Source organism: Triticum urartu, chromosome 7A (genome assembly GCF_056163025.1).
Source record: "Triticum urartu cultivar PI428250 chromosome 7A, HENAU_Tu73, whole genome shotgun sequence".
NCBI lineage: Eukaryota > Viridiplantae > Streptophyta > Magnoliopsida > Poales > Poaceae > Triticum > Triticum urartu.
This window is the reverse complement of record NC_141879.1, coordinates 124,002,009-124,074,097: the sequence shown is the minus strand read 5'-3', so window position 1 is coordinate 124,074,097 and position 72,089 is coordinate 124,002,009.

Below are 72,089 nucleotides of genomic sequence, written 5' to 3'. Positions count from 1 at the left end.
CGCACTACTCACTATCAAACATCTAGTGACGATGACTCTGATTGTGGTTCCAAACCCAGCTACAAAACACTTGCTAAAATTGCAACTGAACAACAGAAAGCCATGGAACACATTCAAAAACTGTTAGACAAAAGCGATGATCTGTTAGACACTGAAATGACTCGATCTCAGTCCTTAATGGAAGACATAAAAAATCTTCACGTTAAGTATGAGGAACTTGAAAGTCGTCATGAAACGCTCTCAACAACTCATGAAAGGGTTTCCTATGATTATCTTCAAAGGAAGCAAGGTCTTGAGAAATTGAGAGCGGCTCATGAAGATGTTCAAAAGGAAAACGAGTCACTTCGCGCCGAACAAATCAGTTCAGCTCAGGAAGGATTTGAACCGCCATGTCTTAAATGCATTGAGCGTGATAACGTTACTTCTGTTGCTGAATGTTCTATTGCTGCTACTATTGCAATATCTTCAACTGTTGATGTGGTAACTAACCCCTCTGCTGAGGATACCACTGCTATTGCTGATGAGAATGCTAGGTTGAAGACACTGCTTGAAACAGGGATGTACAAAAGTCTCAAAGGGCATCAGACACTATGTGATGTCCTCAAAAGGCAGATCCTGAACCGAAACCCTAGGAAAGAGGGTGTTGGGTTCGAAAGGAAAATGAATGCTGATGGCTCTTACTGCAAACCTGAGCAGTACCCCAAAACCACATGGGTTGCTGCAAAGGAACCTTCAACAGATCCATCCACCCTATCTGGCTTCACTTGTGCTAACCCCATTGTTATTGATGAATCCTTTGATGCAAACTATAAACTGTTTAAGAATCAGAATGGTGAAGTGTTTGCCAGGTATATTGGTACTAACTGCAGGAATGAACCGCCTATGAAGAAGATCTGGGTGCCGAAAAGGTGTTTGGAGAATCTTCCTGTGAATGTCATCATGACACCACAGGTGAAGAAGACAAACCTCATACCATAGGCTTCAGACGGTCCAAAGGCTTCATACAGAGAGAGGACTCACCTGAGTCGCACTAACGCAAATGTTTTGCAGGGAAGCCATACTCAGGCCTATAAATATGAGCGCGGTTCATCAAACCGCCATGTTCATAAGACCAAGAACTATTCTGCTTATTCTTATGAGTACTATTGTCCACCTGCAAGACTTTTTGCTAGGGCTCCAAAGCCAAAGTTCTCAGATGCTGCGCTTAGACTCATTGCTTCGAAGCCACCCTTGAAGATGTGGGTGGCCAAGAAAGCTTAACTCTCTTTTGCAGGGAAAGGTCTCCAGCCGAAAACCAAAATCTTCTAACACTATTGCTGGGGACCTTAAACATCTTGTAGGGCGCAAGATCAAATGCCCAAATGGTCTTATTATGTACTTTGTTCCTGAATCGCTTGCAACTTGCCCTATTAGTCCTAATCTCGATCTAAACTTTAATAATCCACTGGTTCGTCAAATGTTTTTGCTTCACAATTCTCTTCGTGAAGTCTATCCCCCTAACTGCACTGTAGGGTACGACACCAGCTGCTTCAGAATGGATTATTGATAGTGGGTGTACAAATCACATGACTGGCAAGTGAAGTATTCTCATGGACTCAACTTTACGTCCATCTGACAAAAGTCACATCACATTTGATGACACTGGTAAAAGCAATGTATTGGGTCTAGGTAGAGTTGCAATCTCAAAGGATCAACACATGGATAAAGTCATGTTTGTTGAATCCCTTGGATTCAACTTAATGTCTATCTCAATGCTTTGTGATTTAAACATGATTGTGATGTTTGGAAAATATCGTTGCCTTGTACTAATGGAATCTGACAAGTCTCTAGTGTTTGAAGGGTATCGGAAAGATGATTTTTACGTGGTAGATTTCTCAGCAGGACCACAACTTGCAGTATGTCTTCTAGCAAAAGCTTCTGAATGCTGGCTCTGGCATCGAAGGCTAGGGCATGCTGGCATGAGGAACCTCCACACCCTTGCAAGGAAGAAGGATGTCATAGGCATCGAGGGCGTCAAGTTCAAGAAGGATCACTTATGCGGTGCCTGTGAAGCAGGAAAGATGACAAGGGCCAAGCATCCCTCGAAGACAATCATGACAACGACTCAACCCTTCGAACTACTACACATGGATCTTTTCAGTCCCACTCATTACTCAACTCTTACTACTACTTCTTGTCTCTATGGCTTTGTCATTGTTGATGATTATTCAAGATATACTTGGGTACATATAATCCTTTACAAGACTGAAGTGCAGGATGTCTTCAAACGCTTCACCAGTCGAGCAATGAACAACTTTGGCGCCAAGATGAAGCACATCAGAAGTGACAATGGCACTGAATTCAAGAACACTAGCCTAGATACATATCTTGATACCTTAGGCATCACAGATGAATTCTCAGCTCCGTACATGCCACAGCAGAATGGCGTCGTCGAATTCAAGAATAGAACACTTATTGAGATGGCTCGGATGATGCTTGATGAATACAAGACTCCAAGAAAATTCTGGCCTGAAGCTATTGACACTGCATGCCATATCATCAACCGTGTTTATCTTCACAAGCTTCTGAACAAGACATCCTATGAGCTCCTTACTGGCAAGAAGCCAAATGTCAGTTACTTCAGAGTATTTGGCGCCAGGTGCTGGATCAAGGATCCACATCACACTTCAAAATTTGCACCAAAAGCACATGAGGGTTTTATGCTTGGATATGGAAAGGATTCACACTCCTACAGAGTCTTCAACCTCTTTCATTGTAAAGTGGTTGAAACAGTGGATGTGCGGTTCGATGAGACTAACGGCTCACAAAGAGAGCACCTGCCAAATGTGCTAGATGAAGTTCCATCCAGTGAATCAATCAAACTTATGGGAACTAGAGAAATCATACCTTCTGAAGCTCAACCTGAAGAGGAACTTATCATCTCCGCACCTGATCAACCTGAAGACAATGCTCAGCCTGAAGACAATCCCTCTAACAATGACAATGATCAGCAAGAGCAAAATCTTCGTCATGTACATCCTCGTGTTGCAAATGAAATGCAGATTGAGATAATAATTGATAGAATCAATGCACCAGGTCCACTCACTCGTTCAAGGGAAACACAGCTAGCAAAATTTCTGTGGGCACTTCACATTTGTCTCAATAACTGAACCCAAGAAAGTTGAAGAAGCCTTCATGGAACCTGAATGGATTCAAGCTATGCAAGAAGAGCTTCAACAGTTTGAGCTGAATAATGTATGTGAACTGGTTAAGCATCCTGATCCTCGCAAGCACAATATAATAGGCACCAAATGGATATATCGCAACAAGCAAGATGAGCATGGTCAAGTTGTCAGAAACAAAGCTCGTCTCGTTGCTCAAGGATACACTCAAGTTGAAGGGATTGACTTTGATGAAACATTTGCTCCTGTGACAAGACTTGAAGCCATACGCATACTGCTGGCCTATGCAAATCATCATAACATACTTCTCTATCAAATGGATGTGAAGAGCGCTTTTCTCAATGGCAAGATTGAAGAAGAAGTATATGTTGCACAACCGCCTGGCTTTGAAGATCCAAAACATCCTGACATGGTGTACAAGCTCAACAAGGCACTGTATGGCCTGAAACAAGCCCCTCGGGCTTGGTATGACACAGTCAAAGACTTCCTGAAGAGCAAAGGCTTCAAATCTGGTTCCCTCGACCCCACTCTCTTCATGAAGACATATGATGGTGAACCGTTTGTGTGCCAAATATATGTGGATGACATTATCTTCGGCTGCGCCAATCAGAAATACAGTGATGAGTTTGGATATATGATGCAAGAGCAATATCAGATGTCCATGATGGGTGAGCTGAAGTTCTTCCTTGGTCTTCAAATACGTCAGCAACGCAATGACATCTTTATATCTCAAGAGAAGTACCTCAAAGATTTCCTGGAGAAATTTGGTATGCAAGACTGCAAAGGCTTCACGATGCCAATGCCACCCAAACATCATCTGGGTCCCGACGACAATGGTAAAGAGTTCGATCAAAAGGTATTCCGCTCCATGATTGGTTCTTTACTTTATCTATGTGCATCTTGGCCAGATATTATGCTTAGTGTTTGCATGTGTGCTCGATTCCAAGCGGCACCAAAGGAATCGCATCACTTAGCTATGAAGCAAATTCTTCGATATTTGGCTTACACCCCAACACTAGGATTATGGTATCCAAAGGGCTCAGAGTTTGATCTGGTTGGATTGTCGGATGCTGATTATGCTGGTGACAAGGTGGATCGCAAGTCTACATCAGGCACATGTCATTTTCTGGGACGATCACTTGTATGTTGGTCTTCAAAGAAGCAGAACTGTGTATCTCTCTCCACTGCTGAATCTGAATACATTGCTACTGGATCTTGCTGCGCTCAGCTTCTGTGGATGAAGCAAACACTCAAAGACTATTCATTCATCTGAAGCATGTGCCACTCTACTGCGATAATGAAACCGCCATCAAGATCGCCAACAACCCAGTTCAGCACTCAAAGACAAAGCACATTGAAATTCGTCATCACTTTCTCAGAGATCATGTTGTGATGGAAGATATTGATATCATACACGTCAACACTGAAGAGCAATTGGCAGATATCTTCACCAAGCCCTTGGATGAGAAGAGATTTTGTAAGTTACGGTGTGAGCTAAACATCTTGGAATCCTCAAATGTCCTGTGATCAGGCACACATCCTAACACTTATGCATATTGATGACTTAGATGTGCAACACATGAAGTAAAGTATATCTTCAATCAATGAAGACATATATTCTAAGTGTGAATACATTAATGTGGAATTTGACTTTGGAGCGCCACGATAATTGTGCGTCGTGTCTGGGTCTAATACTTCCTATACGGTGGGTAACGCCACCACCAAATTCTTCTGTTTGAAGTGTTTTGCCCATGGCGTTACATTTGCTATGTCTTCACATTTTGTTTGTCTTCATTCTCAACTTGTCTTCATGATTATCTTCACTATGTTGGTTTGGTTGTCTTTCTCACATATATATACATATACTAGTGTTCTGTCCTCTACAACATTCACTTATAGCTATGTCTTCTTGTTGAATCTTTTGAACTAAGTGAATGTGATCGGACCCTAACCTCTCTATGCTTTCTATGTCAAACTCTATCTCTCCAAATCATATGCATTCTCTTGAAACTGTCGAATGTCTTCTCTGCGTCCTTGGCAGCAGAAGATACAGAGACAAACATTAAGTCCGCTTTCAATGCTAATTCCTTCACCTCAAACCCAAAGAAGTGGGAACGACCACCCGACAATCCAGGCGTGTGTGGGAATGTGGAACAACCTCCGATATGTTGCATGATGGCCACGTGTCCTTCATATGTGAATCGCCAAGGGCACCTGTGTAATAACACTGTGCCGTCCCTGTACCGATAAATACACGCCTCACCACAATCATTATCCTTTCTTCCACTCTCGCACGAACCCTAGCGCCACCGCTAGCCCTCGACGACGCCGGCGACGAAGCGCTTAGCTGCCGCAACCTCTCCGACGCCGTCTTCACGCCGGCGCGGACATCGTCTTCTCCGCCGTCGCCATAGGTGTGCTCCATCGCCAAGTTAGGGCACGAACGATCGAACTGCTCGGCCTCCTCTTCCACTCCGTCTAGCAGTTCTTCGTGTGGTAAATAAAACATCCTTTTTACAGCCCCTTTGATCCTATAGATTCATCACTTTCTACCATAAGAAGTTTCTGTTCACACAAGTTGGATCTATTTCATACTGCATCTCATAATATGCCTAGTATGTTCACTTATGCTTCACAAAGTAGTTAGATTCCTCACTTGTACTGATCCATGGATTCGTACAAATATGGAACCAACTCCTTATCTATGAGTGAATGTCTTCGCATGACGAGGTCAATGTCTTCTAAACTGATTTATCTTCAAAATCTTCTGAGAATGCATATGACCTCTTCCCCTTCCCTCACACCTTAATGTTGTCACAGGTACATGTCCGTGGGAGAATCCCTCGGTTCTCATAGTCTGCATTCATTTGCAGAATTCTTACAGTATCATATAAATTCTCCCGAAGCCAGTTCCTGTTTGTCAAGCAAGCGAAAGCCTTTGAAGCCTTTGAACGTGTTGAAGCCATTCAGTTTGAAGTTCATGGCTGCAGAGAAATCAGTAAGGAAGGGTGGCAGACAGCGTCGTGGGGGAACGTCAAGAGATTTTCCTGATGACCTCTCAGAGCTTTACAAGACAGATCCTGAAGAGGATTACAATCAGCGCAAGACCCAAATCCAATGGATTCGGAGATATTGGGTAGAACAATGGTTCAAATACCAGTTTGTGACCCAGGAATATGCTGAGAAAAATGCCATCAAGAGACCTTGGGGAGACATCCTATACAAAAATCTTCAACCCATGTCCAGAGATGAGGCCATTGAACAAGGCTTCTATCCCTGCATGGTCCATGGACCACAGCCTGCAGATGCACACCCATCGTCACTACTATGGTGTCATGACGACAATTTGTTCAAGCGCAACTTCCAGTTTGCCAAGGATTCGGGCAAGCAAACCAAGAAGTCATGGGGACTTGACTTCAACCCTGGCCCTTCTACTCCTCGTGCCAATGGCACCCGCGAAGCTGAACCCAATCTTGTTGGGCCCTTCTACAACCTGGAAGGTCTCATCACCCATATCAAGGTTCAAGGGACAGTTGTGGATGAGCCTGCAGATGACGCTGAATCTGATGAAGCGCCTGCACCGCCGAAGCCAAAGAAACTGAAGAAGCCTAAAGCTTCAATGCCTGCCTCAGCACCAAAAATCTCACGATTGAAGCCACTGGCTACTGCACCTCCTAAAGACAGTGTGCAGTCTGAAGATTTGTCACGCATCTCCAAGCCCTCAAGAGTAAAGATGCCTTTGCAACACACCAGCCAAGAACTGACTGCTGCTGCTATTCTGCGCAACGACACCATTGATCTGTCCAGCGATGAAGACCTTGCAGATGACGCTCTTGAGCAACTGATCAAGAGCAAAGAAGAAGCAGAAATCTTCAATGATTTGCCTCTCTTTGATGTGGCAATCATCCACAACTTCATTGATGAGTGGTATGACACGCCCAACCTCAGCTTTGAAGATCTGCAACTTCCAATTGGCCTTAGTGTCGCCTTCCATGGCGCCATTGCTTCAGAGCTAGCTCTAGCTCAGTTCATCGTTGAACTGAAGCAAAAGATCGACTTTGAGAAAGCTCAGTTCAAGAAGCATATGGCCAAGCTCAGCGTGCAAGAGGTCAAGAACTTCAAGATCATGCTGCACGAGCTCAAAGAAGCCTTTCTCAAGAAGCGTGAAGAAGCTCAAGGTTCTCGTGAGCGCATGAAGAGCCTGGCTAACAAGTGTGTGCAAGTCTACAATGAGGCTGAGAAGCGCAAGGCCCTTGGGCGCCCTAGCATCAATCCCAGGATGGCTGCAAAGAAGAAGAAGCCTGCTGTGATCGAACCCGATGCACCAAGGCAGGAAGCACATCCCATTGTCTTCCCAGCCAGCATGACTGGCTCGAAGCCAAAGGTCAGGTCAACCACTTCAGAACTGAAGAAGGCGAGGACTGCTGAGGCTGAAGCCAGAAAGAGGAAACATCCCGAAGCATCTGATGCTACTCCCTCCAAGAAGAAGTGGAAGACCAAGAAGGATCGGGCTGCTCCCACAGAGCCCTTAGTTGTTGAACCTATCTCAATGGTTCGCCCTGCATCTACACACCAAGAGCGCCAACTGATTGTCCATGAGCCTGCTTCCACAGAGACTCATACAGCTGAAGACATTCCAGCAGTTGATCCCACCGCTGCTGAAGACATTGGTCACCATGACAATGTTGAAGATGATGTAGTTCTTCCTCAGATAGAGCACCAACAGGTATCATCGCCTATGCTTACGCACAGCGAACTCATCAACATTGGTCGTCCTCTGACGCCAATTGTTCAGGATGCATCATGGGCTGATCACCCACAACAACAAGTCACACCACCCCGGCAAGAAGAAGAAGATGACTTTGAGGCCCAGCCAACTCCATCTCCAAAGGCGTCGCCAGCATTACGCAGGCTTCGCAAAGGACCAAGGTCTCAAGTCCCTCTTTCGAGCGTTCCAGAAGGAGAAGTGCCCCACCACTCTGTTGCATGTCAAGTGTTTCCAGATGCCACTCCTACTGTGAATGTCTCCGAGTCTGAGGCTAACGCTGCTGAAGACATTCCGGCTGCATCAGCCGATGACACCCAAGAAGAAGAACGTGTCCCTACTCCCCCCATTACTGAAGAAGCTGTTCTCGAGGAGAACGTGTCTGTGCCCGACCCTCCAGCTCATCAAGTGGAGGTAGAAAATCTTGAGGCTGCCACCACCAACACAAATGAAGCCAATGACGTTGTCATGGCTGAAGCAAATGTGGAGCCTACACCAACCCATGAGCCAGAAGGCAGTGAAGCCAATGATGCTACTGCTCCTGTTCCTGCGCCTGCTGCTGGTCCTCAGTTTGACTATCATGTTGAGCACAGGCCTCAGGTACAGAAGCCAATGCCAAGGTTTCCAGGTCCTGCATCAGCACCTGGATCCTTTAATGTCAACGGCTTCAAAGCAGACAACACCTTCTTCAATAGCTCCAAGAACCCCTACTTAAGGGAACGAATATCTTCTGATCGGTTCTGGAGCTATCCACAGCGAAGTTATTACTCATGCATTCTGTACAATCAAGGTCGCATCTTCCCTCATATGCGTCTTGACACCGAAGCAATAACTGGTCTGCCCTGCTTGGAAGAAGCTCTGGATTGCTTCAAAGAGGCTGGATTGTTGCCCTTCGTCACCGACCAAGAGCACTGGAACAAAGAGTTGCTGCTCCAATTTTATGCCACTCTTCACATTCGTAGCTACAGCAGAGATTCGAAGACTTGGGTCCTTGAGTGGATGATCGGAAATGTTCATCACGAAGCCAAAGCCTTTGATATCATTGAGCTCACTAGTCTGCCCACTCCTGGAGATCTCTATGAACCTGGCTGTTAGCTTCACAGTGAAGCTATGGAGAGCATCTTCCAGAAGCCTGAACCGAACATGAGTCAGATGCTTAGCATGATGAAGCCTTTGCCTCCAGATGCTGCATATCCTAAGGAGTTCTTTGTTGAAGACCTTGAGTATCTGCCACGCACTATCTATCACTTTATAAGGCGAACTCTCTAGCCCATCAAATGACATTCTCGACATGCAAAGCTGGAAGGTGCAATAAAGACTTTGGTCTTCTATATTCTTCACGGCAAATGCTTCAATGCATAAGACTTCTTCATCCGCCAACTTGCTGCATCAGGATCTGATCTTTTTGGCTTGAAGTTCTACGCTCCATTGATAATGCGGCTGATCAAACTCCACTCAGCTGTCTCATATCAGCCCTCTGCTTGCAATCATCGGATCTTTCTGCCTGACGTGGATATGTCCGTTGAAGCCATCTATCCAGAGCCTGCCAAGGAGCCTCTTAGTCTGCAGAATGCTAGACATCAAAGTTTCTCTCAGAACATTGAAGGAGTTGAAGCAGTCACTCGTGTCTATCCTCTAGCTGGTACTACACGTGCACCTCATCATGCCCTCACTGAAGCCACTGAAAGCACTATTGCCCAACGGCCCAAGAAGCGATCTCGTGTTCTCAATGACCGAGAGCTTCTGGTTGCCCTTCATCAAAAACAGGATAGGCATCATGAATGGCTGAAGCGCGAAATGGAAAGCCTCTTGGTGGATGTCAACCGCATTCGCAATCTTGCCACCAAGAATGCCTTTGTTGCCCATGAAACCTGTCGGCGTACATGGAAAGGGCTGACGCTTATGTGTTCTGAGGATGATCTTCAAGAGGATGGCTTCTCTGAACGTTTCAAGTTTGACTCCACACCTCCCCGAAGGACTGTGCTGCGACGAACTCCATCTCTTGAAGACTCTGAGTTCTCTTCCTCCGCGGCAACTGTGGATGCCAGAGTGATCGAGGACGAAGACGATGCTACTTCACTGCCCCCTACATCTGCATGCATCGACACTGTCCCAAGTTCTTCTGCACCGCCGAACACCACCGACGACCTTGCTGCTTCACCTACTCCTCATGGGAACGAGTAGATGCTCTATGTCTTCAAACCTTTTTGGTCCATACTGACAAAAGGGGAGAAGCATATGAGTTTGATAGTCTTCAAGCGGGTCCATATGGGCGGTTACTTTATGTTTTCCCTAGTGTTTACAACTCTCGTTTTGATACATTTGGTTCTTTGAGTTGTAACACTTAAAATCGATGGTCGTCTGCTACTTATTTGCTATTATTTGATGCGATGATAAATTCCGCATGTGTGACGATAAATTCCGCACTTAGATCATTTTGCAGACGTCCATTTTTCATTATGCATGTTATTATCTTCACATACTTTTCATGCATGATAAATTGTCATCATAAGTTGAAGAGGATCTCCACAAGTACAACCTGTCATGTGCATTTGCATTCCAAAAGCAAATTACTTACATGCACATCTTCAGGGGGAGCCCTTGCAACTTATGAAGACAATTCCTTATCCTTTACAAATTTCACATATTACATTCCCCGTTGAAAACTTCAACTAGTTTGTCATCAATCACCAAAAAGGGGTAGATTGTAAGTGCATCTAGTGCCACCCCTAGTTGATTTTGGAGTATTGACGACAAACCTAGTTGAGGGACTAATGTGTTTGTGAGAATTGCAGGATAACACAGGTAGAAGTCCCTCATTGATTCGATTTTCCTACCAGAGATGACCCCTAAAAATGTTTGAAGACATTGAAGTCAAAGGTGGTATGTGAAGACATTCACATTGAAAACTATTACAAGAGAAGACATCACATGAAGACTATGGAGCGCGAAGACTTAGATCTTTCGTAGTTCTTTTCTTCTTTGTTGAGTCATAGGAACCACCGTACTATTAAGTGGGGTCCAAGAGAACCAGTCAGAATGACTGAAGTGATGCTTAACCAAAATCCTATGTCTTCAAGTGAAGACTATGAGAGCGAATCTTGTTCAGAGTTGGACAAGTCAGCTTTGCTTGTAGCCCAAGTAAAGTTGCCGTGTGTGTTTGAAATCTGACCATTGGAACACGTGTCAGTTCCTTAGTGACCCAAGGTCATTTCGGACAAATCAGGTCGGGTTGCCTAGTGGCTATAAATAGCCCACCCCCTACAACCATAAACGGTTGGCTGCTCAGAGTTAGAGTACGGCTTTTGTCGATTGAGAGCAACCCACCTCGAAGCCTTTGAGAGAGAATTCCTTGAGAGGATAAAGCCCTAACCACCCAGAGCCAAAGATTGTTAGGCATCACTTAAGTCTTCTTCTCTGTGTGATCTGAAGACTTATTACACTTGAGGACTATGAATCCTCCAGCCGGTTAGGCGTCGTGTTCTGAGCATCCAAGAGTCATTGTGGATCGCCGGTGAACGAAGTCTGTGAAGGTTTGGAAGTCTACCTTGAAGACTTAACAGAGTGATTGGGCGAGGACTGGGTGTCCTTAGCTCAAGGGGAATAAGGTGAAGACGAGGTCTTCTGAGTTGAATCTCAGCCTCCCTAACCAGACGTACAGTTGTCACAGCAACTGGAACTGGTCCAACAAATCATTGTCTTCAACGAGTCACTAGTTTCATCCTTCCCTTCCCTTTACTTACTGTTGGTTCTTGTGAAGTCATTGTACGATAGCATCACCATTCGAGTTCACTGAGTGATTACTTGTTCTGATTGGCTTCACAATATCTTCCTACCTGATCCTTACTGTCTAGCTGCTATTAGTCATTGTGCTTTCACTTCATTGAATACGTGACTATGGTTTTCCTAGTGTAGTCTACCTTCCGCTGCATGATAATAGGTTTATTTCTATCGTTTGTCTTCGAAACTTACATGTTTTGAAGACTTTCATAAAAATCGCCTATTCACCCTCCCCTCTAGTCGATCACTAGCACTTTCAAATCATTTGTCAGTACCATCAGTTTTCTCCTATGATGATCAAAACTAATTGACGAAACATCATTTTATTGAATCTAAGACAAGAACATGCCCTGCTAAATAAAGATATAGTAGCTCATTTTAACTTTAGAATTACTAAAACAGAGGTAATGTTAACCATCACATTGGATGTGCATAAGGAACAGAAAATCATAATCATTTGGACTCACGGTGTTCCGTTCAAGTTATCGGTGGGGAGTTGAATTACCTCAATACAAAATATGATGTGTGATGTAATGATAAAGCAAATTCAGCTCAGGTAGAATAATTATTAGTTAAATTCTTGCATTTCGGTAGGATGTATTGATCAATCAATTTGTTTCATTTTATAATAATCGTGAAGATGATTGAATTTAAATGGCAATTGCTTTCGACTAACATGTAATGGAACTTCTGAGAAGGGAGACTTGTATCTGTCTTCCAGGGATGGGACGGGAGAAATAGATAAGGACAGGCGATTTCAGCAGGAGGAGCAGGAGACCTTGCGTGTGGACATCCTCCCACTTCATCTGTAGTTTTAGTCGCTCTTGGGAGATTTATTCCAATCAGATCTCGTATCCGCTAAAACTGAAGGTATTCCGGCTAACATGCCGTAGATTCAGGGTACTGTGTGGGATCTCCGGTAAAGAGTTTCACTGGTTATCACCATTTTACCACTGAAAAATTTAGCTTGTCTTACTGGTTATCATCCTTCTCTAAAACTTTGTTGGCTTGATTTGTGACCAACTACCATTTATATTTTGCTGGTTAGGTTGATTTCTTAGGATGTACATGAGCGACATACCACATGATTTGCAGATTGTACAGCTGTTGGGAGGACTACATTACATACCAGTTTTCTTAAATTTGTAGAGTTGTACTAATAACAGTTTCATCGTTATGATCTTTATTTTTACCTTAAGATTAGTACCACTACCAACTAAAAAGACATCAGCTCCAGTTGTAGTCAGAGATAGGACTGGTGTTGGCTAAATTTGAGAAGTTATGTTTAGTAAGCAGCACCCTGGATGCTTTGTGCTTCTGTCTTGTTTATTGGGGATGTGTCTCCTTATTGCTAGTAGTGTTAGTCTCCATATTCACATATGTTTCTTCAACCGGCCAACACGGTTTACTTTTCCTGTACTGAGCATGATGAGCTTTCAACTTAAGACGGGTCTGAATGGCCTTTCCTCCAAATAAAATGTTGGCATTAGCACACTAGGACCAGCAAGTAAGAGTACCTGTGCAGCTCTGTGTTACTCTGTTACAGCTCACTTTTGTTACCGACAACACGGATTCATATTGATGGGTTGGTTAACTGCGATTGGGCAATTGAGGCCAGTGAATTGGATTCTATAGTCGATGGGCGATCGAGGCTAGTGAGTTGGATGAATGTTTGTTACTCGTGATATTTTTAATTCAGTTAATCTCTTGAATAAAGATTCTTGAAATTTGACTTCTAAAGTTGTGCCACTGCTTGTGCCAAGCCAGATCATCAATGGTACAGTCAAAGTTGAACATGATAACAAGGCACTCTGCCAGTGTGCGTGCATGACCCAATAGCATGTGTTTAATATTAGGCACTATGATGTGAAATAGTAGCACCTTCCTCCATTTATGCCAGTATTTGATATACTTACCAAAGTTTAAGGGGGGCAACCTTAAGAAGACATCCCAATTTGTGTGAGATTTCTTACGCATATATTAGACACAGAAGATGTATCTGATTTTCCTTAGGTTGCATTGCAACACATCAGCTTCTGCTCTTGGTTCTTTTACCATAAAATTTGTAAGGCCCCTTATGTTTGATTTATTGTATGAATCATTTGAGACATGCCCTGCATGCATGATTACTCACTATATTTATGTTCTTCTGATATTATGTTCCTGAATCATTTACATCATTTATGAGTTGATGTTAAAAATGCATATTTTTGTGCATTGATTTTTTTTCATGCCTTGTTCTATTTTTCAGAATTTATAGAATTCAAATTTAAACTTTATACTCACATGAATTTTATGTGTATGGGTGGAGACGTGCGTTGCACGTGCACACTTACTAGTGTAGCAAAAAATGACAAATGCTCATACTCTGCTAAGAAACAGGAACGAACATAGCACTCTTGCAACAGTGATTTGGGCATCAAGATTGACTCAAACAAGCATGGCACAACGGAACAAAATGAAGAGAACATCATGATGAACATTTCTATATATTGCACGCCCAAAACGGAGCTACGGATGAGGAGTTATGGGTTGATGAATAGGGCAATAAAATGTTACGGAAAAATGACTCAGGGAAAATCGGGTCAACCTCTGGACAGATCTAGGGTTTCGGTGCGGCACGCAGATCGAGGTACGCCGGAGTTGAAGGTCGCCAGAGTTGGAGGGGATCTCGCCGGAGCATGGATCCGGCGCTGGAGATGGGGAGGGCGGCGGAGCGGCAGAGGCGGTGGAGAGGCGACCGCGGCGGCGAGGCGGCGCGGCGACCTTGCTGGACGGGCGGTGGCGGAGCGGCGATGGCCGGCGCGGCGCGCGGCGGGCGGCGGGCGGAGCGCACGCATGGGGCGACGGAGCTGCGGGGCGCCTCAGGCACGCGGGTGGCGGCGGCGCACGGGCCTAGCGGGCCGGCAGCGGCGGGTGGCACGGTGGTGCCACGTGTCAGCACAGGAGTGGGCGAGCAGCGGCGGCGGACATGTACATGGTGGAGGCAAAACGTCCGGCGGTGGCGGGGGAAGAAATTTAGGGTTTCGTCCGGGAATGGAGGAGGATGAGACGTTTTTATAGCTAGAGGGAGCTAGGAGAGTTCAAATGGGGAGCTGTTTTTGGCCACGCGATCGTGATCGAACGGCCGAGAGGATGGAGGGGGTTTGGATGGATTATTGGGCCACTTTGAAGGGGTGTTGGGCTGCAACACACACGAGGCATTTACGGTTCCCCGGTTAACCATTGGAGTATCAAACGAACTCCAAATGGCACGAAACTTGACAGGTGGTCTACCGGTGGTGTACCAAAGCCGCTTGGCAAATCTCGGTTCATTCCGAGAATGTTTAACACCCTCTCACGAAAAGAGGCAAAAGGGGATGCCGGAGGATGTAGGAGTGTCGGATGCATGAGACGAACACGTATGCAAAATGCGATGCACATGATGACATGATATGAAATGCATGATATGAACAAAATGCAAAACAAAGACAAGAACCCAACCACGAATCTCATAACTTAGAGCCGAAAATGGCAAGAGTTGGAGTACAAATATGGTAAGTTACATCTGGGGCGTTACAAATAGCATGGTGTTCGGCACACAGATTGTCTTCGGTATTGCATGGCGGGTTCCTCCATTAAGTAGTGTATTCGGCCGTAGATTCGATGTCTCCCCTCGGCTTCTGCATGCTTAATGTCCTCGTTTTCCATGTGTCGAGCGAATGCGGACAGTCAGTGTATTTTTTGCAAATAACACCCCAGCCCTGTAAGGAAGGGCATCTATTTAAAGAGATTGGATCACAGATCCTTTCGGCACCAAGCGGAGAGAAATCCTCAAAGACCACTAGGCAAGACCATTCCAACATGGCCAGCAATCCCAGCTCCTCTTCTCGTTCCAACCTAGAGAGAGGCGAGTGGGAGAGGTGCTCTGTGTCCCATAGCCGATTGGCGAAGCTGCAAACATAGGGATTTCTCCCTCCAGCAGATCTAGTCCCTATTCGAGCAGGGTTGGCCTCCTTCAATGGCAAAACCCAGGCAGAGGATTTTCCCAACCCGTCTGTGAGAGAACGAGTGTGTTTCGTCCCCTATATGGTGAGGGGAGTGGAGTTTCCAATTCACCCATTCCTCCGAGGGCTGCTGGAGTACTATGGCCTCCAGTTGCACAATTTCACCCCCGGCTCCATCCTCCACATTGCGGGTTATGTCGCCCTATGCGAACTATTCTTGGGTTGCGAGGCCCATTTTGATTTATGGAGAAGATTGTTCTGCCTCGTCCCTCGCAATCAAGGTGGATCAATTTTTGAAGTGGGAGGAGCCGAAGTGTGGCGCATCGCTGGGACCAGATACCTGTCCGGCACGCCGAAGAAAGCTCCCGAAGAGTGGCCTTCCGAATGGTTCTACATCGACGACGTCGCTCTACCCGACCCCGTCCGCATAGGCCTCCCCGAGTTTTCAAATGCTCCGCTGAAGAAGCGCCATATCTGGCGTCCTTAGAGCCTCGAGGAAGAGGATAGCACGGAGATCCACTTGCTACTGGACAAGATTAAAATGCTTGCCCAGTCCAGATTGTCAAATGTCGAAGTGATGGCAATTTGTGTAACACGGGGGGTCCATCCACTCCAATACCGAGGACAGCCCATGTGGAATTATAACGGAGAAGACGACGCCTCACGTTACGGCCGAAAAGGCCCGAAGACCCCCGCCGCTCTAGCCAAGATACTGGCCGAGCTGTATAAAGGGGAGAAGGAGGAGTTCAGCCGTCTCCAATATCGAGACGGACTTTCCATGTACAGTCCTCCCAGCTGGCTAAGGTTCGGCTTCTCTTAATTTATCTTGTCCCTGGATCATTCGTTGACAGGCAGCATCTTATCTGCTCATAATAGGAATGGTGAAAGGCTGTCAAGGGGATCCATGACCCTGCCCCTCCGCCAGAGAATCACAACCGGGATCTAGACCCCAGGTATGAAGAAGACCCAGACATATTCGTGGAGCTTGAGGAGGGAAAATTCTATCGGATGAGCTGCGACGGTACATATGTACCTATTATCGCCGATTACCCCGGCCTCCTTCCAGCTTCACATGTAAGTGATCCGAACACACCTTATTCAAAAGAGATCTCTCCTTCCTCCTTACCCACCGCACTATCCTGTGCTCAAAAGGGGAGGGGTTCGGTGCGCCGTACCACTCCAAGGGTATCTCCGAAGAGAGCGTCCCCCACTCCGGGCAAGCCTTCCAAGATGAAAGAAAATGAAGACACGATCGTGCCTTCATTGAAGAGGCATGAATTCGCGAACATGCACCTGAGCAGTCACGTCCAACCGTGACCTTCCTGTTTTCTATGCGTCAGAAGAAAGGTGCGCCAGACTATATCCGGAGGTTTGAGCGGCCGTACTTCCCGCAGCCAGGATTCTAATCCTGCCATGAAGACACGGGCTGATGCGGGGGCGACGTCGGACTGTCCTCCAGCCGAGGACTCATATGATGTATCCGTCACCAACTCGAAAGTAGAGAGTGACATGAATCATCGGCGTCGCTGGGCCGTTTTACAAGACCCTGGCTTTTCAGAAGAGTCGTTTAACACCTTCATCTCGGCCGATGCATACATCCGAGCTACTCGAGATGGGATTAACAGGGCCACAAAGCAACATTTGAAAGATGTGCAGGTAAATTTGTTTCGTCTGACTATGATAACCATATCCCAGTAGCCCCCGAGACTTAAAGGAGTTGAAACAACTAATTTAAGGATCAATGTACAACCAGGTGCTTACGGAAAAGAACACCCAACTAGCTCAGGAACTAGAAAAGTGTCAGCGCCAGCTGCTTGCTGCCAATGCCGAACTGCAGAAATACAAGGCATCTCCCGGTAATATTTCCCTCTATCGAAAATTAATTACGATACACCGATAGTGTGAATCCGGGTGCTTATCTTTGTGTTGGGTCGTTAGACCAAGTACGAGAGCAGATGGATGCCACTTGAAGTGAAGAACACGGAGCCAAAAAGCTACTAGCAGTGGGCGAGTGTGTACTGACAAAACTCGTTCAAGAGAAAAAGAAACTCCAGGATTCGAACACCAAACTGGGCGAAGAAGTGAAAGATGTGCGAGCTCAGCTAGCTGACTCTGTGAAGGAGAACAAGAAGCTGCGAGGCAGCATATTCAGTATGTAGCCGATTTCATCTTATAATAGTTTGGAGGTAACGGTAGCTAATATAGCTGTAATTACAGGTGTATTGACGAACCGCCCCGAAGAGGAGGTGTCCGGATCATCAAGTGATCTTCTGCAAGGGCTGTCGCAGTTGCACGAGCATGCTCGGCAGACGATGCGGAGTGTAGCCATGGCCTTATGGCCAATCGACTCCCCTCCAGGAAGCATGGAGAAGCTGGTAGAGCTGTTCAAGGGAGTGCGGTGGCGTATCCGGCTGTGGAAGATATCGGCCTGCCGAGATGGTGCGCGAGAGACCTGGGCCATGGTGAAGACGTGATATACCAAGCTAGATCCTAATCACATGGCTCGTGTCAGACCGCTAGGGCCGAATGGGGAAGAAATTCCTGTTAGTTTAGTATATGACCAAGTAGAGGTGGCCGCCAAATATTCCCAACAGGATTGTAAATTAGATCGCCTTTTAGACGGTATAGAGGAGGAAGTGTTTAAGTCATGAGTGACTATGTACTTTCCTTCTAGCTGGATAATAAAGACAATTGTCATCGCCGTCCTTTTCGCTTCAACCTCTTGACCCGAAGGTGCAGAGTGTTTCTGAATACCCTAACAGTAGAATATACGGGGGTATGCGTGGAAACCAGACGTAGGGGTCATAATTGCTCGAACAGACAATGTGTATCCGGCTAGTTATGTTATATTACATTATGTAAGAAACATCTTCCAGAGAGAATAGTTCCGTTAAGGGTTCCTTTCCCTGGGTGTGCATGCATTTAATGTGCATGTCCGAACTATGATTGAGAAAATCATAGAGAAAGTAACGTCTGGGGTTCACAATGGAGTGAATGCGGAAATGTCTTTAATTCACCGACCGAATATTCCCTTAAGAACGCTAGCTTTCGGCTTCACCCAGTCTGAGGTACACATCCGGATGACCCGGCAGTAACAATCGCAGAGGTGCTCCCTTTATGCCCTAGCTGAACTAACGAGAATGTACGGCATAAGCACAGGAGCCAGGCAACCCAGCTTGGCCAAAACTTAAGTCATAGCGATGCATATAATGGCGAAGAAAAGGTACATATGGAAAAAAGGAACGCATATGAGCTGAGCGTGAAGCTCGAAGAATGGTCGCAAGCTTATGTACGATAAGCCCCCAGGTATAATGAACGCACATATTTAGAGATGTACGCATCAGGAGGGATGGTCTAGCCGCCCTAAAGCTGTAGGGCTATAGAGAAAATGAAAAAGGTAAAAAACGAAAAGAGAGATAAAATAAATAACGGTAATAACAGGAGTGAGGAAACGAACACAGAATTCGGTGTTAGGCATAAAATCGTCGTAGTCTGGCTGCATTCCAGGGGTTCGGCTCCAGGTGATTATCTGACGCATCACGTAGGCGGTATGCTCCTCCAGTGAGAACTTCATCAATGATGAAGGGACCCTCCCACTTGGGCTTGAGTTTGTCCTGTTTCTTCTCCGACAAGCGTAGAACGAGTTCACCAACATTATACGTCTTGGCCCGCACTTCTCTGCTTTGATACCTGCGAGCCTGTTGTTGATAAAATGTGGAACGGGCTTTTGCAACGTCGCGCTCCTCCTCCAAGGCTTCTAAGCTATCCTGCCGATCAAGCTCGGCTTCTCTCTCTTCGTATATACGCACTCGAGTCGAGTCATGAAGAATATCACAGGGTAATGCTACCTCTTGAGCTTGCGTTGGTTTTCCCCGAAGAGGAAGGGATGATGCAGCAGAGTAGCGTAAGTATTTCCCTTAGTTTTTGAGAACCAAGGTATCAATTCAGTAGGAGGCCATGCTCAAGTCCCTCGTACCTACACAAAACGATAGCTACTCGCAACCAACGCGATTAGGAGTTGTCAATCCCTTCACGGTCACTTACGAGAGTGAGATCTAATAGATATAATATTTTTTGGTATTTTTGGTATAAAGATGCAAAGTAAAAAGTAAAAGCAAAGTAAAAAAGCAAAGCAAGATTAAAGTGATGGAGATAAATATGATGAGAATAGACCCGGGGGACATAGGTTTCACTAGTGGCTTCTCTCAAGAGCATAAGTATTCTACGATGGGTGAACAAATTATTGTTGAGCAATTGACAGAATTGAGAATAGTTATGAGAATATCTAGGCATGATCATGTATATAGGCATCACGTCCGTGACAAGTAGACCGAAACGATTCTGCATCTACTACTATTACTCCACTCATCGACCGCTATCCAGCATGCATCTACAGTATTCAGTTAAAAACAGGGTAACGCCTTAAGCAAGATGACATGATGTAGAGAGATAAATTCATGCAATATGAAATAAACCCCATCTTGTTATCCTCGATGGCAACGATACAATACGTGCCTTGCTTCCCCTTCTGTCACTGGGAAACGACACCGCAAGATCGAACCCAAAGCTAAGCACTTCTCCCATGGCAAGAAATACCAATCTAGTTGGCCAAACCAAACGGATAATTTGAAGAGACTTGCAAAGATAACCAATCATACATAAAAGAATTCAGAGAAGATTCAAATATTATTCATAGATAGACTTGATCATAAACCCACAATTCATCGGTCTCAACAAACACACCGCAAAAATAAGATTACATCGAATAGATCTCCACAAGAGAGGGGGAAAACTTTGTATTGAGATCCAAAAAGAGGGAAGAAGCCATCAATCTACTAACTATGGACCCGAAGGTCTGAGGTAAACTACTCACACTTCATCGGAGGGGCTATGATGATGTAGAAGCCCTCCGTGATAACGGCCCTCTCCGGCGGAGCTCCGGGACAGCCCTAAGATGGGATCTCGTGGATACAGAAAGTTGCGGCGGTGGAATTAGGTTTTTGGCTCCTGTTCTGATCGTTTGGGGGGTACGTAGGTATATTTAGGAGGAAGAAGTACGTCGGTGGAGCACCGAGGGGCCCACGAGGCAGGGGGCGCACCCTAGGGGGGGTGCCCCCCACCCTTGTGGCCGCCTCTCTGGTGCCTTGGCGTAGGGTCCAAGTCTCCTGGATCACGTTCGGTGAGAAAATCACGTTCGGTGGAGGTCGCGCCTGGGGGGGGGGGTAGGCGCACCCCCTACCTCGTGGCTTCCTCCTTTATTTCTTGACGTATGGTCCAAGTCTCCTGGATCATGTTCGTTCCGAAAATCACATTCCCGAAGGTTTCATTCTGTTTGGACTCCGTTTGATATTCCTTTTCTGCAGAACTCTGAAATAGGCAAAAAACAACAATTCTGGGCTAGGCCTCCGGTTAATAGGTTAGTCCCAAAGATAATATAAAACTGGAAAATTAAGCCCAGTATTGTCCAAAACAGTAGATAATATAGCATGGAGGAATCAAAAATTATAGATACGTTGGAGATGTATCAGGCATCCCCAAGCTTAATTCCTGCTCGTCCTCGAGTAGGTAAATGATAAAAAGAGAATTTTTGATGCGGAGTGCTACTTGGCATAATTTCAATGCAAATCTTCTTAATTGTGGTATGAATATTCAGATTACGAAGATTCAAGACAAAAGTTCATATTGACATAAAGAATAATAATACTTCAAGCAAACCAACAAAGCAATTATGTTTTCTCAAAGTAACATGGCCAAAGAAAGTTTATCCCTACAAAATCATATAGTTTAGTCATACTCCATTTTCATCACACAAGAATGCTCTCATCATGCACAAACCCGATGACAAGCCAAGCAATTGTTTCATACCTTAATAATTTCAAACTCATAAACTTTCACGCAATACATGAGCGTGAGCCATGGATATAGCACTATGGGTGGAATAGAATGACGGGGGTTATGTGGAGAAGACAAAAAAGGAGAAAGTCTCACATCAACGAGGCTAATCAATGGTCTATGGAGATGCCCATCAATTGATGTTAATGCAAGGACTAGGGATTGCCATGCAACGGATGCGCTAGAGCTATAAATGTATGAAAGCTCAACAAAAGAAACTAAGTGGGTGTGCATCCAACTTGCTTGCTCACGAAGACCTATGGCACTTGAGGAGGCCCATTGTTGGAATATACAAACCAAGTTCTATAATGAAAAATTCCCACTAGTACGAAAGTGATAACTCAAGAGACTCTCTATATGAAGAAAATAGTCCTACTTTGAAGCACAAGTGTGGAAAAAAGGAATAGTAGTGTTGCCCCCTTTTTTTGTCCTTCTTTTTTTCTTTGGCCTTTCTCTTTTTTTTGGACAATGCTTTATTGAATGATGATCATCACACTTTTATTTATTAAAAACTCAATGATTACAACTCGATACTAGAACAAAGTATGACTCTATATGGATGCCTCCGGCGGTGTACCAGGATATGCAATGAATCAAGAGTGACAAGTATGAAAAAAATTATGAACGGTGGCTTTGCCACAAATACTATGTGAACTACATGATCATGCTAAGCAATATGACAATGATGAATGTGTCATGATAAACTGCATGGTGGAAAGTTGCATGGCAATATATCTCGGAATGGCTATGGAAATGCCATAATAGGTATGTATGGTGGCTATTTTGAGGAAGATATAAGGAGGTTTATGTGTGAAAGAGCGTATCATATCACGGGGTTTGGATGCACCGGTGAAGTTTGCACCAACTCTCAATGTGAGAAAGGGCAATGCACGGTACCGTATAGGCTAGCAATGATGGAAGGGTGAGAGTGCGTATAATCCATGGACTCAACATTAGTCATAAAGAACTCATATACTTATTGAAAAAATCTACAAGCCATAGAAAACCAAAGTATTACGCGCATGCTCCTAGGGGGATAGATTGGTAGGAAAAGACCAGCGCTCGTCCCCGACCGCCACTCATAAGGAGGACAATCAAATAACACCTCATGTTTCAAATTTGTTGCATAACGTTTGCCATACGTGCATGCTACGGGACTTGCAAACTTTAACTCAAGCACATCTCAAATTCACAACTACTCAACTAGCATGACTTTGATATTATTACCTCCATATCTCAAAAACAATTATCAAGCATCCAACTTTTCTTAGTATTCAACACACTCAAAAGAAAGTTTCACAAATCTTGAATACCAAGCATGTTATTATTAAGAAAATTACCATGCTATTAAGACTCTGAAAATAATTTAAGTGAAGCATGAGAGATCAATAGTTTCTCTAATACAAATCCACCACCGTGCTCAAAAAAATCTAAGTGAAGCACATAGAGCAAAATTATAACGCTCAAAAGATATAAGTGAAGCACATAGAGCAAAACTACTTAGCTCAAAAGATATAACTGAAGCACATAGAGTATTCTATCAAATTTTAATTCATGTATGGCTCTCTCAAAAGGTGTGTCCAGCAAGGATGATTGTGGCATACTAAAACACAAAGACAAAAATAATACAAGACGCTCCAAGCAAAACACATATCATGTTGGTGAATAAAAATATAGCTCCAAGTAAATTACCGATGGAAGTGGACGAAAGAGGGGATGCCTTCCGGGGCATCCCCAAGCTTTGACTTTTTGGTGTCCTTGGATTATCTTGGGGGTGCCATGGGCATCCCCAAGCTTAGGCTCTTGCCACTCCTTGTTCCATAATCCATCACAGAATTCACCCAAAACTTGAAAACTTCACAACAGAAAACTTAAAGTAGAAAACTCATGAGCTCCGTTAGCGAAAGAAAACAAAAGACCACTTCAAGGTACTGTAATGAACTCATTATTCATTTATATTGGTGTTAAACCTACTGTATTCCAACTTGTCTATGGATTATAAACTATTTTACTAACCACAGATTCATCAAAATAAGCAAACAACACACGAAAAACAGAATCTGTCAAAAACAGAACAGTCTGTAGTAATCTGTAGCTAGAAAAAGATCTGGAACACCAAAAATTCTAAAATAAATTGCTCGACGTGAGGAATGTAGCTATTAATCATCCTAAAAAATAATTAACTAAATATCACTCTTCAAATAAAAATGAGAGCAGTTCTCGTGAGCGCTAAAGTTCCTGTTTTTTACAGCAAGTTCAACAAGACTTTCCCCATGTCTTCCCAACGGTTCTACTTGGCACAAACACTAATTAAACACAAAAAACACAACCAAAACAGAGGCTAAATAATTTATTTATTACTAAACAGGAGCTAAAATCAAGGAATAAAAATAAAATTGGGTTGCCTCCCAACAAGCGCTATCGTTTAACGCCCCTAGCTAGGCATAAAAGCGAGGATAGATCTAGGTATTGCCGTCTTTGGTAGGCAATCCATAAGTGGCTCTCATGATAGTTTCATATGGAAATTTTATTTTCTTTCTTGGAAAGTGTTCCATGCCATTTTTAATGGAAATTGAAATCTAATATTCCCTTCCTTCATATCAATAATCGCACCAACCGTTCTAAGGAAAGGTCTACCAAGAATAATAGGGCAAGAAGGATTGCAATCTATATCAAGAACAATGAAATCTACGGGCACATAATTCCTATTTGCAACAATAAGAACACCGTTAATCCTTCCCATAGGTTTCTTAATAGTAGAATCCGCAAGATGCAAGTTTAGAGAGCAATCATCAAAATTACAGAAATCTAGCAAATCACACAAAGTCTTGGGAATAGTAGAGACACTAGCACCCAAATCACACAAAGCATAAAACTCATGATCTTTAATTTTAATTTTAATAGTTGGCTCCGACTCATCATAGAGTTTTCTAGGGATAGAAACTTTCAACTCAAGTTTTTCTTCATAAGATTGCATCAAGGCATTAACAATATGTTCGGTGAAGGTTTTATGTTGACTATAAGCATGTGGAGAATTTAGCACGGATTGCAACAAGGAAATACAATCAATTAAAGAACAACTTTCATAATTAAATTCCTTGAAATAAAATATAGTGGGTTTAGCAACATCTAGATTTTTATTTCTTTCACTCCCACTTTCATCAATTTCATCATGAAGATCTAAATACTCTGAATTTTTAGAATGCCTTCTAGGTAAAGGAAGATCATATTCAGTTTCATCAAGATTCATGTTGCAAAATAGAGACTTAATAGGGGACATATCAATAACTTTTAGATCTTCATCTTCATTTTCATAGGAATTGGAGGAACATGCTTTAATAAAGGCATCTTTGGAAGCACGCATCCTAGCGGTTCTTTCCTTGCACTCATCAATGGAAATTCTCATGGCTTTGAGAGACTCATTGATATCATGCTTAGGAGGAATAGATCTAAGATTTAAATAATCAGCCTCAAGAGAAATTCTATCAACGTTCCTAGCCAAATCATCAACTTTAAGCAATTCTCTTCAAGCAAAGCATTAAAATTCTTTTTTGAATTCATAAACTCTTTAACACTATTCTCAAATTCAGAGGGCATCTTATTATAATTTCCATAAGAGTTGTTGTAGGAATTCCCATAATTATTAGAAGGATTACTAGGATATGGCCTAGGATTAAAATTCCCTCTATAGGTGTTGTTACCAAAATTATTCCTACCAACAAAATTCACATCCATAGATTCATTGTTATTCTCAATCAAAGTAGACAAAGGCATATCATTAGGATCTGAAGAAACACTCTTAGTAGCAAATAATTTCATAAGTTCATCCATCTTTCCACTCAAAACATTGATTTCTTCTATCGCATGCACTTTTTTATTAGAAGATCTTTCAGTATGCCATTGAGAATAATTAACCAGAATATTATCTAGAAGTTTAGTAGCATCTCCTAAAGTGATTTCCATAAAAGTGCCTCCTGCGTCCGAATCTAAAAGATTTCTAGAAGCAAAATTCAAACCGGCATAAAATTTTTGTATAATCATCCACAAATTCAAACCATGAGTAGGGCAATTACGTATCATTAATTTCATTCTCTCCCAAGCTTGGGCAACATGTTCATGATCAAGTTGCTTAAAATTCATAATATCGTTTCTAAGAGAGATGATCTTAGCAGGAGGGAAATACTTAGAGATAAAAGCATCTTTGCACTTGTTCCAAGAATCAATACTATTCTTAGGCAAAGACGAAAACCAAGCTTTAGCACGATCTCTAAGCGAAAAAGGAAATAGCTTCAATTTAACGACATCATTATCGACATCTTTTTTCTTTTGCATATCACATAAATCAACGAAGCTATTCAGATGAGTAGCGGCATCTTCACTAGGAAGGCCGGTGAATTGATCTTTCATAACAAGATTCAACAAAGCAGTATTGATTTCACAAGATTGAGTATTAGCAAGAGGAGCAATCAGAGTGCCAAGGAAATCATTATTATTGGTATTGGTGAAGTCACACAATTTGGTAGCATCTTGAGCCATCACGACAAACAAGCAATCTAACACACGAGAAAACAAAAAGGAAAGCGGAAAAGAGAGGGAGGATAGAGAGAGAGACAAGGCGAATAAAACTGCAAGGGTGAAGTGGGGGAGAGGAAAACGAGAGGCCAATGGCATATAATGTAATGCGAGAGATAGGGATTGTGATGGGTACTTGGTATGTTGACTTTTTGCGTAGACTCCCCGGCAACGGCGCTAGAAATCCTTCTTGCTACCTCTTGAGCTTGCGTTGGTTTTCCCCGAAGAGGAAGGGATGATGCAGTAGAGTAGCATAAGTATTTCCCTCAGTTTTTGAGAACCAAGGTATCAATCCAGTAGGAGGCCACGCTCAAGTCCCTCGTACCTGCACAAAACGATAGCTACTCGCAACCAACACGATTAGGGGTTGTCAATCCCTTCACGGTCACTTACGAGAGTGAGATCTGATAGATATAATATTTTTTGGTATTTTTGGTATAAAGATGCAAGGTAAAAAGTAAAAGCAAAGTAAAAAAGCAAAGCAAGATTAAAGTGATGGAGATTAATATGATGAGAATAGACCCGGGGGCCATAGGTTTCACTAGTGGCTTCTCTCAAGAGCATAAGTATTCTACAGTGGGTGAACAAATTACTGTTGAGCAATTGACAGAATTGAGCATAGTTATGAGAATATCTAGGCATGATCATGTATATAGGCATCACGTCCGTGACAAGTAGACCAAAACGATTCTGCATCTACTACTATTACTCCACTCATCAACCGCTATCCAGCATGCATCTAGAGTATTAAGTTAAAAACAGAGTAACGCCTTAAGCAAGATGACATGATGTAGAGATATAAATTCATGCAATATGAAATAAACCCCATCTTGTTATCCTAATGGCAACGATACAATACGTGCCTTGCTGCCCCTTCTGTCACTGGGAAAGGACACCGCAAGATCGAACCCAAAGCTAAGCACTTCTCCCATGGCAAGAACTACCAATCTAGTTGGCCAAACCAAACGGATAATTCGAAGAGACTTGCAAAGATAACCAATCATACATAAAAGAATTCAGTGAAGATTCAAATATTATTCATAGATAGACTTGATCATAAAACCACAATTCATCGGTCTCAAAAAACACACCGCAAAAAGAAGATTACATCGAATAGATCTCCACAAGAGAGGGGGAAAACTTTGTATTGAGATCCAAAAAGATAGAAGAAGCCATCAAGCTACTAACTATGGACCCGAAGGTCTGAGGTAAACTACTCACACTTCATCAGAGGGGCTATGATGTTGTAGATGCCCTCCGTGATGACAGCCCTCTCCAGCGGAGCTCCGGAACAGGCCCCAAGATGGGATCTCGTGGATACAGAAAGTTGCGGCGGTGGAATTAGGTCTTTGGCTCCTGTTCTGATCGTTTGGGGGTACGTAGGTATATATGGGAGGAAGAAGTACGTCGGTGGAGCACCGAGGGGCCCATGAGGCAGGGGGCGCGCCCTAGGGGGGGCCCACCCTCGTGACCGCCTCTCTGGTGCCTTGGCGTAGGGTCCAAGTCTCCTGGATCACGTTCGGTGAGAAAATCACGTTCCCGAAGGTTTCATTCCGTTTGGACTCCGTTTGATATTCCGTTTCTTCGAAACACTGAAATAGGCAAAAAACAACAATTCTGGGCTGGGCCTCCGGTTAATAGGTTAGTCCCAAAAATAATATAAAAGTGGAAAATAAAGCCCAATATAGTCCAAAACAGTAGATAATATACCTGGAGCAATCAAAAATTATAGATACGTTGGAGACGTATCAGCTAACACTGCTTCCGCACCGTAGACCATGAAGAAGGGTGTATATGCAGTAGAGCAGTTGGGCGTTGTTCGCAACCCCCAGAGTACGGAGTCAAGTTCCTCCACCCAGTGCTTGTCTGATTCCTTCAATGACCGCACTAGTCTGGGTTTGATGTCGCTCATAATGAGACCATTACCCCGTTTGACTTACTAGTTGTTTGCGGGTGATAGACAGAAGCGTAATCGAGCTTAATGCCTAGAGTAGCGTACCAGGTTTTCACCTCATCGGCTGTAAAATTGGAGCCATTATCGGTGATTATACTGTGTGGGACACCGTAATGGTGTACCACGCCGAATATGAAATCTATTACTGGCCTCGCTTCGGCCGTTTTGACTGGTTTGGCCTCTATCCACTTAGTGAATTTATCCACCATGACCAGCATATACTTTCTCTTATGGCTTCCACCTTTAAGGGGTCCGACCATATCGAGTCCCCAGACCGCAAAAGGCCAAGTGATGGGGATTGTTTGTAAGGCGATGGGGGGAATACGGCTTTGATTGGCGAAGAGTTGGCATCCTACGCAATGTTGGACAAGGTCCTGTCCGTCTGCTCGGGCCGTCGGCCAATAAAACCCTGTACGGAAAGGCCTTGCTAACAAGGGCCTGAGCTGCGGCGTGGTGACCGCCGAGTCCGGCATGAATTTCAGCCAAGAGATGCCGCCCCTCTTCCTCCGATATACATCGTTGAAGGACTCCGGTAGCGCTTTTCTTATAGAGCTGTCCATCATGGACCTTGTAGGCCTTTCAACGCTGGACAATGCAGCGGGCCTCATTCTGGTCCCCAGGAAGCTCTTTCCTGTTAAGGTAGGCCAGGAAGGGTTCGGTCCATGGGGCAATGACTGCCATGATGAGATGCGCCGGTGGTGTTATTTTGGTGGCTGAGCCCCCGACGACGTCGGTGTTTCCGGTATCTGGGGTTATGTTTGGATCCGGATTTGTATTGCCGTTTTCCCCCTGCCACACCAGGATGGCTTAAAGAGCCTTTCCAAGAAGATATTAGGTGGGATGGGGTCGCTCTTAGCGCCGATACGAGCAAGAACATCCGCCGCTTGATTACTTTCTCGAGCCACATGATGGAACTCGAGCCCCTCGAACCGGGCCGACATTTTTATGACTGCGTTACGATATGCTGGAATCTTTGGATCTTTGGCGTCGAAATCTCCATTTATTTGAGATATTGCAAGGTTTGAGTCCCCGCGTACTTCTAGGCGTTGTATGCCCATGGAGACAACCATCCAGAGACCATGCAATAAGGCCTCGTATTCGACTGCATTATTGGAGTCTGTGTATAGTATTTGGAGAATGTACTAGACGACGTCTCCAGTAGGGGACGTGAAAACGACGCCCGCTCCTAACCCTGCCAGCATTTTGGAGCCGTCGAAGTACGTGACCCAATTGGAGTATGTGCCGTACTCTTTAGGGAGTTCAGCCTCTGTCCATTCGGCGACGAAGTCGGCCAGTACTTGGGATCTGATAGCTTGACATGGTTTATATGTAATGTCAAATGGGAGGAGATCAATGGCCCATTTGGCAATCTGGCCCGTAGCATCGTGGTTGAAGAAGGACTGGGATGTAGATGACGAAGAATTTTTCCGCCCACCCAACACCCACTTAGTAGCCACTGTCGACGATTTTACCGACATGCTCGACTTCGACTCCGATGACGTCGACAGTATGGACGACGATGCAGGAGACGAACAGGAACCACTGCCCACAGGGCACTGGACGCCCACTTCATCATATGATGTATACATGGTGGGCACACTCAAAGAAAAGGACGACGAGGAACGGAAGGACGCAGCGAAGGGTTGTTCCCTCGAGAAGCAGTGAAAGCGGCGGCGTAAGTGCCGCACCAAATCCCGCCTCGGCAGAAACATCGATCATATAGACCCAGCGATAGAGCAGGGTGAGCCAGCGGACGACAAACACGGCATTGAACCATCGTCCGACCACGGCAACACAGAGAATCAGACCGAACAACCCGACTCCATCGAAGATAACAGTACGGACGACATCACACCGAACAGGCACCCAGAGCAACAGAATACCCATCAAAGGCTTGTTGCCATTGCGAGGAGTCTAAAAAAGCAGAAGTAAAGGCTCAGGGCTGCACAAGACACACTCAGAATTAGATGGAGTGAAGTACTCAACACTGCAGCAAAGTACGGCGGTAGCTGCCACACAAAGAGCTACCCGAAGCGAAAGCTGCTACCTGAATTCGATGAGGAGGCCTTAGATCCCCCGCAATCAAAAAATAAAACAGCCATCCGGTCGGATAGACGACCTCGTGGCCAACATAGAGCGACAAACGACGCCGCACACAAGCCAGTACACGATCCACGTGAGGGCTCGCATGAAAAGGACAGCGCAACCAGATCCATCTACGGGCCAAGCAAGCGCGCTCCAGCACGCAATGCAACACAACAAAAATCCGAACACCACGATACACCCAAATACAGGGTTGCTGCACACCCCCTATGTTTCACCGATGAGGTGCTGGACCATGAATTTCCAGAGGGATTCAAACCCGTAAACATAGAGGCGTACGACGGAACGACAGACCCTGGGGTCTGGATTGAGGACTACATCCTCCATATCCGCATGGCTCGAGGAGACGATCTCCACGCCATCAAGTACTAACCCCTCAAGCTCAAAGGGCCAGCTCGACACTGACTTAAAAGCCTCCCCGAAAACTCCATTGGAAGCTGGGAAGAGCTCGAATACGCTTTTCGGGCAAATTTTCAAGGGACCTATGTCCGACCACCAGATGCAGACGATTTAAGTCATATAACTAAACAGCCCGGAGAGTCAGCCCGAAAGCTTTGGAACATGTTTCTCACTAAAAAGAACCAAATAGTCGACTATCGGGACGCCGAAGCCTTAGCAGCTTTCAAGCACAGCGTTCAAGACGAATGGCTTGCCAGACACCTCGGCCAAGAAAAGCCGAGAACAATGGCAGCATTAACAAGCCTCATGACCCGCTTTTGCGCCGGTGAGGACAGCTGGTTAGCCCGATGCAGCACCAGCAACCCAAGTACATCCGAAGTCAGGGATGGAAACGGGAAGCCACGACGCAACAAAAACAAGCGCTAGAATAAAGAAGACAGCCCGAAGAGCATGGCGGTAAATGCCGGATTCAGAAGCTCTCGGCCAGGTCAGCAAAAGTTGCCCTCCAAAGGCAACAGAGACGAACTATCCAGCCTGAACAAGATTCTGGACAAACTATGTCAGATCCACAGCACCCCCGATAAACCTGCAAATCATACCCATAGAGAATGTTGGGTCTTCAAGCAGTCCGGCAAACTCAACACCGAACACAAGGGGCAGGATACGCCAAGCGAAGACGAGGACGAGCCACGCAAGCAAAGCATTGGGGAACAGAAGAAATTCCCATCAGAAGTCAAAACAGTAAACGTGTTACACGTGATGAAGGGAAGAAACAAAGCGGCACCCCTAGAGACACATGCCCCAGGGCCTATCACCACGGACTTCTGCCACTGGTCGTCCAAACCGATCACCTTTGACCATCAGGATTACTCGGCAAGTATCCGGCATGCAGGATGGGCTGCCTTGGTGTTAGACCCGATATTTAACGGATACCACTTCACACGAGTCCTGATGGACGGCGGCAGTAGTTTAAACCTGATATATCAGGACACAGTCTACAAAATGGGGATAGACCCAACAAAAATCAGACATAGCAATACTACCTTTAAAGGAGTAATGCCAGGCCCAGAAGCCCATTGTACGGGCTCCCTGCTACTAGAGATTATATTCGGCTTTCCCGATAACTTCCGCAGCGAAAAGTTAACCCTCCACATCGCTCCGTTCCAAAGTGGCTATCAAGCACTACTCGGACGTGAAGCTTTCGCTCGCTTTAACGCAATACCGCATTACACTTCTCTCATACTTAAGATGCCCAGTCCATGTGGCATCATTACAGTAAATGGAAATATTGAGCGCTCCTTGCGCGCGGAAGACCGTGCGGCTGCCTTGGCAGCCGCACACTAAACGGCCTCACCAACTAGAGCACCTGACAGGTCGTTAAGACCACGGACGCGGTTAGACGAGTCTGGTGCAGCGATATGTAATTGATATAGGTTTGATGGCTATACCCCTATAACAATACAAGGGGCTCAACGCACGTAAACAAGTGGCAATTAGGCTCAACTTTACTCATATTGAACTGTACGTGGTTTATTTAGTATAACCTACATTTTGCACAACATCTTTTCAACTAAGTTCCTCTCTTTTTCAGATGACCATCGTGCTACACCCGTCCAGGATACGGCACAACGGAGACACAGGCGCAGACGTGCAGCAGGGACCCGTTCCAAGGATTCTTTTTAGATTAAGACCCCGCGTAAACCTTTTTTACTGTCTCTTGTTGATACACATCCCCCGGATTCTCAGTACAACTGAAAAGGATGCTGACGTATTGGCATGTGGCCACGTTAGAATATTGCACGTACCTGGACACCAGGGGCTTATTACAAAGGGCACTATTTAGCCCGGTTTACATCATAAAGACCGAATACCTTAGGGACTGTTCGGCGTCGCGAGTTTGGCCTTATATGCATCAGCTCTGAATCATGTCTTTGGTCAAATGTTGGGTTTGTCCAGCTCCTGTGTTTTGCTGCCTTACGTTCCGCTCTATCGGCTAGGGCGGCACCAGGAGAACTACTGCGATTGTGCCCTGGTTCATCCGGACGAGCACCTCAGTAGAGAAAGCCGAAAACTGACTGTCATGATATAGCATGAGACTGGTCAACCACTCGATGACCTAGCAGAATCTTCGGGATTCCTCCGCCTTAACGAAGGGCCGTTTCCCGGCCAGGCATGTACGTGCCCCGAACTCGGATGAACGCGGAGCCACCAGGGGCTATATAGTAGCCCCACTGTCAAACTCCTCTGGCTAAGTGAAAGTGTTAATGCATTATAGTCCGATTGCCTAGTTCGCTGCGCTATCACCTCCTTAATGGACCAAGACGTTGGATCAAGTGTGAACATGTGTCTTCTGTGAGCACCCCCGCATTATACGCGTGGGGGCTGAAGCCGACGACTGCCATCTTTCAGGTTATATACATATATACATAAACGGCCGCACAGGAGGCATCATAGTACTTTCAGGCAAAAGTATAAATACAGCCTTGATAAACTCAATAAAACATTGTTGTTACAATGGGAATACATGTCACTTAAACATAATATTCTTCGAGCACTGAGCTTCTATTGAACGAGCGCCTTCAAGAACTTCAAAGTAGTGCTCGGCAGCCACTCGGCCTATGGCCGAACCTTGTGCGACAACAGTGGTGGCATCCATCTCCGCCCAGTATGTTTTGACACGGGCAAGGGCCATCCGCGAGCCTTCTATGCACACCGACCTCTTTACAGCATCGATGCGTGGCACAACACCAAGGAACTATTGCACTAAGCTAAAGTAGCTATTCGGCCTTGGCCCTCCCCCGGCCATAGATGATCCACAACGGACCTCATGGCAAGTCCGGATAATCTATGGAGCTCGGCCCACTCGGCTATTTGCTCATTCAACAGCAGCGGACGGGCTGGAGCATGAAACTGTGACCAAAACAGTTTTTCCAGTTCATGATCTTCCCGATCCTTGAAGTACTCGGCCGCATCAGCAGCACTTGTAGCCAAATCCACGTAGGCGTCCGCAGAACTCCATAGCCGGTCCAGAGGTGCATGCTTCGGATCCCCGAGCTTAGTCGGCAACAAGAAGGGCTTCCCAGATACAATATCCGCAGCTTGATGCAACTCCTGCTTCATCGCTATAATTTAGGAGCGGGCTTCCTTGGCAGCCACCCGGGCCTTCTCCAGGTCCGTCGCCGTCGCCCGGTTTTCTTCTTCAAGAAGCTGGTAACGGTCAGCAGCATCTTTTAACTCTACATCCATCTCGGCTATTTTTTCTTTGCTCTTGCAATGCGCAGCCTATTCGGCCCTTAACTCTTTGGCCGCCTTTAAAGCAGCCGCATTGCTACTCCTGGCTTGATCCTTGACTCGATCAAGCTCCGCCCGAAGGGTCTCCACGGTGGCAGCTCAATCTGCAGTCACGACATATTAAAGATACTGGCATCATGCTACTGTTATTATGTGACAATCACCAGAAAAAATCACTTACCCTGTGCCTCGTCAGGCCGCTTGTTAACAAGCACGATGTCGGCATCTGCCGCATCCAGTTGCCACCTTAGTTTGGCAAACCCATCAGTCCGGCTAGCCACCGGAGCTTCAACCACCTACACATAAAGGCGGTCTGGTTATTACCTGGGACTATGATTCTCTGTTTGCCGCTGTTTTCGACGACAACCAGAGTCTCAGGGGCTACCATCTACACAGGGCACATCTAAAAATGTGCAGTACTGTCAAAAATGTACATTATTTCACGTACCTCAAAACTCGTCAGTAGACTCATAAAGGCTTCATGAAACCCGCTTTCGGCGGACGAAATCCTTTCAATCACCATACCCATCAACGTGCAGTGCTCTTCTGAGATAGCCGCTTGCTCTAGCAGATCCCTCAATACGTCCGACCGCACACCAGACGGTGCCGGACTCTTTCGATTGCTCTCTTCAAGAGCCGGATACTGAGGACTTCAGGTGGCCATAGGATTTCCTTCAGGCCTTGCCGGATTAGGAGAAACCCTCCGCGACGACACCTCGGGGTTGCCCGCCTCATGAGGCGGTATGGCAGGGGAGGCGTTTCGCTCTCCATCATCTCTGGAAGAAGATCCCCTGAAGATGAGCTCTGCTGAGAAGGGCTAAGATCTGAACTTCAAGATAAATGCTTCGGTTATTTTCCTTGGAGGTAAAGCGAGGTATTTTTATTATTAAGTGCCCTTTTACTTACAGCTTGGTGGAGGGCTGATCCCCTTGAGGGCATAGTGCGGCTGGGGTAGCCCCCGGGGCAGGACCCTCCGGCGAAGATTTCTTCCCCTGTTTGGAGACCATTGTCTCTGGGTCCTCGGAGGCGGTCCTCTTGCTTCTCTGGGGAGAGGAAGTTTTAGTCCCTCCTCCCCGGCTAACTTCCTTTGCGGAGGCGCTAGCCTCCTTGTTCCCCCCTTTATCTTCTCCTGAGGGCGCTTGATAAGGCGCGATCTCCAGCATCCTGGTTAGCACGGGATTTGGTGAGGTCTCAGGGAGGGGGGCCGGATACCTGATCAACTTTGCCTTCGCTATCCAATCCTGGTCAAAAAGCAGCTTTTTTTAGGGCGACGTTGCAATAAATAAACGGACAGTGTGTTCGGATGCGGGGCTGCTTACTTGGGTATCCGGGCGATTGCAGCTCAGACCTGCATCCTCAGTGATGTCCGGACACATTATTTGTGGTCCGAAGAACAATTTGTACATCTCTTCGTGTGTCATGCCGAGGAAATGTTGAATAGCTCACGGTCCTTCCGGGTTGAATTCCCACATGCGAAGGGGCCGGCGTTTGCAAGGCTAGACTTGATGAACTAGCATAACTTGCACTACCATAACCAGACTGAAATCTCTCTCAAATAGATCTAGGATATGGCTTTGAAGTATTGGCACGTCCTTGGCTGGACCCCAGCTCAGCCCCCTGCTGATCCATGACATTAGTTGCGGTGGGGGGGCTGAGCGAAAGGTGGGGGCAGCTACCCACTTGGCACTTTGGGGAGCTGTGATGTAGAACCACTCCCGCTGCCACAATCTGGACACCTCTGGGAAGCAACCCTCAGGCCATGGAGCGTTAGCTATTTTGCTTATTGAAGCGCCTCCGCACGCTGCGTGCTACCCTCGAGCATCTTCGGCTTCACATCGAAGGTCTTGAGCCACAGGCCGAAGTGAGGGGTAATGCGGAGGAAGGCCTCACATACGATAATAAATGTCGAGATGTGAAGAAGGGAATCCGGGGCCAGATCGTGAAAATCTAGCCCGTAATAGAACATAAGACCCCTAACAAAGGGATACAGAGCGAGGCCTAGTCCTCGGAGGAAGTGGGAGATGAACACGACGCTCTCGTTGGGTTTGGGGGTAGGGACGGCCTGCCCTCGGGCAGGCAGCCAATGCAAAATTTCGGCGGTCAGATATCTGGCCTCTCTCAACTTCTTGATGTCCTCCTCCGTGATGGAGGAAGGCATCCACCGACCTTGAAGGTTGGATCCGGACATAGTTGAAGGTCCGAAGGACTTGACTTACGTTTTGGGTGTTAGAACTCGATGCGGGGGAAGGATTTGATTGAGCACGAGAGGGATAAAAGAAAAGGCCTTGTCCCCTTTATAGAGAGGGTGAATATCAAGCGTCCTCCTCGTAGCCGTTTGGGACTTGCCTAAGATCTAGGAGTCCTACCAATAGGCACGGTTGGGTTACCCACGTCCGTATTGATGAGAATCCCGTAATAAAGGGGACACGATCTCTGCTTCGACAAGACATGCCAAGGGAACCGCCTCGCGAAACACGCTGAGATTGGTTATGAAAAACGATTCGGATAAAGACCTGGCTGTGGTGTGATGTCACGCTACGGGGTACATCAGCAGATTAGATTTGTGGAAATATTGTGCTCTCTGCGGTGGTATGTGGAACTTGTTTTGCAGAGCCGGACACGATCCTCGTGTTCAAAATCTTCTATGAAGTATTCGGAGGAGGAACCCGCCTTGCAATGCCGAAGACAATCTGCGCGCCGGACTCATCGTCCTTGAAGCCTGGTTCAGGGGCTACTGAGGGAATCCTGGATTAGGGGGTATCCGGACAGCCGGATTATATCCTTTGGCCGGACTGTTGGACTATGAAGATACAAGATTGTAGACTTCATCCCATGTACGAGTGGGACTCTCCTTGGCGTGGAAGGAAAGCTTGGCAATACGGATATGTAGATCTCCTTCCTTGTAACCGACTCTGTGTAACCCTAGCCCCCTTCGGTGTCTACATAAATCAGAGGGTTTTAGTCCGTAGGACAAAATACAATCATACCATAGGCTAGCTTCTAGGGTTTAGCCTCTCTGATCTCGTGGTAGATCAACTCTTGTACTACTCATATTATCAAGAACAATCAAGCAGGACATAGGGTTTTACCTCCATCAAGAGGGCCCGAACCTGGGTAAACATCGTGTCCCCTGCCTCCTGTTACCATCCGCCTAGACGCACAGTTCAGGACCCCCTACCCGAGATCCACCAGTTTTGACACCGACAGTGGTTGTTTATAATTTCATTGAGTGGTACTTCGAAGGCCACCGTGATCGTACACTCCTGGAAGTAGTGACGGAACTTTCGGGATGCCATGAAGAGGGCGTATGCTATTTTTTGATAATGAGGGTACCGGGATTTGCATGGTATAAGGACAGTAGATACATAGTATACTGGCTTCTGAAGCGGGAATTTATGTCCGTCCTGTTCTCATTCAACGACGATTCGTATAATAACATCGATTCGCCGGCGCTTGGTGCCGCCAGGATTGGATTGCTCGCAAGAAGGGTTTTTATTTCCTCCAGTCCGCTGTTGCCGCGTCGGTCCACTTGAAGTGGTCGGTTCGCTGTAGAAGGCGATAGAGGGGCAGTGCCTTTTCTCCCTATCTGGAGATAAAGCGTCTTAGAGCTGCTACGCAACCCGCGAGCTTTTGAACTTGTTTAAGGTCTGTTGGCTTAGCCAATTGTGACAAAGCTCGGATTTTGGCTGGGTTTGCTTCAATTCCTCGATTGGAAACGATGAAGCCCTGCAGTTTTCCAGCAGGGACGGCGAAAATGCACCTTTTCGGATTGAGCTTAATGTCATACACGCGGAGGTCGACAAATGTGAGACGTAAATCGTCTATTAGTGTTTCGACGTGTCTAGTTTTGATGACGACGTCGTCCACACAAGCTTCAACTGTCTTGCCGATCTGTTTTTCCAGGCATGTTTGAATCATGCGTTGGTGTGTGGCGCCAGCGTTCTTGAGCCCGAAGGGCATAGTGTTGAAGCAGAATGGCCCATATGGGGTGATGAATGTTGTTGCAGTTTCATCGGATTCCTTCATTTTGATTTGATGGTATGCGGAATACGTGTCAAGAAAACACAATGAGTCGTGTCCTGAGGTGGCGTCAATGATTTGATCCATGCGGGGGAGGGGGAAGGGATCCTTGGGGCATGCTTTGTTGATGTCTTTAAACTCGACACACATGCGCCAGGATTTGTCCTTCTTTGGTACCATCACCAAATTTGCCAGCTAGTCCGGATGTTTTATTTCTCTAATGAATCCGGCCCCGATTAGCTTGGCTAGCTCTTCCCCCATAGCTTGGTGTTTGGGTTCGAAGAAGCGCCACAGTGTTTGCTTGACCGGTTTGTGTTCCTTCAATATATTGAGGCTGTGTTCGGCCAAATCGCGTGGGATTCCTGGCATATCAGAAGGGTGCCAGGCAAATATATCCCAATTCGAGCAGGAACTCTCGTAGAGCGGCATCAACCGTTGGGTCTAGTTGTGCTCCGATGGATGCTGTCTTCTTGGGGTCCGTTGGGTGGACTTGGAATTTGACTATTTCTTCTGTCGGTTTGAATGAGGTGGATTTGGGTCGTTTTTCTAAGACCACATCATGTCTCTCCACTGTGGAGCGCGGCGCGGTTAACTTTTCGGCCACAAGGGCTTCAGATAATGCCTCAAGGGCCAGGGATGCGGTTTTATTCTCGACGCGGAGTGATATGTCCGGGTCACTAACTAGAGTGATTATGCCGTTGGGCCCGGGCATCTTAAGCTTCACGTACCCGTAATGGGGTATTGCATGAAAGCGTGTGAATGCATGTCGCCCCAAGAGGGCGTGATATCCGCTGTTGAAGGGGGCCACCTGGAAGGTTATTTCTTCGGACCGATAGTTCTCCGGTGTGCCGAATACCACGTCAAGTGTGATTTTTCATGCACACCGTGCCTCCCGACTGGGAATGATTCCTCGGAAGGTCGTGCTACTTTGATCAATGCGGCTTCTGTCTATTTCCATTTTTCGTATTGTATCCTCGCCGTCCATGAGAACCTTGGTGGTCCAAAAGCCATCCACAATTGGGCTGAGGACCAAGGCGGCTGGTGCTCGGACTGTCCTGTGTTTTGGTTCGTCGCCAGCATTAAAGGTTATCGTTGTGTCATTCCAGGGGTTTATTGTTGTGATCTGGCAGACTTCGGCGAGTTCGCAGTGTGCCGTTTTGCACCTATTGTTTGAAGTGAATGTCTCAAAGACTGTCAGTACTTTGGGTTCGTCGTCTTCTGGAGGGTGTTGCTCTAGGATGTCTTTGGTGAGGATGTCCTCGCCATTTTTGGCTACCTACTGGAGTATCCAACATGCTCTAAGGCTGTAAGTTGGTATAGTATCTGGTGTGGTGTGTATTTTGCAAGGGCCATCAAGCCATCCCTCCAGAACGGTTCCGCACTGTGCAATGGGTTTGTATTTCTTGGCTATTGGTCTAGGCGTGTTACAGGGGTGCACCCTTTTTGCCTGGATCAGTGGTTGAGTTGGGGCCGATAGCTCCCAAACTGTGTGATCTCTCCAGGAGCTCTCCATTGCACCGTACTTATGTATAATAGTTGCCAAGTCAGCGAAGTGTAGTATGCGGCGTCGATTAATGGCGTTGAGGAGTCCTTCGTTCGTGCAATTATTGCGGAACGCTGATATCATGTCCTCGTCGCGGCAATCCTTGACCTTGTCCTTGACAAGGAGAAATCTGGCCCAGAAGTGGTGGACCGTTTCTTGAGACTTCTGTTTTGTTCTCGTGAGATCACTTATGTCTGGGTGGGTGGGTGGAATTGGATCTAAACCCTGACCCGATCGATGATCCGTAGTCTGCGGTTTTTCCGGGCTGAACAGTCCGGGCTCTAGAGTATCTTCTGATTTTTGAAGCCTACCATTTGACTCTAAGGTCGGAGGGCAAGGCGTGTCCTTCTGCCGCTAGGTGTCCTGCTTCTCGAGGTCAGAGATCCGAACATAATTTGTCCTCAATATTGAGGAAGGGTTATCTTGCTCCTCGACTACCGCTATCTGGTGGGTGATCGGTGGAGAATTAATCTCTCTCTGGTCGGGTTTAAGCCCAATCTGATCGTAGTCTGTAGCGACTCCCAAGGCGGTAATGCGATCTAGGAGTTTTTTCAAAGACGATAACTCTGTCAGATCCATCCATTTGGCGAATTCAGAATTAACGTAGATGCATTTTTCGATGACTTGGGAGGTCATCCTCGTTGGCTCAAAGGCCGAGCGGGCGATCATGGTAAAATCGCCCAGCCCGAGGGTTTGGCCTGAGGCCAGAGCTCCTCCAGAGGTAGTATTTTCCTTGACGATAAGTCGAGCCATCAACCTCTGCGACGACGGCACAGTGGAACTCTCAATGAAAGCACCAATGTCGGTGTCAAAACCGGCGGATCACGGGTAGGGGGTCCCGAACTATGCGTCTAAGGTTGATGGAAACAGGAGACAAGGGACACGATGTTTACCCAGGTTTGGGCCCTCTCTATGGAGGTAATACCCTACTTCCTGCTTGATTGATCATGATGAATATGAGTATTACAAGAGTTTATCTACCACGGGATCATAATAGCTAAACCCTAGAAGTCTTCGGTTTATATGACTATGGTATTGAGTATCCCCTATCCGGACTAAGTCCTCCGGTTTATATAGACACTGGGAGGATCCAGGGTTACATAGAGTCGGTTACATAAGATGGAATCTTCATAGTTGTTCGCCAAGCTTGCCTTCCACGCCAAGGAGAGTCCCATCCGGACATGGGTACAGTCTTCGGTCTTCACGTCTTCACAACCCATCATTTGGGCCATAGATAACAAGCCGGATGCCCAAGGACCCCTTAGTGCAGGACTCCCTTAGCCCCTACATATGTGGAGGCGCGTCCGATCCTGCAGAACATGGCGATGGGTGCGGCGACGATGGTGGTGGCCCGCCCTGCCTCGGGTGACGGCCGCTACAGGCGCGTCGGGCAGCCTGATCACAGGCGGCGGTTGGCCTGGTTCAGTCGGTGGCGCGAGGCGGTCGGCAACAGAGCGCCATTTGGTTTTGGATCGGCGACAGCATGGAGGGCCTGGTGGACTGCTCGGTGGCACCTTCGACCAGATTTGTTCTAGCCGGTGCAGCCGGCGGTGGGGGTCATCTCCTTTATTGGAGGTGGTAAGGAGCGGCGGCTGGCTATGCTACGACGACACGCCATCTGGCTATGGATCGCCAGCAGCGGGAGGGCCTGGTAGACTGATCGGCGGCACCTTCGGTCAGATCTGTTCTGGCCAGTGTAGCCGGCAGTGGTGGTCATCTCCTACGGCGGAGGTGGTCGGCCTGAGGCTCGGTGGTCGGATCTCGAGAACCGTCATCTAGTCTCGGTTGCGAGTCAAGAAGACATTGTTGCCGTTGTAAACCGAGACAATGGCAGGCAATGGCGGTATTCTACGTCGTTATCTTGATGAAGACATTGTTGTGTAAATACTATTGATCCACTTGTGGTGCTCCGGGAGAAACCCTAGGATCTGGTTTACCATATCGGACAATGACGACACTACGGTGTCGTTTCTCTCTTGGGAGCTGTCGGCGTTCTGGGAACGGGGGTCCCCAGACTTTCTTGCCTACGGCCCACGGTGGGGCTCCGTTAGTGGCCCCATATGGCCCATCTTCACCAGAAAACATTCAAGACCCTCGCGAGGGGCCAAGCCTCGCGAGGCGGACAACGCAAGACCTCCTCGGGGGTGGCCTCACCAGGCTGGCTCGCGAGGGGCTAAGAGATCAAGGCAAGGGGCACCTCACGAGGTTCCTGTGACGCAAGCCATGACGACCAAGGCCAGGAGGGCGCTAGCGCGCAGTGTCCTCGTTTCTTCTTTGGTGCTATAGAGGCAAGCGCAGGCGCGGAGTCCCGAGGCGTGAAGCAAAGGTTTCCATATCGGTGCAACAAGACCAAGACCAGCATGACGGCAGGATGGAGGTCACCGTGGAGCCCAAGACGGTGTCATGACCAGAGCCTTTGGCAGGCGAAGACCATCTTTTGTTAGGATAGCTTGTAGTAGCTGCCCCCCTTCAAATTGGCCGTTGTGGGATCCCTTCGCTCCTAAATATTTGGGAAGAGGACCCGTGCCTCTATATATAGGACTAGCCGCCATCGTAGGGACGCATATCATCTTCGACCGGATCCATTCCACCAAGGCCACCACACAAACTCAACAAGCACAAGAGCACCTCTCCTCAGGAGGTTGTTCTTCCCTTATAACTGTTCATACTCAGCCCAAGAGGCAATCCACCACACCACACTGCAGTAGGGTGATACGTCCATTTTGCATCATGCTTTTATACCGATATTTATTGCATTATGGACTGTTATTTCACTTTATGTCACAATACTTATGGCTATTCTCTCTTATTTTACAAGGTTTACATAAAGAGGGAGAATGCCGGCAGCTGGAATTCTGGTCTGGAAAAGGAGCAAATATTAGAGATCTATTCTGCGCAACTCCAAAAGTCCTAAAACTCCACGGAACGTCTTAAAAGAAATAAAGAAAAATCCACGCCAAAGATGAAGGCCAGGGGGCCCACACCCTTCTCACGAGGGTGGGGGCGCGCCCCCCTACCTCGTGGGCTCCCTGGTGGCTCTTCGATGCCCATCTTCTCCTATATAAGGTCTTTCGATGAGAAAAAAATAGGAAGGAACTTTTTGAGACGAGACTCCGCCGCCACGAGGCGAACCTTGGCGGATCCAATCTAGAGCTCCGGCAGAGCTGTTCTGCGGGGAAACTTCCCTTCCGGGAGGGGGAAATCATCACCATCATCATAACCAACGCTCCTCTCATCGGGAGAGGGCAATCTCCATCAACATCTTCACCAGCACCATCTCATCTCTAAACCCTAGTTCATCTCTTGTATCCAATTCTTGTCTCAAAGTCCGGGATTGGTACTAGTAGGTTGCTAGTAGTGTTGATTACTCCTTGTAGTTGATGCTAGTTGGTTTAATTGGTGGAAGATCATATGTTCAGATCCTATATGCATATTATTACCCCTCTGATTATGAACATGAATATGCTTTGTGAGTAATTACGTTCGTTCCTGAGGACAAGGGAGAAGTCTTGCTATGAGTAGTCATGTGAATTTGGTATTCGTTTGATATTTTGATAAGATGTATGTTGTCTAGCCTCTAGTGGTGTTATGTGAACATCGACTACATAACACTTCACCATTATTTGGGCCTAGAGGAAGGCACTAGGAAGTAATAAGTAGATGATGGGTTGCTAGAGTGACAGAAGCTTAAACCCTAGTTTATGCGTTGCTTCGTAAGGGGCTGATTTGGATCCATATGTTTCATGCTATGGTTAGGTTTACCTTAATACTTTTGTTGTAGTTGCGGATGCTTGCAATAGAGGTTAATCATAAGTGGGATGCTTGTTCAAGTAAGAACAGCACCCAAGCACCGGTCGACCCACATATCAAATTATCAACGTATCAAACGCGAATCATATGAACGTGATGAAAACTAGCTTGACGATATTCCCATGTGTCCTCGGGAGCACTTTTCCTATTATAAGAGTTTGTTCCGGCTTGTCCTTTTCTACAAAAGGATTGGGCCACCTTGCTGCACTTTATTTACTTTTGTTACTTGTTGCTCGTTACAATCTATCTTATCACAAAACTATCTATTACCACTTATTTCAGTACCTGCAGAGAATACCTTGGTGAAAACCGCTTATCATTTCCTTCTGCTCTTCGTTGGGTTCGACACTCTTACTTATCGAAAGGACTATAATAGATCCCCTATACTTGTGGGTCATCAAGACTCTTTTCTGGCATCGTTGCCGGGGATTGTAGCGCTTTTGGTAGGTAGAATTTGGTAAGGAAAAATTTATATAGTGTGCTGAAATTTACTGTCACTTGTTACTATGGAAAGTAATTCTCTGAGGGGCTTGTTCGGGGTATCTTCACCCCGTCCAGTAGAGCAAAGAGTTGCTCCTCAACCTACTGAACCAATTGAAAATGAAATTACTTATGAGTATCCTTCGGGTATGATAGAAAAACTGCTAGCTAACCCTTTTACAGGAGATGGAACAAAGCATCCTGATGAGCACTTGATACTTGTGGATGAAGTTTGTGGATTATTTAAGCTTGTAGGTATACCCGATGATGTTGCTAAGAAGAAGGTCTTCCCTTTATCTTTGAAGGGAGACGCATTGATATGGTATAGGCTATGTGATGATATGAGATCGTGGGACTATAGAAGATTGAAGCTGGAATTTCATCAAAAGCATTACCCTATGTATCTTGTTCATCGTGATAGCAATTATATATATAATTTCTCGCCTCGCGAAGGAGAAAGCATCGCTCAAGCTTGGGGGAGGCTTAAATCAATGTTATATTCATGCCCCAATCATGAGCTCTCAAGAGAAATAATTATGCAAAGTTTTTATGCTCGGCTTTCTGAAAACAATTGCACCATGCTCGATACTTCTTGTGCTGGCTCTTTTATGATGAAGACCATTGAATTTAGATGGAATTTATTGGATAGATTTAAACGCAACTCTGAAGATTGGGACCTCGACGAAGGTAAGGAGTCAGGTATGACACCTAAGTTTGATTGTGTTAAATCTTTTATGGATACCGATATTTTCCGTAAGTTTAGCACTAAATATGGACTTGACTCTGAGATAGTAGCTTTTTCTGTGAATCTTTTGCTCCTTATGTTGATCTACCTAAGGAGAAGTGGTTTAAATATCATCCTCCCACAGAAGTAAAAGTAGCTGCACCTATTAAAGTTGAAGAAAAGACTGGCACTTATAATGATCCTATTGTTCCTACTTCTTATATTGAGAAACCACCTTTCCCTACTAAAGCTACAACTGTTGTTCGTAAAAGCAATATTAGAACTTATACACCTCCTGAGGAAGTTAAAGTAGAACCTAATATTGCTATTGTTAAAGATCTCTTGTCTGATAATATTGATGGGCATGTTATTCAGTTCGAAGGTGAAACTGCTAGAATTGCTAAACCTTGTGATAAGGATAAACATAGACCTGTGGTAGGCGTGCCTGTTATTTCTGTTAAAATAGGAGATCATTGTTATCATGGCTTATGTGATATGGGTGCTAGTGCTAGTGTTATACCTCATGACTTATACAAAGAAATTAAGAATGAAATTGCACCTCTTGAGTTAGAAGATATTGATGTTACTATTAAACTTGCTAATAGAGATACTATTGCACCAATTGGAATTGTTAGAGATGTTCAAGTCTTGTGTGGGAAAACTAAATATCCTGGTGATTTTCTTGTTCTTACTTCTCTGCAAGATTGCTTTTGTCCAATTATATTTGGTAGACCTTTCTTAAATACTGTCAATGCTACCATAGACTGCACTAAGAATATTGTTACTGTTGGTTTGGATGATATGGTTCATGAGTTTAATTTCTCTAAATTTAGTAAACAACATCGTGAGGAAGAATTACCTAGTAAGGATGAAATTATTGATCTTGCTTCTATTGCCGTACCTCCTAGTGATCCTTTAGAACACTATTTGCTAGACCATGAAAATGGTATGTTCATGAATGAAAGAAGGGAAATAGATGAAGTATTCTTTAAACAAGAACCTATTCTGCATCACAACTTGCCTGTTGAAATTTTAGGGGATCCTCCTCCACCCAAGGGTGATCCCATGTTTGAGCTTAAACAGTTGCCTGATAATCTTAAATATGCTTATCTTGATGAAAAGAAGATATATCCTGTTATTATTAGTGCTAACCTTTTAGAGCATGAAGAAGAAAGATTATTGAAAACTCTGAAGAAGCACCGTGCTGCTATTGGTTATACTCTTGATGATCTTAAGGGCATTAGTCCCACTCTACGTCAACATAAAATAAATTTGGAAGCAGATGCCAAACCAGTTCATGATCCTCAACGACGTCTGAATCCTAAAATGAGAGAAGTGGTAAGAAAAGAAATACTAAAGCTTCTGGAGGCAGGTATAATCTATCATGTTGCTGATAGTGAGTGGGTAAGTCCTGTCCATTGTGTCCCTAAGAAGGGAGGTATTACTGTTGTTCCTAATGATAAAGATGAATTGATTCCACAAAGAATTATCACAGGTTATAGGATGGTAATTGATTTCCGCAAATTAAATAAAGCTACTAAGAAAGATCATTACCCCTTACCTTTTATTGATCAAATGCTAGAAAGATTATGCAAACATACACACTATTGCTTTCTAGATGGTTATTCTGGTTTCTCTCAAATACATGTGTCGGCTAGAGATCAATCAAAGACTACTTTTACATGCCCTTTTGGTACTTTTGCTTATAGACATATGCCTTTTGGTTTACCTAATGCACCTGCTACCTTTCAAAGATGCATGATGTCTATATTCTCTGACTTTTGTGAAAAGATTTGTGAGGTTTTCATGGACGACTTCTCCGTCTATGGTTCCTCTTTGATGATTGCTTGAGCAATCTTGATCGAGTTTTGCAGAGATGTGAAGAAACTAATCTTGTCTTGAATTGGGAAAAGTGCCACTTTATGGTTAATGAAGGTATTGTCTTGGGGCACAAGGTTTCTGAAAGAGGTGTTGAAGTTGATAAAGCCAAGGTTGATGCTATTGAAAAGATGCCATGTCCCAAGGACATCAAAGGTATAAGATGTTCCCTTGGTCACGCCGAATTTTACAGGAGGTTCATTAAGGACTTCTCAAAAATTTCTCGGCCTCTGACTAATTTATTGCAAAAAGATATACCATTTGTCTTTGATGATGATTTTGTAGAAGCATTTGAAATACTTAAGAAAGCATTAGTCTCTGCACCTGTTGTTCAGCCACCTGATTGGAACCTACCCTTTGAAATTATGTGTGATGCTAGTGATTATGCTGTAGGTGTTGTTCTAGGGCAAAGAGTTGATAAGAAATTAAATGTTATTCATTATGCTAGTAAGACTCTAGATAATGCTCAAAGAAATTATGCTACTACTGAAAAAGAGCTTTTAGCAGTTGTATTTGCTTGTGATAAGTTTAGATCTTATATTGTTGATTCTAAAGTAACTATTCAAACAGATCATGCTGCTATTAAATATCTTATGGTAAAGAAAGATGCTAAACCTAGACTTATTGTTGATAGAAAGGGAGCTGAGAACCCCGTTGCAGACAACCTATGTAGGTTAGAAAATATTCTTGATGACCCACTACCTATTGATGATAACTTTCGTGATGAACAATTAAATGTTATAAGTACTTCTCGTAGTACTCCATGGTATGCTGATTATGCTAATTATATTGTTGCTAAATTTATACCACCTAGCTTCACATACCAACAAAAGAAAAAGTTCTTCTATGATTTGAGAAATTACTTTTGGGATGACCCACATCTTTATAAAGAAGGAGTAGGTTATGTTATTAGACGTTGTGTACCTGAGCATGAACAGGAACAGATCCTACGCAAGTGTCATTCCGAGTCTTATGGAGGACACCACGCTGGAGATAGAACTGCACATAAGGTATTGCAATTTGGTTTCTATTGGCCTACTCTCTTCAAGGATGCTCGTAAATTTGTCTTGTCTTGTGATGAATGTCAAAGAATTGGTAATATTAGTAGACGTCAAGAAATGCCTATGAATTATTCACCTGTTATTGAACCGTTTGATGTTTGGGGCTTTGATTATATGGGACCTTTTCCTGCCTCTAATGGATACACACATATTTTAGTTGCTATTGATTACGTTACTAAGTGGGTAGAAGCTATTCCAACTAGTAGTGCTGATCATAACACTTCTATTAAAAATGCTTAAAGAAGTTATTTTCCCGAGGTTTGGAGTCCCTAGATATTTAATGACTGATGGTGGTTCCCACTTTATTCGTGGTGCTTTCCGTAAAATGCTTGCTAAATATGATGTTAATCATAGAATTGCATCTCCTTATCACCCACGGTCTAGTGGTCAAGTAGAGTTGAGCAATAGAGAGCTCAAATTAATTTTGCAAAAGACTGTTAATAGGTCTAGAAAGAATTGGTCTAAGAAACTTGATGATGCATTATGGGCTTATAGAACTGCATACAAAAATCCTATGGGTATGTCTCCGTATAAAATGGTCTATGGAAAAGCATGTCACTTACCTCTCGAACTAGAACATAAGGCATATTGGGCTATTAAAGAGCTTAACTATGATTTTAAACTTGCCAGTGAAAAGAGGTTATTTGATATTAGCTCACTTGATGAATGGAGAACCCAAGCATATGAAAATGCCAAGTTGTTTAAAAAAAGTTAAAAGATGGCATGACAAAAGGATACAGAAGCGTGAGTTTAATGTAGGTGATTATGTATTGCTATACAACTCTCGTCTAAGATTTTTTGAAGGAAAACTTCTCTCTAAATGGGAAGGCCCCTATGTTATCGAAGAGGTCTATCGTTCCGGTGCCATAAAAATCAACAACTTCGAAGGCACAAATCCGAAGGTGGTAAACAGTCAAAGAATTAAACACTATATCTCAGGTAATCCCATAAATGTTGAAACCAATATTATTGAAACCGTAACCCCGGAGGAATACATAAGAGACACTTTCTGGAACGTTTCAGACTCCGAAAAGGAATAGGTATGTGGTATGGTAAGTAAACCAACTCCAAAACAATTTTTATGGCAATATTTCTCCGTTTTGGAATATTTAGAAAAATAGAAAAATAAGTAGCAGCACGGGAAGGACACGAGGGCCCCACGAGGGTGGTGGGTGCGCCCTACCCCCTGGGCGCGCCCCCCTACCTCATGAGCACCTGTGTGCCTTCCGGACTCCGTTTTCTTGCACATTACGTATTTTGGTCGGTAAAAATTCATTATATATTCTCCCGAAGGTTTTGACTCCTGTATCACGCAAAAACCTCCTGTCTTTGTTTTGAGTTGTCCCGTTGCAGATTAAATCAACATGTCTTCCCAGGATTCGGAAGGAGAAAGCTATGTGGATGATTACTTAGCAAATCCAAAGGTCTATGGAGATGTGGAACATAATCGATGGACCACGGAGGAAGAAGAGGACCATGAACCCAAGGAGAAGGAGGAGACGAGCTTAGATGAAGATGAAGCACCATCACCTCAACCTGGGGACATGCATGTGGAGTTCAAAAAGCCAAGTCTCCCTGATAGGGTAAAGAAACCCAAGTTCGAGTTTATCCCTTTTCGTCTCTTGCAGGAAAATAAGCAGGACCTATGCAAAAAGATATTAACCATGGAGTGGGAAATTGATGATCTGAGGGATCAAAATGCCGGACTCAAGCGCAAATTAAGGGAGAAGACTAAGCCATCAACTAAGCCAACAACACCTCCACCTTCTTCACTGACAAAGGAGATATAATCACATGGGTATGGGCACTCCCCTTGGCAACTGCCAAGCTTGGGGGAGGTGCCCCGGTATCGTATCACAATCACAACTCTTATCTTTACCGTTTTTCTTAGTTCGATCCTATTAGTAATATCTTGATCTAGTAGAATAAAGTTTATGGCATGATTTAGTTTTGAGTTTTGCTTTATGATCTCTCTATGTAATCGAGTCCGTGAGCTATATATAATAAAGATTAGTGCTGAGTGAAGGGCTTGATTATTTTGCCATGATCTTGGGTGACTAAAAGAAAAGAAAAAATAATAAAAAGAAACAAAAAGTTCATATTGATCTTATTGAGAGTAATGACTTCACATAGAAAGAGTATGATGATTAAAAGTTGTTGGGACTTGGCAGACATAGCTTTGGTCATTGTTGCAATTAATAGGAAGTAATAAGGAAAGAGAGGTTTACACATATAGATATATTATCATTGATATCTTTTATGATTGGGAGCACTCATTAAAATATGACATGCTAAAGAGTTGATGTTGGACAAGGAAGACAACGTAATGAGTTATGTATTTCTTATATCTGAGATAAAGTATGTTGTCATGGATCCTCTAACTTGTTGAGCTTGCCTTTCCCGCCCATGCTAGCCAAATTCCCAGCACCAAGTAGAAAAACTACTTGTGCTTCCAAATATCCTTAAACCAGTTTTGCCATGAGAGTCCACCATATCTACCTATGGATTGAGTAAGATCCTTCAAGTTGTCATCGGTGCAAAGCAATAAAAATTGCTCTAAATATGTATGATTGATTGGTGTGGGAGAAATAAGCTTTATACGATCTTGTGATGTGGAAGTAATAAAAGTGACGGACTGCATAATAAAGGTTCATATCACAAGGGGCAATATAAAGTAACGTTCTTTCGCAATGAGATTTTATATATCCAACCATAAAAGCGCATGGCAACCTCTGCTTCCCTCTGCGAAGGGCCTATCCTTTATTATTATCCTCTACCTTATGCAAGAGTCATGGTGATCTTCACCTTTTATTTTTCATTTTATCCTTTGGCAAGCTCAGCATGTTGGAAAGAACATGATATATATATCTAATTGGATGTAGGGGAGCATGAACCATTATTGTTTACATTACCCTTGAGGTAAAAGGTTGTGGGGCAAAACTATAAGCCCCTATCTTTCTCTGCGTCCGATTAAAACTCTGTAACCACAAGTATCGCGTGAGTGTTAGCAATTATGGAGGACTAAATGATAGTTGAGTATGTGGACTTGCTTTTTAGCTCTGACATAGACTCTTTCCGATGTTATGATAAATTGCAATTGCTTCAATGACTGAGATTATAGTTTGTCGGAGCCCAATAAGGTTTATGATTTCTACTTTTGCACTGTGAATAGATCATCACTTGAATATAAGTAATCATATGACAAAAGCTATATATGTTGCTGTTATGAGAATAATCATGATGCCTTCATGTCCGTATTTTTTTTATCGACGCCTCTACCTCTAAACATGAGGACATATTTATTGTTATCGGCTTTTCGGTTGAGGACAAGCGAGGTCTATGCTTGGGGGAGTTGATAGTCAATTTTGCATCATGCTTTTATATCGATATTTATCGCATTATGGACTGTTATTTCACTTTATGTCACAATACTTATGGCTATTCGCTCTTATTTTATAAGGTTTACATAAAGAGGGAGAATGCCGACAGCTGGAATTCTGGTCTGGAAAAGGAGCAAATATTAGAGACCTATTTTGCGCAACACCGAAAGTCCTGAACTCCATGGAACGTCTTAAAAGAAATAAAGAAAAATCCATGCCAAAGATGAAGGCCAGGGGGCCCACAACCTTCTCACGAGGGTGGGGGCGCCCCCCCTAGGTGGGCATGATAGCCCCTGGTGGCTCCTGGTGGCTCTCCGATGCCCATCTTCTCCTATATGAGGTCTTTCGATGAGAAAAAATAGGAAGGAACTTTTCGGGACGAGACTCCGCCGCCACGAGGCGGAACCTTGGCGGATCCAATCTAGAGCTCCGGCAGAGCTATTCTGCCGGGGAAACTTCCCTTCCGGGAGGGGGAAATCATCACCATCGTCATCACCAACGCTCCTCTCATCGGGAGAGGGAAATCTCCATCAACATCTTCACCAGCACCATCTCATCTCTAAACCCTAGTTCATCTCTTGTATCCAATTCTTGTCTCAAAGTCCGGGATTGGTACTAGTAGGTTGCTAGTAGTGTTGATTACTCCTTGTAGTTGATGCTAGTTGGTTTAATTGGTGGAAGATCATATGTTCAGATCCTATATGCATATTATTACCCCTCTGATTATGAACATGAATATGCTTTGTGAGTAATTACGTTCGTTCCTGAGGACAAGGGAGAAGTCTTGCTATGAGTAGTCATGTGAATTTGGTATTCGTTTGATATTTTGATAAGATGTATGTTGTCTAGCCTCTAGTGGTGTTATGTGAACATCGACTACATAACACTTCACCATTATTTGGGCCTAGAGGAAGGCACTAGGAAGTAATAAGTAGATGATGGGTTGCTAGAGTGACAGAAGCTTAAACCCTAGTTTATGCGTTGCTTCGTAAGGGGCTGATTTGGATCCATATGTTTCATGCTATGGTTAGGTTTACCTTAATACTTTTGTTGTAGTTGCGGATGCTTGCAATAGAGGTTAATCATAAGTGGGATGCTTGTTCAAGTAAGAGCAACACCCAAGCACCGGTCCACCCACATATCAAATTATCAAAGTACCAAATGCGAATCATATGAACGTGATGAAAACTAGCTTGACGATATTCCCATGTGTCCTCGGGAGCGCTTTTCCTATTATAAGAGTTTGTTTCGGCTTGTCCTTTTCTACAAAAGGATTGGGCCACCTTGCTGCACTTTATTTACTTTTGTTACTTGTTGCTCGTTACAATCTATCTTATCACAAAACTATCTGTTACCACTTATTTCAGTACTTGCAGTGAATACCTTGCTGAAAACCGCTTATCATTTCCTTCTGCTCCTCGTTGGGTTCGACACTCTTACTTATCGAAAGGACTACGATAGATCCCCTATACTTGTGGGTCATCATAGGGTATTACACAACATCAGTGTCCCGAACCAGTATAAATCTTGTGTCCCTTTGTTCAGCGAGTTCAATGCGCCGAGCCTTAAGATAGGGGTGAGGGTGAGTGCTTGGGGGAGGAGAGATCTTCATGCGCACCCCAGTGTTCGAACCTCAAGGGTTTTGCTAGGACCCAAAATCTGACATTTGGCACGCCAGGTAGGGGCGCGCTGAAGCTTTCCTTCTGTTGATCCATGTTCCACCACTCCATCGCATCCATGTCGGACGCGCATCGAGCCCGCGCCGAGCGCTGGGCTGCCCTTGCCGCCCGTGTCGCTTAGACAGCCCCTGTCGGCGGGTGAGGGAGTCCTGGATTAAGGGGTCCTCGGGCATCCGGCCTGTTATCTATGGGCCAGACTGATGTGTTGTGAAGACATGAAGACCGAAGACTATACCCATGTCCAGATGGGACTCTCCTTGGCGTGGAAGGCAAGCTTGGCGAATAACTATGAAGATTCCATCTTATGTGACCGACTCTATGTAACCATAGACCCCCCCCCCCGGTGTCTATATAAACCGGAGGGCGTAGTCCGGAAAGGACATACTCAATACCGTAGTCATAAAGGCTAGACTTCGAGGGTTTAGCTATTACGTTCTTGTGGTAGATCAACTCTTGTTATACTCATATTCATCAAGATCAATCAAGCAGGAAGTAGGGTATTACCTCCATAGAGAGGGCCCGAACCTGGGTAAACACCGTGTCCCTTGTCTCCTGTTACCATCAACCTTAGACGCACAGTACGAGACCCCCTACCCAAGGTCCGCCGGTTTTGACACCGACATTGGTGCTTTCATTGAGAGTTCCTCTGTGCTGTCGCTGAAAGGTTTGATGGCCCCTTCAATCGTCAATAATGACGCTGTCAGCGTAGAAACTTTCCTCCCCGGATAGATCTTCATGTTCAGCGGCTTCACATTGTGGGCCAACACGTTTGGCCATGTGGAGAAGATCGAAAGCTACACCCCTGGTCATCTGGTCAGATTCGGGAGCTTGAACTATGTCGCGGACATCCGTGGAGACTTGATCTTCGCCGGATTCGATACCGCGGTAGCCGCTCTCGATCACCCCGATGATCATGACCTAAATCTGTCATCGGGCCGCATCCAGGAGATCGCTCCTATAACCGCTCTGGCCCTAGAGTCGAAGCAGGCCGCGCCATCCAAAGACGGGAGGATTAACCCCACCACGGAGGCCGCAGATTCCATGGCGTTGGAGCCACACATGGACCCGGTCCCACACGATGCCTATGCCCCTGGAACACCGGACTCGTCTCCGGCCATAGGTTCCGAACCACGCAAGCCCGCGGACGCCAAGCTTGATCGTTTATCGATCTTCGAATTCAGCGTCGCAGACATCTTCCAGCACTCGCCCCTAGGCGATGTGCTAAACTCATTAAAAAGCCTGTCCTTGGTGGAGGACTCTCAGCCGAACTATATTCGGCTCGAACTAGGGGCTGATGATGGAGAATTTTGCTTCCCACCCGCCACCCACTTCATAGCAACAGTCGAGGATTCGACCGAAACACTTGATTACGACTCCGAGAATATTGACGGCAAGGACAATGACGCTGAAGACAACAAAGACCCCGTTGATACCATCAATTAACAAGATGAACGGGACGATGGGCATGATAGCCCCGGTAAACAGGCCACGCACGAAGATTCGGAGGATGACAATTACCTTCTGCTCTCTAAGGATGACGTGACCCTCGGCGCCGAGGATTTTATCGTGCCTGAGGAAACTCATGAGCAAGAGCGCTTAAAGCGCCAACTAATAGCCACTATAAGGAGCCTGAAGAAGAAGCAGCAGCAGCTTCAAGCTGACCAAGATCTGCTTAATGATAGATGGACCGAAGTCCTAGCCGCCGAAAAATACGGCCTTTGTGGCCTAGTCAAAAGCTACCCAAAGCATAGATCGCTACCCCAGGGCGACGATAAGATGCTCGAGCCCGTACGATCATCGGACAATGCGACAGGTGGACCACAACTTGGTCCGGTTAAAGCAACAAATCAAGCTGAACAATAGACCACCCCACCTCGCCGTAAAGGCAAGAACAAAACAGCTCAAGGTTGTACATACAACCTTTAACAGGGCTGGGGTAGTAAAACAAGACACCCAAGAGCGATGTACGGATCACAAGGACACACCTCGACACGCGACGACAACCACCTATCGGACATGCAAACCTAGCCACGCCCGGGCTGAAAATCGCAAATGGACTCCGTCTGAGGTACGCCGCAGAGTGGCCCAACATAGAGGCGCCGCACACCATCTGTGCTTCACAAATGAAGTAATGGAGCATGAATTCCCAGACGGGTTCAAACCCATGAATATCGAATCATCTGATGGAACAACAGATCCCGCGGTATAGATTGAGGACTTCCTCCTCCACATCCACATGGCCCGCGGAGATGACCTTCACACAATCAAATACCTACCACTAATACTCAAAGGACCAACTCGGTACTGGTTAAAGAGTCTGCCAGAAAATTCTATTGGCAGCTGGGAGGACTTGGAGGATGCCTTTCGCAACAACTTCCAAGGAACATATGTCCGGCCAGCGGATGTAGATGACCTAAGTAACATTGTCTAGCAGCTTGGAGAGTCAACAAGGAAGCTCTGGAGCAGGTTCTTAGTTAAAAAGAACCAAATCATCGACTGTCCAGACGCGGAAGCCCTTGCGGCCTTCAAACACATCGTCCGGGATGAATGGCTTGCACGCCACCTCGGTCAAGAAGGACCTAGATCCATGACAGCCCTTACCACTCTAATGACCCACTTTTGCGCGGGAGAAGACATCTGGCTCGCTTGTAGAAGCAATAGCACCAGCGACTCGGGTACTTCGGAAATCTGAGACCGTAATGGCAAGCCACAACAAAGCAAATACAACAGTCGCAATGTTAACGAAAGATCACATGACACAGTGGTTAACGCCAGATTCAGCAATCCCAAGCCCGGTCAACCGAAAAAGCCATTCAAGGCGAACAGAGACGGACCATCCAACCTAGACAGGATACTAGACCATCCCAATAAACCAGCTAATCATACCAACAGAAGCTATTGGGTCCTCAAGCAGGCCGGCAAACTCAACCCCGACCACAAGGGAAGGGGGCCGCCAGACAATAGGGACGACGGAATGGTTCACTAGCTAAATGCAGAGGGCCGGAAGCAATTTCCCCCAAAAGATCGATCAAATCCAGAACAGAAATAGCAGTTCGGCTTCCACCACTGATACATCTCCATCGTATCTATAATTTTTGATTGTTCCATGCCAATATTATACAACTTTCACATACTTTTGGCAACTTTTTATACTATTTTTGGGACTAACATATTGATCCAGTGCCCAGTGTCAGTTTCTGTTTGTTGCATGTTTTTTGTTTCGCAGAATATCCATATCAAACGGAGTCCAAACGGGATAAAAACTGACAGAGATTTTGTTTGGAATATATATGATTTTTAGGAAGAAAAATCCACGCGAGACGGTGCCCGAGGTGGCCACGAGGTAGGGGGGCGCGCCTGCCCCCCTAGGCGCGCCCCTGACCCTCGTGGGCCACCCGTAAGGCGGTTGATGCCCTTCTTTCGCCGCGAGAAAGCTAATTTCTGGATAGAGATCGTGTTAAAATTTCAGCCCAATCGGATTTACGGATCTCCGGGAATATAAGAAACGGTGAAAGGGAAGAATCTAAAAACGCAGAAACAGAGAGAGACAGAGAGACAGATCCAATCTCGGAGGGGCTCTCGCCCCTCCCGAACCATGGAGGCCATGGACCAGAGGGGAAACCCTTCTCCCATCTAGGGAGAAGGTCAAGGAAGAAGAAGAAGGAGGGGGGCTCTCTCCCCCTCGCTTCCGGTGGCGCCAGAACGCCGCCGGGGGCCATCATCAGCACCGCGATCTACACCAACACCTACGCAATCTTCACCAACATCTCCATCACCTTCCCCCCTCTATCTACAGTGGTCCAGTCTCCCGCAACCCGTTGTACCCTCTACTTCAACATGGTGCTTTATGCTTCATATTATTATCCAATGATGTGTCGCCATCCTATGATGTCTGAGTAGATTTTTGTTGCCTATCGGTGGTTGATGAATTGCTATGATTGATTTAATTTGCTTTTGGTTATGTTACTGTCCTTTGGTGCCCATCATATGATTGCGCGCCTGGATCACACCCTAGGGTTAGTTGTATGTTGATAGGACTATGTATTGGAGGGCAAGAGTGACAGAAGCTTCAACCTAGCATAGAAATTGATGCATATGGGATTGAAGGGGGACCAATATATCTTAATGCTATGGTTGGGTTTTACCTTAATAAATGTTAGTAGTTGCGGATGCTTGCTAATAGTTCCAATCATAAGTGCATAGAATTCCAAGTCAGGGATGACATGCTAGCAGTGGCCTCTCCCACATAATACTTGCTATCGGTCTAGTAAAGTAGTCAATTGCTTAAGGGACAATTTCGCAACTCCTACCACCACTTTTCCACACTCGCTATATTTACTTTAGTTGTGTCTTCATCTAAACAGCCCCTACTTTTTATATACGTACTCTTTATTATCTTGCAAACCTATCCAACAACACCTACAAAGTACTTCTAGTTTCATACTTGTTCTAGGTAAAGCAAACGTCAAGCGTGCGTAGAGTTGTATCGGTGGTCGATAGAACTTGAGGGAATATTTGTTCTACCTTGAGCTCCTCGTTGGATTCGACACTCTTACTTATCGAAAACTGTTGCCATCCCCTATGAGGGAGTCCTGGATTAGGGGGTCTCCGGACAGCCGGACTATATTCTTTGGCCGGACTATTAGACTATGAAGATACAAGATTGAAGACTTCGTCCCATGTCCGGATGGGACTCTACTTGGCGTGGAAGGCAAGCTAGGCAATACGGATATGCATATCTCCTCCTTTGTAACCAACCTTGTGTAACCCTAGCCCTCTCCGGTGTCTATATAAACCGGAGGGTTTTAGTCCATAGGACAACAAACAATCATACCATAGGCTAGCTTCTAGGGTTTAGCCTCTCTGATCTCGTGGTAGATCTACTCTTGTACTACCCATATCATCAATATTAATCAAGCAGGACGTAGGGTTTTACCTCCATCAAGAGGGCCTGAACCTGGGTAAAACTTCGTGTCCCCTGCCTCCTGTTACCATCCGCCTAGACGCACAGTTCGGGACCCCCTACCCGAGATCCGCCGGTTTTGACACCGACATTGGTGCTGTCATTGAGAGTTCCTCTATGTCGTCGCCGTTAGGCTTGATGGCTCCTATGATCATCGATAGCGATGTAGTCCAGGGTGAGACTTTTTTCCCCGGACAAATTTTTGTATTCGGTGGCTTTGCACTGCGGGCCAATTCGCTTGGCCACCTCGAGCAGATTGAGAGCTACGCCCCTAGCCATCAGGTCAGGTTTGGAAGCTTAAACTACACGACTGATATCCGCAGAGACTTGATCTCCGACGGATTCGAGCCTCTGCCTTGTGCGTCACGCGGTTATGATGAGTACGATTTAGCTCTACCATCAGACAGTGTTCAGGAGATCGCACAGGCAGCCGTTCCGACCCTCAATTCGGAGTCAGTTGCGCCGTCCATGGATGGGTGGATGGACCCCGCCACGGAAGCCTTACCCTCATCGGCGATCGAGCCGAACATCGACCTTACTCTGCACGAGTGCCGTGTTGACAAACTGTCGGATCTCTCTCCGGCCGACTCCGAACCGCCTGTGCCCGTTCCTAGCGAATCCGATTGGGCTCCGATCATGGAGTTTACCTCCGCGGATATTTTTCAGCACTCTCCCTTTGGCAACATATTGAACTCATTAAGGTCTCTCTCCTTGTCAGGAGGATCCTAGCTGAACTATGTTCGGCAGGATTGGGATGCGGACGACAAAGAAATTCGTGGCCCGCCCACCACCCACTTAGTAGCCACTGTTGATGACTTAACCGACATGCTCGACTTTGACTCCGAAGACATCGACGGTATGGACGACGATGCGGGAGACGAAGATGAACCACTGCCCACAGGGCATTGGACAGCCACCTCATCATACGATATATATATGGTGGACACACCCAAAGAAGGCCATGGCGACGAGACAGCGGAAGATGACCCCTCCAGGAAGCAACCCAAGCGTCGACGTCAGCGGTGCCAAAGCAAAAGTGGTGATACCGACACAGGAGATAATAACACTCCGGATAGTGCCGAAGACAACAACAATCCCCTCCAGCAAGATTTAGAGCTGGAGGATGGAGGAGCCAGCCCTCCTTAGAGAGCGGCAGATGGAGAAGTGGAGGATAATAATTACATGCCCCCCTCCGAAGACGAGGCAAGCCTCGGCGATGACGAATTTGCCGTGCCAGAGGATCCCGTCGAACAAGAGCGCTTCAAGCGCCGGCTTATAGCCACGGCAAATAGCCTTAAGAAAAAGCAGCAGCAGCTTCAAGCTGATCAAGATCTGCTAGCTGATAGATGGACTGAAGTCCTCGCGGCCGAGGAATATAAACCCGAGCGCCCCTCCAAGAGTTACCCAAAATGCAGGTTGCTACCCCGACTGGAGGAAGAAGCGTATGACGCGGCTTATCGGCCACCTCGTGGCCGCGATAGAGAGGCATTCCAGCCAAAAACTCAGCCTGCTCCTCGACGCCATTCAAATAAAAAGGCATGGGGAAATATGCCAGACCTGTGAGACGTATTGGAGGACAAAGCAAAACATGCAAGATCGATCTACGGATCAGGAGGGCGCACCACTATGCGAGACGATAAACGTCACGCCAAATACAGTAAAAGTCAATCCGGCCGGGCCGAACACAGTGGGCAAGACCCATTCGAACTGCGTCACGATATAGCCCAATACAGAGGCGCCGCACACCCCCTATGCTTCACAGACGAAGTAATGGATCATCAAATCCCATAGGGTTCCAAACCCGTAAATATTGAATCATACGACGGCACAACAGATCCTGCGGTATGGATCGAGGATTTCCTCCTCCACATCCACATGGCCTGCGGCGATGACTTACACGCCATCAAATACCTCCCACTAAAGCTCAAAGGACCAGCGCGGCATTGGCTTAATAGCTTTCCTGCAGAGTCCATTAGCTGTTGGGAAGATCTGGAAGCCGCATTCCTCGACAACTTTCAGGGCACTTATGTGCGACCACCAGACGCCGATGACTTGAGCCACATAATTCAGCAGACAGAAGAATCGGCCAGACAATTCTGGACACGGTGCCTAACAAAGAAAAATCAAATCGTCGACTGTCCATATGCAGAGGCCCTAGTAGCTTTCAGGCATAACATCCGCAACGAGTGGCTTGCCCGGCACCTTGGACAGGAAAAGCCGAAATCTATGGCAGCCCTCACAACACTCATGACCCGCTTTTGTGCGGGAGAAGACAGCTGGCTGGCTCGCAGTAATAACATATAAAAAAACCATGGTACTTCGGATACCAAGGACGGCAATAGCAGGTTACGTCGCAACAAACATAAGCGCCACATTAACAGCGATAATACTGAGGATACGTTAGTCAATGCCGGATTCAAAGGCTCTAATCCCGGTCAGCAGAAAAAGCCATTTAAAAGAAGCACTCCGGGCCCGTCCAGTTTGGACGGCATACTCGATCGCTCGTGTCAAATACACTGTACCCCTGATAAGCCAGCCAACCACACCGACAGGGAATGCTGGGTGTTCAAGCAGGCCGACAAGTTAATTGCCGAAGACAAAGATAAGGGGTCACACAGCGATGGCGAAGAGGAGTCCCGGCAGTCGAACACTGGAGGACAGAAGTGGTCCCCCCCACAAGTGCGGACGGTGAACATGATATACGCAACCCACATCCCCAAGAGGGAGCAAAAGCGTGCGCTCAGGGACGTATATGCGTTGGAGCCAGTCGCCCAAAAGTTCAACCGATGGTCCTCCTGCCCGATCACCTTCGATTGCAGGGACCACCCCACTAGTATCCGTCACGGCGGATTCGCCGCACAGGTCTTAGACACAATCATTGACGGATTTCACCTAACTCGAGTCCTTATGGACGGCGGCAGCAGCCTGAACCTGCTTTACCAGGACAGAGTGCGCAAAATGGGTATAGACCCCTCAAGGATCAAACCCACAAAAATGACCTTTAAAGGCGTCATTCCAGGTGTAGAGGCCCATTGCACAGGATCAATTACACTGGAAGTGGTCTTTGGATCCCCGGATAACTTCCGAAGCGAAGAATTAATCTTTGATATAGTCCCGTTCCGCAGTGGCTATCATGGACTGCTCGGGCGAACCGCATTTGCGAGATTCAATACGGTACGGCATTATGCATACCTCAAGCTCAAGATGCCAGGACCCCGGGGGGTCATCACAGTTAGCGGAAACACAGAGCGCTCTCTCCGCACGAAGGAGCACACTGCGGCCCTCGCAGCAGAAGCGCAAAGCAGCCTCTCAAGGCAATCCACCAGTTCGGCATTTCAAGACCCGGACACCTTCAAACGCGCTCGGAGTAATCAGCAACTAGACCGCCTGGCATGGTCTGAGCTCGCGTAGCAATGCGGCCCCCACCCCGGCCCAAGCCAAACGGCAAAATTCGTGCCACGCGTACATAATTATGCATTAAAAATATCATGCGCACAGGTGGGGAGGGGGGCACAACTACGGCACGCTCCAAGACGTGTCGTAAACCGCACTAGGGGCTTCCCGCTTTGTTATTTTTCTCTTTCAGGACTTTAATCTCTAGAAACCTTGTCCGGCAGCATGATTGCCGAACACATGATGCAGCAACCAAGAGAGGCAGAAAGCTACGTCACACCATAGAACTCCCAGGTGGATTACGATAACGAGTGAAATATTTGCTTTAATACTATTCCTCAGCTTGCCCTTGGAAGGTTCATAATCCTACTTTTTTGCTTATCGCACTATCTGTATCATTCTACTTTAACGCACCTCTTTGAATAAACAACGCATAACATTACGACTATTATTGCATTCTTGTTATATATATGTGTTCATTAATGACGCCTTGCAACCGTACACTTTGGTACGGCCAACACACCAGGGGCTTAAGTACCCCACAATATGGTGTGAGAAGTTCGAACACTTTCACAAGTGTGGCACCCCGACCTTATAGCATTATATGCATCAGCTCCGAATCATGTCTTTGGTCAAATGTTGGGTTTGCCCAGCTCCTATGTTTTGGTACCTTGCGTTCCGCTCTATCGGCTAAGGTAGCGCTAGCAGAACTACTGCGATTGTGCCCCGGTTCTGCTGGGCTAAGCACCTCAGTAGAGAAAGCTAAAACTGACTGTCATGATAAGGCGAGAGACTGGTCGCTGTTCGGTGAGGTTTCGAGTCCCTAAAGACTTATGCCGCATAGAGCGAGGAGCCGGTCATGTCCAGCTTAAAGGCATGTATCGCGCCCCGAATTCGGCCTTCCGAATACCAGGGCTTCGCCAAAATTTAAAATTATAGAATTCTATGGCTAAGTGAGAGTGATAAAGCATTATTAGTCTGGTTGCCTTGTTCGCTGTGCTGAGCACCTCTCTCGAAGGACCAAAAAATGGGAACAAGAGTGCTAAGGTTTATCCCGAACACCCCAGCACTCGCGGCATGGGGGCAGAAGTCGAGGACTAGCCATCTCTTAGATTGGATAAATAGCCAAACAGAAGGTAATATTAAATTCAAACAAGCGTTGCATAGCGCATATGAAACAAGTTTACTCAAATATTACATCCTTTGAACATTCGTCCGCTACAAGACGGGCACCCTTCAGGACACCCTCATAATAAATTTCGGGGGTGCGATGCTCCTTGCCCTACGGCGGTCCCTCCTTGATCAGCTTCACGGCGTCTAGCTTGGCCCATTGCACCTTCACGCGGGCGAAAGCCCGGCGTGCACCTTCGATGCAGATAGACCGCTTGACGACCTCCAGCCGTGGGCAGGCGTCCACAAGCCGCCTCACCAGGCCGAAGTAGCTGGTCGGAAGGGCGTCGCCAGGCCAGAGCCGGACTATAAAGCCCTTCATGGCCTGTTCGGCCGCTTTGTGTAGCTCGACCAGCTGCTTCAGCTGGTCGCTCATAGGCACCGGGTGTTCGGTCCCAGTATACTGAGACCAGAACAGCTTCTCCGTTGAGCTTCCCTCCTCGGCCTGGTAAAACTGTGCGGCATCCGACACGCTGCGGGGCAAATCTGCGAATGGTCCTGGAGAGCTCCGGATTCGGGTAAGTAATAGGTAATTTACTTTCACATGCTTGCTTTGCATATAGAATGCCTTACCCGCCGCTATTTTCTTCATCGCGTCAATCTCCTGGAGGGCCTTTTGGGCTTCGGCCATGGCACTTTTCGTGCTCTCGAGGGCCGCGGCAAGCTCAGACTCTCGCTCTTCGAGTCAAGCTCCAACGCGTCGTGCTTCGTCACGAGAGCCTGGAGCTCTTGCTGCACCTTGCCCACCCGAGCCTCTTGCCTTTCCCGCTCGATGCGCTCCTTGGCCGCTTTATCTTCGGCCTCGGACAGCGCTTGCCTTAGGGTCGCCACTTCGGTCGTGGCCCTTGGCAAATTCATGATGATCCTATCATTTTGCAATCACATTCTTTTTATACATATCCATAAACTAGGTATTACTTACCTTTGTTCTCCTCGAGCTGCCTCTTGGCAAGGCCGAGCTCGTCCTTGGACACTTTAAGGTCCTGCTTCAGTGCGGTGACCTCCGCAGAAAGTGCGGCAGATGCCAGCAGCGAAGCCTGCATATGCATATTGACATACTTATATTAGACTCTTGCGATGTTGTTTGATCCTCTGTTCGGCTTTTCTTTGTGAGCACCGAACAGAGCATCAGGGGCTACTATCTATGCGGTAATATTTTTCCTATATTTTAAACACTTACCTCAAAGCCTGTTAGAAGGCTGGCATAGGCTTCAGTCAATCCGCTCTTGGCGGACTAAACCTTCTGGACCACCGCACTCATAATAGTACGGTGCTCCTTGTCGATGGAAGCGCTACGAAGCGCTCCCAGCAGATTGTCCGGTGCCTCTGGATGGACAGAGGTCACCGGCACAGGCGTCTCGCCCCTCTTGGAAGGAGGCCGCCTGCCCGAGTCCGGAACCACAGGAGGTTCCAGCGCGGTGTTCGGCTGAGGGCCGAACTCGGAGCCCTCAGGGGCCTTGTCCCCTCTCCTCCCGGAGTCTGGAAGGTTGCCTTGAGGCGCCTACGGGACTGTCTCCCCTCGACCCGGTGCCTCTTGAGACAGTACCTCGGTGTCGTCCGCAGGGCAAGGGGAGGTGGCGGTCGGAAGTGGATCGCTATCCATATCCGACGAGCCCAGGGAGCCGTCCGACAATACATCCATACGGGCTCGTGGCGGCCTGCATAATCACATTCGGCGTTAGGGAAAGCAGTGCGACAAAGGAATGCTATGAGTTACTCTGGTATCCGAATACTTATGACCTCCCCAGGGGCTTGGCCCTGGGCAACTACTCGTCTTCGCCTTCGGCGGTAGCGGTGGAACTTTCCGGAAGGAGAGTCCTTCCCTTCTTGGACCCTTCGGCCCCCCAGTTGGGGTGGCCTTCCTTTTCTTGTCTCCCCCGCCTGGAGGGGGACCATCTTCTTCTTCCTCCTTGTGGGGTCAAAACCGGTGGATCTCGGGTAGGGGGTCCCAGACTATGCGTCTAGGCCGGATGGTAACAGGAGGCAGGGGACATGAAGTTTTACCCAAGTTCGGGCCCTCTCGATGGAGGTAAAACCCTACGTCCTGCTTCATTAATATTGATGATATGGGTAGTACAAGAGTTGATCTACCACGAGATCAGAGAGGCTAAACCCTAGAAGCTAGCCTATGGTATGATTGTTGATGTGTATGTTGTCATACGGACTAAAACCCTCCGGTTTATATAGACACCGGATAGGGTTAGGGTTACATAGAGTCGGTTACAATGGTAGGAGATCTGAACATCCGTATCACCAAGCTTATCTTCAATGCCAAAGAAAATCCCTTCCGGACACGGGACGGAGTCTTCAATCTTATATCTTCATAGTCCAGGAGTCCGGCTTGAAGGTATAGTTCGGCTATCCAAACACCCCTAATCCAAGACTCCCTCAGTAGCCCCTGAACCAGGCTTCAATGACGATGAGTCCGGCGCGCAAATTGTCTTTGGCATTGCAAGGCGGGTTCCTCCTCCAAGTACTTCATAGAAGATTTTGAACACAAAGATAGTGTCCGGCTCAGCAAAATAAGTTTCCACATACTGCCATAGAGAGAATAATATTTATACAAATCTAATCTGCTGACGTATTCCGTGGTGCGACACGCCACGGCCAAGCCTTTATCCGAGTCGTTTAATTACCCACCTCAGCGTGTTATGCGAGGTGGTTTCCCTGGCACGTCTTGTTAAAGCAGAGATCGTGTCCCCTTATTACGGGATTCTCATCAATACGGGCGTGGGTAACCCAACCGCTTCTAGGACTCCTAGATCATAGGCAAGTCCAAATGGACACGGGGAGGACGCTTGATATCCACCCTCTTTATAAAGGGTCAAAGCTTTTACTTTTCCCTCCCGTGCTCAATCGAATCCTTCCCCCGCCTCAAGCTCAAATGCCCAAAGCTCAGGTCAGGTGCTCCGAACCTTCAGTCATGTCCAGATCTAGCCTTCAAGGCCGATGGATGCCCTCCTCCGTCACGGAAGAAGACATCAAAAAGTTGAGGGAGGCCAGGTATCTGACCGCCGAAATATCGCATCGGCTGCCTCCCCGGGGGCAGGCCGTCCCCTCTCCCAAACCCAACGAGAGAGTTGTGTTCGTCCCCCACTTCCTTCGCGGTCTAGGTTTTGCACTGTATCCTTTCGTCAGGGGCTTGATGTTTTATTACGGGCTAGATTTCCATGATCTAGCTCCGGACTCCTTCCTGAATATCATGACTTCTGTTGTCGTATGCGAGGCCTTCCTCCGGGTTACCCCCCACTTTGGCTTATGGCTCAAGACCTTTGAAGTAAAGCCGACGGTGATCGAAGGGCAACATGCAGAGTGTGGAGGCGCCTCAATACGCAAGATGACGGGAGCTCCGTGGCCCAAAGGTTCCATCCTAGAGGTGTCTGCATTGTGGCAATAGGAGTGGTTCTACATCACGACTCCTAGAAGTGCCAAGTGGGCGGCCGCCCCCGTTTTTCGCCCTCCACCATGACTGATGTCATGGATCAGCAGAGGACTGAGCTGGGGTCCAGCCAAGGACGTGCCTTTACTACAAAGCCGCATTCGAGATCTTTTCAACGGAGATCTCAGTTTGGTCGCGGTAATACAAGTTATGCTGGTTCGTCAAGTCCAGCCTTGCAAACGTCGGCCCCTTTGCTTGTGGGAGTTCAATCCCGAGGGTCCGCGTATAGTTTCCGGAAATCACCGAGGACGTGGGCCTGAGCAATAACCGTGCCGCCGAACAGGTAAAGAATCTTCCGGCCGAACATATTATCTTTCCTTCATTACGAAGTTATTTCTAAGAGTTTGCCTTTTCGACCAGGATTGGCTAACAAAGGCGAAGTTGATTCGGTGTTCGGCCCCCCTCCCTGAGGGTTTGGAGAATCCGATATTCGAAAAGATGCTCCAGACCGCACCTTGCCCGGATCCCTTGAAGGAAGATACTGTGGAGGGTAATGCGGGCGGACGCGGGCCCCCAATGCTGCCTATTCTAACCGAGGGAGCGAGCGTCTCCGTGAAGGAAGACGACCGGAGGAGGAAAAGGACTGCGCCCAGGAATTCGGAAGCCGAAGCTTCCAAATGGGAGAAGAAATCTTCCACCGGGGCCCCTACCTTGGGGGGCGGTGCTGCCGCACAAAGTCCGCGGGGGGATCAATTCTCCCGGGAGTCGTAAGTGACCCGAAAACTTTAATAGTACACATATGCCATCTTTTTCTTCTGAGAAAATAACCACCGCATATATTTGTGCAGTTTGGGCCTTAGCCCCTCTCAAATGAGCTCGTCTTCGGGGGATCTTCTTCCAGAGATGATGGAGAGCGAGACGCCTCCTCCGGACTCCTCCGCTCCGGAAGCGGGCGACCCTGAAGTGTCCTTGCGGAGGGCCTCTCCGAGTGCGGAGAGGCCAGAAGGTGATCCAACTGATCCCCAAGGCTCCCAGTGTCCGGCTCCCGAAGAGGGTAGACAAAAGAGTCCGGCGCCGTCTAGTGTGCGATCGGACGTTCTGCGGGAGTTGGTGGGGCGAGCGGCCATCTCAGATGATCACCGTGTGTTGATGAATATGGTGATGGAGAGGATATCGTCCGCCGAAAGCGGATTGCATGAAGCTTTTATGAGTCTACTGACAGGCTTTGAGGTACGCAAAAAGGAATGTGTAATAGTCCTGCACATGTTAGGTGTGCCCTGTGTAGACAGTAGCCCCTAAGACTCTGGTTGTCGTCGGAAACGATGATGAACGGAGGATCATACACCCAGGTAATAACCATACTGCCTTTATGTGCAGGAGACGGAAGCTCCGGTGGCCAGCCGGACTAGCCAGTTTGCCCGTTTAGAACTGCAGTTGGATGCGGCAGATGCCGACATCGAGCTTGTTAACAGAAGGCTTGACGAGGCGCAGGGTAAGTATCCTTGTCTGGTAAACACCACATAGGAAGAGTATGATGCTAGTGTTTTTAACATGTTATTACTGCAAATGGAGCTGCCACTATTGAAGCCTTGCGGGCGGAACTTTCCCGAGCCAAGGAACAAGCAAGATTGTGTAATGCGGCTACTTTGAAGGCGGCCGAAGAGTTGCGGGCCGAGAAGGCCTCACATGGCGAGAGCCGGAAGAAGATGGCCAATATGGCCATAGAATTAAAAGCCGCTGTAGACCGTTGCCGGGCTCTTGAAAAGGAAAACCAGGCGAAGGCATCGGACCTTGAGAAGGCTGCTGTAATGGGAAAAGACCTCTGCTCTGCTATGAGGGCAAAGAAGGAGGAACTGCGCGAAGCCGGGGATATTGTAGCCGGGAAGTCCTTTATGCTGCAGAGGAAGTATGGAGATCCACGGTATGCCCCTCTGGATCGGCTGTGGAGTTCGGAGGATGCGTATATGGATTTGGCGGCGAGCGCTGCCGATGCGGCCAAGTACTTCCAGAGTCAGACGGACCGTGAAGTAGACCAGCTGTTTTGGAAGCAATTCCTTTCTCTCGAGCGTCCGCTTTCATTGACGGACCAATTAGCCGAATGGGCCGAACTAAATAGGTTGTCCGGACTCTCCATGAGGTCTGTTGTGGATCAACTATGGCCCGGAAGGTCAAAACCGAGTAGCTATTTCAGCATGGTGCAGCAGGTCCTCGATGTGGTGCCGCGCATAAATGCGATGAAGAGGTCGGCATGCATAGAAGGCGCACGGATGGCCTTTGCCCGTGCTAAAGCATACTGGGCCGAGATGGATGCTACCACTGTTGCAGCACAGGATTCGGCCATAGGTCGAAGGGCTGCTGAGCACTACTTTGAGGAAGTTCTTGGGGGTGCTCGTTTTATAGAGACCCAGTGCTCAAAAAATATTATGTTTGAATGACATGTAATCTCATTGTAAGCGAAATGCTTTTTAAATTTTTATGAGGCTACTTTTATACTTTTGCCTGAAAGTAATGTGATGCCTCCTGGGCGGCCGTTTATGTATACATGTGTATAACCTGAAAGATTGCAGTCGTCGGCTTCAACCCCCATGCATATAATGCGGAGGTGTTCGCAGAAACACGTGTTCACACTTAACCCAACGTCTTGGTCCTATTAAGGAGGTGATAGCGGAGCGAGCGAGGCAAGCGGACTATAATGCTTTAACACTTTCACTTAGCCATAGGAGTTTGACAGTGGGGCTACTAGATAGCCCCTGGTGGCTCCGCACTCTCCCGATCCCGGGGTGCGTATATGCCTGGCCGGAAAGCGGCCCTTCGTTAAGGCAGAGGAATTCTAATATTCCCATGGGTCATCGAGTGGTTGACCAGTCTCACGCTAGATCATGACAGTCAGTTTTCGGCTTTCTCTACTGAGGCGCTCATCCGGATGAACCAGGGCACAATCGCAGTAGTTCTCCTAGTGCTACCTTAGCCGGTAAAGCGGAACGTAAGGCACGAAAACACAGGAGCCGAGAAAACCCAACATTTGACCAAAGACAATGATTCGGAGCTGATGCATATAGGGCCAAACTCGCGACGCCGAACACTCCCTAAGGTATTCGATCTTTGTGGTATAAACCGGGCCTGAAGAATGGCCTTTGTAAGAAGCCCCTTGTGTCCAGGTACGTGCATTGTTCTGGCGTGGGCACATGCCAAGACGTTAGCATCTTTCTCAATGGTGGATATGTACCAACAAGAGACAGTAAAAAAGGTTTACGCAGGGTCTTAATCTAAAAAGAATCCTTGGGTCGGGTCCCTGCTGCACGTCTACGCCTGTGTCTCCGTTGTGCCGTATCCTGGACGGGTGTAGCACGATGATCATCTGTAAAAGATAGGAATTTAGGTAAAAAGGTTATCGTGCAAAAGGATAGTTTTCTAAAGAAACCATGTATAATTCAAGATAAGAAGAAATCGCCACTCGTCTGGGTGCGTTGAGCCCCTTGTACTTTTGAAAGATAGGGGTGTGACCGTTTATTTGATATGAGTAGCGGCGACGGACTTGGTTAGTTGTGTCTGAGGTCTTGGCGACCTATTGGATGCTTTTGCTGGTCCGGGCGCCTTTAGTGTGCGGCTGCCAAGGCAGCCTCACTCTCTTCGGCACGCAGATATCGCTTGATACTTCTGTGCACTGAAATGATGCCACATGGACCGGGCATCTTGAGTGTTAGGGAGGCGTAGTGTGGTATTGCATTAAAGCGAGCGAAAGCTTCGCGTCCGGGTAGTGCTTGATAGCCACTTTTAAACGGAGCGATGTGGAAAGTTAAATGCTCGTGACGGAAGTTATCGGGGGAGCCGAATATAACTTGTAGTAGGAGGGAGCCCGTACAATGAGCCCCTGGGCCTGGCGTTACACCTTTAAAGGTAGTATTGCTATGGCGAATTTGTGTTGGGTCTAACCCCATCCCGCGGATTGTATCCTGATATATTAGGTTTAGGCTACTACCGCCATCCATCAGGACTCGTGTGAAGTGGTATCCGCCAATTACTGGGTCTAATACCAGTGCAGCCCATCCTGCGTGCCGGATAATTGATGCGTAATCACGATAGTCGAAGGTGATCGGTTGAGACGACCAGTGGCGGGACTTCGTGGTGACAAGCACTTGGGTATATTTTTCAGGGAGTGCCTCATTGTTTTTTCTCTTGATCATGTGTAACACGTTTACTGTTTTGACTTCGGGTGGAAATTTCTTTTGTTCCCCCTTGTCTTGCTTGGGAGGTTCGTCCTCGTCTTCACTTGGTGTATCTTCCCCCTTGTGTATGGCGTTAAGCTTGCCGGACTGCTTGAAGACCCAACATTCTCTGTGGGTATGATTAGCACGTTTGCTAGAGGTACTATGGATCTGACATACTAGGTCCAGAATTTTGTTGAGGCTGGACAGTTCATCCCTGGTGCCTTTGGAGGGCGGCTTTTGGTTTGGCCGAGGGACTTTGAATCCGGTATTTACTGCCGTGCCCTTCATGATGTCTTCTTTATTTTGGCGTTTGTTATTGCTGTTGCGCCGTGATTTCCCGTTTCCATCTCTAACTTCAGATGTACTGGGGTCGATGGTGCTGCATCTGGCTAGCCAGCTGTCCTCACCCGCGCAAAAGCGGATCATGAGGTTTGTTAATGCGGCCATCGTTCTTGACTTGTTTTGGCCGAGGTGTCTGGCGAGCCATTTGTCGCGGACGCTGTGCTTGAAAGCCGCTAAGGCTTCGGCGTCCGGACAGTCGACAATCTGGTTCATTTTAGTAAGAAACCTATTCCAAAGCTTTCGGGCTGACTCTCCAGGCTGTTGAGTTATGTGGCTCAGGTCGTCCGCATCCGGAGGTCGGACATAAGTCCCTTGAAAGTTTGCCCGAAAGGCGTCTTCGAGCTCTTCCCAACTTCCAATTGAGCTTTCGGGGAGTCCTTTGAGCCAGTGACGAGCTGTCCCTTTGAGTTTGAGAGGTAAGTACTTGATGGCATGGAGATCATCCCCTCAAGCCATATGTATATGAAGGATATAGTCCTCAATCCAGACCCCAGGGTCTGTTGTTCCGTCGTGTGCCTCTATGTTTACGGGCTTGAATCCCTCTGGAAATTCATGGTCCAGCACCTCATCGGTGAAACATAGGGGGTGTGCGGCACCCCTGTAGCTGGGTGTGCCGCGTTGTTCGGATGTTTGTTGTGTTGCATTGTATGCTGGGGCGCGCTCGCATGGTCCATAGATGGATCTTTGTTGCACCGTCCTTTGGGTGCGATCCCTCGCATGGGTCGCGTGTTGTATTGTGAGCGGCGTTGAATGTCGTTCTGTGGTGGTAGAGGGGTCGTCTATCCGACCGGGTGGCTGCTTTGATATTTGGTTGCGGGGGGTCTGAGGCCTCCTCATCGAATTCGGGTAACAGCTTCCGCTTTGGGTAGCTCTTGGAGGGGCGATTGTCGCCGTACCTTGCTACAGTGTTGAGTATTTTGCTCCATCTGAATTGGAGCGTGTTTTGCGCGGCCTTGTGCCTCCGCTTCTGCTTTTTGAGGCTCCTTGCGGTGGCAACGAGCCTTTTACGGGCATTTTGCTGCTCCGAGTGCCTGTCCAGCGTTATGTCGTCCGGACCATTATCATTGATAGGATTTGTTTCTTCGGTTTGATTATCCGGATTGCCATTGTCTAGCAGCGGTTCGCCCTGCTCCAGCGCTGGATCAGTGTGATCGCTATTTCTGTCGAGGCGGGATTTGGGGCGGCGCTTGCGTCGCCGCTTTGACTGCTTTTCGAGGGAACAATCCTTCGGTGCGTCCTTCCGCTCCTCGCCGTCATCTTTGGGTGCGTCCACCATGTATACGTCATATGACGAGGTGGCATCCTAGGGCTCGATAGGCGCTGATTCTTCATCGTCTCCTTCATCGGCGTCCATACCGTCCATGTCGTCAGAGTTGAAGTTGAGCATGTCGGTTAAATCATCAATAGTGGCTGACAAGTGGGTGGCGGGTGGGCTTTGAATTTCTTCGTCGTCCGAATCCCCTCCTTGCTGACCGTAGTCCGACCAGGGTTCTCCTGATAGAGAGAGAGACTTCAGTGACTTCAGGATATCGCCGAAAGGCGAGTGCTAAAAGACATCTGCGGCCGTGAACTCCATGATCGGCGCCCAATCGGATTCGCTCGGCAGGGGCGCGAAGAGTTCGGAGTCCGGCAAAGAATCCGGCTCCATGGAGTCACAAGTCTTACAGAGTACGGGGCTGGTGTTCGGCTCAACCGCCATTGGGATCGCAGCCCCCGAGGCGGCGTCCAACCGCCCATCCTCGATCGGCACAGTCGGCTCCAAACTAGGGGTCGGAGCCGATGCGGGTGTGGCCTCCAGGGCACTGTTCGGCGGTAGAGCTAGATCATGCTCGTCATGACAGTGCAGCGCGCTCGGCAGTGGTTCGAATCCGTCGAAGATCAAGTTCCCGCGGATGTCGGCCGTGTAGTTTAAACTTCCGAATCTGACCTGACGGCCAGGGGCGTAGCTTTCGATCTGCTCTAGATGGACAAGTGAATCGGCCCGTAGTGCAAAGCCACCAAAGACGAAGATCTGTCCGGGGAGGAAGGTCTCACCCTGGACTGCATCGCCATTGATGATCATAGGAGCCATCGGGCCTGACGGCGACGGCACAGAGGAACTCTCAATGAAAGCACCAATGTCGGTGTCAAAACCGGCGGATCTCGGGTAGGGGTCC